The sequence below is a fragment of the Hypomesus transpacificus genome, chromosome 2, assembly GCF_021917145.1.
Source record: "Hypomesus transpacificus isolate Combined female chromosome 2, fHypTra1, whole genome shotgun sequence".
Classification (NCBI taxonomy): Eukaryota; Metazoa; Chordata; class Actinopteri; order Osmeriformes; family Osmeridae; genus Hypomesus; species Hypomesus transpacificus.
The window spans coordinates 8,599,642-8,660,589 of record NC_061061.1 but is presented as its reverse complement, the minus strand read 5'-3'; the positions used below and the strand labels follow the sequence as shown (position 1 = coordinate 8,660,589).

At 43.1% G+C, this 60,948-nt stretch overlaps 3 protein-coding genes across 4 annotated transcripts in view; all 3 read right to left on the bottom strand.

The window, feature by feature from the left end:
- Positions 1–20,455: 20,455 nt before the first annotated feature.
- Positions 20,456–33,067, bottom strand: LOC124475329 (angiopoietin-1-like). 2 transcript variants are annotated; one of them, XM_047031835.1, is made up of 9 exons: positions 32,315–33,067; positions 29,347–29,502; positions 29,062–29,183; positions 28,716–28,948; positions 26,865–26,992; positions 25,802–25,903; positions 24,967–25,133; positions 22,625–22,755; positions 20,456–22,113 (listed from the first exon to the last, which is right to left on the bottom strand). In XM_047031835.1, exons 1-9 carry the CDS (start codon positions 32,678–32,680, stop codon positions 21,953–21,955), a joined length of 1,566 nt encoding a protein of 521 aa, XP_046887791.1. In that variant the 5' UTR covers positions 32,681–33,067; the 3' UTR covers positions 20,456–21,952. The 2 variants fall into 2 exon arrangements, with proteins under 2 accessions (XP_046887791.1, XP_046887798.1); XM_047031842.1 differs by having other exon boundaries at positions 20,456–22,057.
- A 5,799-nt stretch (positions 33,068–38,866) lies between these two features.
- On the bottom strand, positions 38,867–55,956 carry LOC124482033 (carboxypeptidase Q-like). The gene is made up of 8 exons (XM_047042359.1): positions 55,809–55,956; positions 55,000–55,429; positions 54,070–54,277; positions 53,575–53,782; positions 43,587–43,698; positions 43,408–43,499; positions 42,159–42,360; positions 38,867–39,552 (listed from the first exon to the last, which is right to left on the bottom strand). Exons 2-8 carry the CDS (start codon positions 55,427–55,429, stop codon positions 39,392–39,394), a joined length of 1,413 nt encoding a protein of 470 aa, XP_046898315.1. The 5' UTR covers positions 55,809–55,956; the 3' UTR covers positions 38,867–39,391.
- Positions 55,957–56,378: 422 nt separating this feature from the next.
- sdc2 (syndecan 2) overlaps positions 56,379–60,948 on the bottom strand; it is a 10,075-nt gene continuing 5,505 nt past the window's right edge. Inside the window, exons 2-5 of the mRNA XM_047039785.1 lie at positions 59,598–59,721; positions 58,268–58,425; positions 57,954–58,128; positions 56,379–57,767 (exon numbers count right to left, since the gene is read on the bottom strand). Of these exons, the coding sequence (XP_046895741.1) occupies positions 57,604–57,767; positions 57,954–58,128; positions 58,268–58,425; positions 59,598–59,721 (621 nt within the window). The 3' untranslated portion in view covers positions 56,379–57,603. The remainder of the gene's footprint in view (positions 57,768–57,953; positions 58,129–58,267; positions 58,426–59,597; positions 59,722–60,948) is intronic.

The following is a 60,948-nucleotide window of genomic DNA, read 5'->3' as shown; positions in this document are numbered from 1 at the left end:
TTTGGCTACCCGCCATGTTTGGGGCTATCTCGTTGTTGTGATCAGTGACCTATGCAGTTTTGTAAAGCTCTCTCTTGGAAGTCGCTAGGATAAAAGCATCTGCTAAATGCATAAATGTAGGTGTGTAACCAGCGAGATTAAGACGCCTACATTCACCAGTGCTGAGATGGAAGTTCACCAACGTAGACATTCCAAAAAATAATTGAAAGTTAACTGGCACAAAGAGTGCGCGCCAGGTCTAGAGACAAGAACTTCCAGTTCTTCAGGTGTTTTTGATACCATAAAAATGTTGCTGTGAAACTTCAAGTTGATCGATTTGCAGTCACCAATAACTGTGTGAAAGTGTTCAATTGATTAGAATTATGTAATTAATCTGCCTGAATAATCACTTCAATCCAAAGGAAAATTATGTGTTAATGAATGTCCTTGTCCCAGAGACCCTGAGTTATCAGAGCGTGTTATTCCTCAGTGGATGGCAAATTTGTCTAAAAGAGAGTCGAACCAAGCGAGGAGGTGGACGCGGCTTTCATCCAAGTCTGACTGGATGAGTTTAACATGACGGAGCTGAGTCGTATGCTAAACAGTGTTGGGTGTAACGCGTTTCAATGTAACGCGTTAAAGTAGTTAGACTACTTTTCTTAGGTAACGAGTAACGCATTACTCATTACTATTGAATAAGTAGTAATAAGAGGGTTGAATTACGTACTTATTTAATTGAATGAATCCGGTATTAGTTCCTTGTTCAAACAAGTAACGCGTTACTTATTTCGTATTTTAGTCGCGTGCCCTCAGCATGTAGCTAAAAGTCTAGGAAGGTTGAGATGTCGGTTGAAGGTTGACGTCTTAATCTGTTAGACAGGTGGGTTCCCATTCGTTCTTTTGGTGAGCAGTCTCACAAGCCCAATTTACCCGGCGTCATAAATAGTTATTTAAGATTCACATCTACAGGCCTACGTTATGTCACATTAAATAATGTATTTAACTCAATCTTGTGTGATGTGTTGCTGTATCGTTCAATGGTTTAGGTTTAAGATTATATAACAGTAAGTAAAATAGTCTGGTTCACTATATAAGTGAACACCATTTTGCTACTATAGCACCTAGCTATATTAGCTTCGTTTTGCTCCTAGATTCAAACCTAGCCTTGGTAAATTGTAGAGCTAGCTAACTACTAGCCTTCTGCCTGGCATTTTAAAACATTATTTATTGATAAAAAAAAATCTTGATTCAAGAACTTAATGCAAATATTGCTTTTCATTATGGTGGATTATTACCTTGATCCGTCTTGCTGTATAATGAGGATTGATCATGTTATATGCGAGTGACACTGATTATTCAGTGCAATATGTGCTATTGCTGAGGTCAACCCATTAAATGTGACTTCTGGGCATAAGAGTGACCAAGGTGAATTGTCTTAGAAATAAAATACTTTTCCAATGTAACGCAAAAATAACATATACATTCCTACTTTACAAGGAATGTAACTAGTAGGCTAACTGTAATTAGTTACTTGAAAAAGTAACGTTAACCAACACTGATGCTAAACCCAAGGAATTTATATCTCCCAACCCAACCGCATGGGGGTTAAAATACAACATTAAGATAGTCTTTTTATGTGAATACAAGTTTTTACATTAATTGCCTACGGGCTTTTCCGGTAATTCATTCTATGGGCAGTGATTTAGGACTACAATTTTCAACCACATTTTGCCCGTGCAGTGGGTGCAATGCCCTGCTATTTTACCACTGGCTAATCCTCTAGCCAGCTCACCTATCAAATTGCCTAGATTATGTATTGTTTGTAATGTCCAATATGCATTCAAAAGGCAAATTGATACATGATTAACATAGATGGCATAGTGGTCTATTACAGTAATAAGTGTGTTTGGTTGATTGGTTGATGAATTGTGATTTTGGAATTATAGTAAATTACGCTGTGTAAGAAATCGCTGATGAAGAGTAGGGTATGGCGCTTCTACCGACACTTCCTCGCGACACATCCATATCCTGCGCTACCCTACCCCCATAGCAGAATGGTGAAACAAATGCACCAGTGCCAACATAAAAGAGAGCATTGGCCATTAGACGCCAGCTAGGTCAACTGATAGCATGGTCGCCCCGAAGACTCCAACCTATAGTTAGGCTACCTAGCTGTATTTGGCAAGCTTGTGTCGAACTGAACATTTGACCAAAATTGCTGATTGGTTCATCACAGCGTAAGTCTAATTGTAAGCACTCTGAGCTATAAGAGGTCAATGTAACTGTCATAGTCAGTTACATTCTAAAGATTTTTGGCAGCTTACTCAATTGTGTAGAATAATTTCGAAACAAAGAATATAGCTACCCACAGACACACACATGCCCACCCCCATGTCCTGGTGTAAGTGTATTACCTAGCTTACCAGCTTTCTAATGAAATACCTACTCTCGCCGTAATGTCCAAATGCTGTAGTAATTTACTAACCTAAGTTACTGCTACTGAGCTGGTCTCCCTCTGGCAACCCAGAGAGAGGCCAAAGGGATACTAAGGAGAGACCAGACAGAGACAGAGTCCCTCCTGCTCAGTGCTCAGTATCGGAGATCGATGATAGCCTGGTCTGGGCCATTTAGAACCGGAGGAAGGCGGGGGGATGGAGGGGAGCATTGATGGTGACTTTGTTTAAATCAAACACAAAAACCACATACATAAAATACACACATACACACACAAATAAACTACACGCGCACCCACACACAATGCCAGCACGCACACACACACACACACAATCGCTAATACACTACACCTGCAGACACACATGTCCGCACACCTACGATCAGTGGTCCTATTGTTGTGATTTCACAGACGCTGGCCCTGTCTAATATGTGTAGATACCACACGAGGAAGGAAACATCGATTCAGCATGTGTTCATTAGGACTTCAAAACCCTTCCTTCATTTCACAGTACCATGGTGAACACATTTCTCAATGTTCAGCATGATTACATATTTGCCCAGATTAACAATTGTAAGAACTCAGTCTAGCACCTGAAATCCCTCTGTAAACACAGAAACAACCATCTTTTATTGACATGCGCAGAGTGATAGGTTGGCCAATCAATTTACCTATAGTACAGCTCAGAGCAATGACAGTCAAAATACAAAGTGAGAGTCAATGAGATTAGAGGAGGGGGCAACTGAAGAGCTCAGAGCTGGGTTCATTACTTTTTGCAAATACAGTCAAACCCTCGGGATGCGCTTGATTGATCAAACTCTGTGTGACACAACAGTGAATCCGTCCCGCCTACAGCCATAACTGTGACTTAAACCAAACACACCTTAAATATTCTCAAAACACCGTCAGGAAATGGATCTATTAAAGTGACATAGGGCGGCTAAGAGTCAGCAGCCAACTGAGTCAGGGGTCTCCACGCTAAATGCTCACAGTGGATTTTCTGATGCTTGTGCTCTGTGCTCCAGTTTGGGAAGCCGAATGTGTTTTCTCACCAGTAGGAGATTAGGCTTCCAGGACAACAGCCAATTACTGTGCCTCCTCCAGAGAGGGCTGGGGCTCTATTGACAGTCTTGTGTTTGTGTGTGTGTGTGTGTGTGTGTGTTTATTCACAGACACTGGGGGCGACAGCTCTCACGTTGCTGCTGGCGTGATTCCTCACCTGGAGTCAAACGCTAAGGCATTTACAATGTAAACAACACCTTCAGTGCCTCGGTAGAGCTGCGGATGGGTTGTTTTTTAACATGCCGTGGATACAATTATGAACTCATTATGTCTCTGTTTCTTTTAAAAGGCTGGGGTATACAGTGGAAACTGTCGGAATGCAATTAGACTGGTTTTGCAGCAGGCAGTGAACAAAGATAACACATTTGATTTTGTGAACGTGGGTTGATGTCTGTCTTACAGCTTGTATCAAAGTAAGAGAAAAAGTAGGTGGCCATTTTTCACAGAAGTGAAAGTAAAATATGATTTGCTTTTTTTTGTGTTTCCATGTACCAAATGACGGGTGAGAAGACAACGTAGCCTACTTTTGAAAGGTTTGATTTTTGCGGCAGCAAAGGAGCAAAAATTATTTATTTTCCTCTTGGAGAAATCTGACCATGCTTAATGAATTTAAGCATACAACAATAGCTTTACCTCATAGATGTATATAGAAGGAATGCCACGGTAGTCTGAAAAAAAAGAAAAAAGATAGCTTCAGCCCTCTGTGCCGTTGAGCAGCAACTTCCTTCCAAGAACAGGATGGGTAAAAAAAAGTAAGAACCTGCTATATTTGTGAAAACGAATTAACACAGGTGACCGTTCAATACAAAGAGACCATGCTAAGAAACTGATCATGACCATGTGAAATCACACTCACACTCTTTTAATAGTGTTTGTTAGTTTTTTGTTGTTATAGATTTTTCGGAGGGGGGGGGGGGGGGGGTTCAGCAAGAGCACAGGATCACCGAGCCCTCGCTTCGAAAAGCAAACTCATTCTCTGTGCCCGACGAGCAACAGCAACAATGTCAGTTGGATCAAACGAGGAATGTCATTGAAGTCCAAGGGGACAAAGACTCCAGAGGCTCTGGGTTTGGTGTTAAACCCTGCAACCCCCCCCACCCCCCCCCCCCCCGCACAGCCCCCCGGCCCAGCCCAAGCTCAAGCCTAGGCTACTCAAGCCCAGCCCCTGTGAAAGGAAGCCTAAATCCTATTGAGGCTGCGGCATAGCCGCCCCCAGTCCTATTGAGGCCTTTGTCAGAAATCATTATGCAGAACCACAAACAGATTTACGTTGTCCTGTTATGGTCAGAAGGATCGACTGACCACAGAATGGACCTCCCTTAAACTCCACTGCAGATCACTTAGGCTCCCTGTCATTGACTGTGAATCGTGTGCCGTGTGCACATGGAGATAAACGCAAAGAGAAGATACAGCAGAGATAACGTGTGGAGTCCAAAAGAGTTTAATCAAAAGACGTAATGTGTAATGGAAAATGTATCGAGTTTAAACAGTGGGAAAAAATGATGTGATGCACGTTGGCCATTAAAGTGTCAAGGTTGGCCCATCAAAGCCCTAGCTGATGCTTTGATAGCTCAGGGCTATCGAAAAGTCAAGCAGGAAGAATCGGTTGCATCTGAAAATTTGCCAATCAAAAACTGTGCCTGAAGTGTCATCGATTTGATCCAATGTTTACTACAAAGGGATAAAGTGTCCGTCAATACAGGATTGAGTGGTCAGTTATTGCTGATATGCTATGACAATATTTCTTTGGCCAACCGGTCAATGGAACAATACAGATTTGGAGGAGGGCACATAGATAGATAGATAGATCCAGAGAGAGTGAGAGAGAGAGAGAGAGAGAGAGAGAGAGAGAGAGAGAGAGAGAGAGAGAGAGAGAGAGAGAGAGAGAGAGAGAGAGAGAGAGAGAGAGAGAGAGAAAGGAAGACAGACAGACAGACAGACAGACAGACAGACAGACAGACAGACAGACAGATAGATAGAAGAGATACAGAGTAGGTGAGATGGATAGAAAGATGTCCAGATAGTTAACACATTTCACCATCCTCAGCTCTTCCTTCCTCTCCTGACATTTCAGTCTGGTACCGCAGTCATTGTCCTGCCAGATTGGACACCATGATGGCATTTTCGTTTGGGTAGATAGGATGCAATTACATTTATGTGCTGCAGGAATTCCAGCTCCGTAATCATCATTTCTCTCACTTCTTTTCCCTACTCAGCAACTCTAGATGCCATGCTGTCCAGCCATTTCAGATAATGAGTCATACGTACAGTTTGATAAAATGTGTATTAGTTGTGTGCTTTATGTGATGCATAATTCCAGGTACTGATCTGATTGAACAATCAAATATGGGAAACGGCCACTGCAATTATGTTATTTCAGAACAAAGAAAATCTGCATTTCACCAAAATGTGAACTTAAACATGAAAAACAGTTGCGAGAATGACAGTACAATTTATGATATTCACGCATGTGAATATCACACAAGTGTTGGTCTGTAATAAAATATTTCAATAAGGTGATAATCATCTCTGGGCACCGTGTCAATATTTTAGTTGCAGTAATGTGTAACAAATTAGGTTGCACCCATGTGTAACAAATCTACTTTATCTAGAAAAGTGACTGTGTCAAGTGGGTGGTTTCCATTTCAACAGTCCTGGTGCATCGGTTAGGATATAAACAGCACTCAACACTGACCTTTTCAATATGGCCAGCAACGACTGGTCTACTGCTCTGTGTTCTGACAAGGCTTTCTCACCCAGGGCTGAGTGGAGGGAGGAAGAGAGCCCGCAGCCTGTGTGTGTGCGTGCGCGCGTGTGTGTGTTAGTCTCTGCATCCGTGTGTCCGTATGCCTGAGAATGTGGATGTGTGTGTGCCAGAACTGCAAGATTGTTTGTATGTCCGTGCCTGCAGTGTGTGTGTGGATGTGTGCGTGTGTGTGCTTCGCACATATGCGTGAAGAATTTGGAGTGCCTTTGGACCTCTTGGGCACCATCAGATGTGTGTTATCAGGGCTGGGCAGACTCTGCTGCTGCACCACAGTGCTATGAAGCACAACCAAGTAATACTGTCATAAAACACAGAGACCAACTACTACCAGGCCTCTCATCCCCACACACACACATACACACACACACACAGCAACACACATCCTCATCACAGATCTGTTTGGCCTGGATGGGTGTGAACAGCAAGGAAGTAACCTTGAAGAGCTATATGTGACCATGCATGCCCATCCCTGAGATCTGTAAAGGAGAGTTAATGAGGTGACGTTTGAGGGACTAGCTTGTTGGAATGGAATGTGGTTTCCAGACTCAGTCACGGTCTGATAAGTCCACTCTGATAAGTAATGGCCTGACCTTAAGGAGGCTGTCTGGGATGCATTAGCCGGAGGGAGATCAAGTGAATTGGCCCATTAGATGATATTGACAGATACAGGAGGGTACAGGGGGTGTGAAAGTATGTTGGTGCACATCTAGATGGACTATCTGCACCCTAAACACTCATGTTGTGGTTTGTAGTTGTACTTCAGTACATCCATTTTCACACATGATTAGGTCAATGTAAAAACACACGCTGTGCACAGACATAAACACACATATTACACATGCAGTTGTGCACATATGTATTACACACTCATACACATAGACGCTGCACCGATTGATAGCCATCTATTAAAGGTTACAACGGCCATATTTTAATGTTGCCTGTAAGTAGAAAAACATGATAAAATGCAGCTTAAAGGCAAGTTTTTCCAGTTCTGCTACCTCCAACTGGATGGCCATGAGATATTAATAATGACTGATATTACTGATAATACTAAAGATTTCTTCAAGTTCACATATACTGATCTGAAACAGTGTCTTTACATTTTCTGCGGATGGTAGTAAACTGAATTTTATTTTGTATTTTATTTTTGGATACTGGGCTTTGTTTGGTAGTCAACAAAACAGACACAAATATTTCTCTAACACCTTCATTAAAAGAATCCTGGTGCTGTCTCTCAGTGGGATAGATCTGTGCGCCCTATGCCCAGGGGAACAGTCCTCTCTCCCCAGGGAACGACCACTCCACCAGGCACGTCCTTACACATTTCTTGGAGCTGACCAAGTCTCACTGTACACTAAATAAACGTTCCTTTGCATTCCTCTGACTGGCAGTAGGGGTTGAGAGATTGCGACATTCTATGCCCAGAATAAACAATGGCAACCCGTCTCCTAACACACCATGTAGTCTGTTTTTTGTTGACTGTGCATCACACTAAACTAATGTAACTATGTGTTACCTAGAGGATCATATAAGAGTTTTGAACATATTTTTGTAGACTTATGTATACATTTATGCATATATTTTTACATATACTGTATGAAAGCAAGTTTTCAACCAATTATTTTGATGCATGGATTGTCTTGTCAGATAATAATTGTAAACACTTACTGTTTCAACCGATTGACATTTTCAGTAAAAGTAAATGAAAGTTCATATAAACTTTTTTCCTGTTTCATCACACTTGCAGCCCCCGGTGCAATTTCTTTTTTACATAATCACATTATCTCTACTATTCTATTCTGGTTCAGTCTAGAATGCTGTTGTGTATTCTGTTCTAGTCCCAATAAATGTAATTTTGGCACGGAAAGATATATCTAGTATTTGTTCATTTTTTATTTATATTCCTCTATACATGTCATAGTAGTATTATTATTTCATATTGAATTCTACTATTACTATCTAATTCAGCCAAGAGAGACAGTGATATCGAGCATAAAATAGCAGTAATATTAGTTTAAGGGCTCATTTGAGGCAGATATTGTTCTCAAAAAGACCTTAATACCTCTGGCCTCCGGCCTACGCTCCTCCACACACATTATTCAGCACTATCCTATGACCTGTCCCAATCAACATGACCGGTTCATTTATATTTGTACCAGAGCCATCCTATGAACAATATTTTCATAGCAGTTTTGACAGTAAAAATATGTTGTTGAAGAAATAAAGATCAATCTATTAATAATAAATCTTAATATAATACCTATGATATATGATATTTATCAGCAGGTATCAGTTCATACAAACTACACTTTTAGAAGAAATAACAATTTTACAAACAGCTCCAATTTGATCGGAGTAGTTAATTTTAGGCTATAAACAATCTCAAATTTCAACCTAAAAGGTATTGTTTGTAAAATGAGGATGTTTACAGTTTTGACAATACATTTCATAATTACTTTGTAGAAAAAGACCCCCAAAAAACAATCCAGTTGTTATATAGCTTCTTATTGTGTCAAATGCCATTCAAATGGAATTCCCCAAATCTTCAGAGCCTCCATGACAGGTGACACAGTACAGATGTGGATCCACTCCTGTGTGTGTTTTTATTGTCAAACATGGACGCTACCATTACACAGTTGGGGTGGGGGTGAGGGGACGGTGGGCCCAAAAACGACTAGTCGTTTTTTAAGGATTCAAATTCAGGAGCCATTTCTCCCCAGCTCCCTAAATTTCGGGTCTGCGGCGAGACTCGTTCTTATTCAGAAACAAACCCCCTCGTCTAAACGGCGTATCGACTGAACCGACAGGGAAAGAGAGAGCGAGAGAGTAGAGAGAGGAGAGGGGGGGAGAGAAAGGAAATAGAGAGAAAGGGAGAGGGCTGCTGAAAAATTCATGCCTGTGCCAGCTCTCTCCATTCCCTGCCCAGCAGGGAGTCTGCTTTGATACCTCTCACTCCCCCAGAACAAAATGCAAATGACTCTCTTTCTGTAACATGGAGAGAATATCTCTCTTGAAAACGATACGATCTGTGGCCAAACAATGAATAATATAACCAGGGTTCATTCTGGGGGGTGGGGGGGGTGGAGGACAGGGGGTGGTGGATTCATTCTACACACATCTGCCCTTTTTGTTTTGGACATTGTTGCTAACTGACTGACCACCCAAAATCTCTATTTCGAGGTTTCAATACTGCATCAAAAATCATCAGGTCCACAAAATTCATGGCTAACGGAAAAATACAATTCTGAATGGGTACATTTAGTATCAAACTGTTTCTTTCTCAAGGTTACAAATAACCTTGGAGCACATTGTGTACTTGAGACTAAAAAGATATTCTCCAAAATGATTTCTTGATTTTAAGAGTGGGAGCATAACTATGTGGGAATGAAGCTTTAATCCAATGCTGGGATGATTATTTAATTAAAAGTAAGAAGACAGAGAGAAAAGAGAGAGAGAGTGCAGGAGAGAGAGGGCGATGAAGGAAGAGATATTGGCTTTGACAGGTAGCCCAGCAGGGGTCTTGTGCGCTGCAGTCTGAAGATCTATTCCTTCACTATAGCGACGCTTCAGGAATGCTGATTAGATATGGCCTGTCATTCAGCCTCTGTATATAACCTGACATACAGCCCCTGTCTATAAACAGACATTCAGTCTCTCTATATATAACCTGAAATACAGCCCCTGTCAACAACCAAGCATTCAGCATCTGTCTATAAGAAGACATTTTGTATCTGTCCATAACCAGGCATTCAGCATCTGTCTATAACCTGACATACAGCCCCTGTCAATAACCAGACATTCAGCAATTGTCTATAACAAGACATTTAGTATCTGTCCATAACCAGGTCAAGTTGACTGTGGTGTGCGTGTGCGTGTGTATGTGTTTGTGTATGTCTGGACACTGAAAGAAGTGTGTGTGTGCATGTCAAGTCAAGTACACAGAACATACTTTACCACATGCTGAGCTTAAATAAGTGAAACTTCCTAAATATAAATATAAATGTGATTGGGTGTGTGCATGTGTGTGCGTGCATGTGTGTGTGACTTTCACTTTGTTGGGACAACTAGTAACAATATCTTCCCCACAGCAGGAAGTCATAGTGGCCAATTACGTGACAGCATCTGGGCTGGCATGTGACAGAGGTGGAAGCTGGTGGCTTCTTCTGTGTGTGTGTGTGTGTGTGCTCGCATAGGTGGAGAGTCTGGCAGCTTTGTCTTTGCGTGTGCATGCGTGTGTGTACATGGTGTGTCTGTGTGTGTGTTTAGGCTACAGGGGGGCATTTAGGGGACAGATATGGATCCTGAATTCTCAGCAGGCTCTGGGAACAGAGAAGTGTGAGACGGCAGTGTGAGACGACTCCACATTCACTCACAGACCACACCACGGATCGACAAACAGCTCCACAGATGAGGGGTGTGGCTGACATATTACACGATGATGTAGCCTGGTAAAAACAGCGAACCAGGAACCAGAACACAATACACACCATTAGCTTCATTTGAACATAACAAAAATCTTCTGTTTCCAGCAGATAGGAGGAGCCCAGGAAGATGTATGAAGATGTATGAAGTTACCCTTCCCCCGACAATGTTTTTTTCCAGATTCTAAACCGCTCAATCGGTAATATCTCCGGATAGTAAAAAACAAATGCTCTTTTAAATAATATATGTATATAGAACACACAGATAGGAATTTGGAAACATTACACACACGCACACACACACACACACACACACACACTGATAATTAGCAGGGCCCCCTAGTTTGTCTGGGGGCTCTTCTCTGACTTGTTTACATTAGTGGTTGCCATGGTAAACATCTCATGCTGGGTCCGGGGCCAGGGTTGGTATAGGTGCCCTCTGTGCCTGCTGGCAAGCTAACAAAGCCAATGGAGTTGTCACATCTGGTGACAGGAATGTACGTTACATGTACACGTCTTTTTTCTCAGTATAATAATGTAGTATGTTTGATTGTATTCATGCGGTCCAAAGCTCAGAATCACATAATCAGAAGAGAAACCTTCCTATATTTGCTTCACAGATTTGAAGTAGTTTGTTCATTCAACAGTTTGGTGAGTGATGCCAAGGTTAGTTCAGGGCCCTTTGTCTTCTCCCCCTCCTCTATCAGGTGAGCTGAAAGTTACACTGTATGCAAAGACTTGTGTTTAATCCAGAGAGGAACTGGGTCTTTGAGTGGGTCTGAGCAGACAGCTGTAGTCCTACACAGACACACAGCTAATTAGTTCCCCTGGTGTTCCTACTGTTTCAGACCTTCACTGGCTCACCATTCTGCTACTTGAGACTGCATGGAGAGACAGGAGGAAGGGAGGAAGGAAGGAAGGAAGGAAGGAAGGAAGGAAGGAAGGAAGGAAGGAAGGAAGGAAGGAAGGAAGGAAGGAAGGAAAGAAAGAAAGGAAAGGAGGAAGTAAAGAAGGAAGGAAGGAATTATGCTGTTACTTTCAGTTCTATTATAGTTTACATGGTCTGTCGTTTTGTATAGTATAGTATAATATAGTGTAGTGTAGTACAGTACAGTATTGTATGGTACAGTACAGTACAACATTGTATACCACAGTATGGGGGTTCATGAGGCCTTTACACAAGGAGGAGGAGGAGGAGGAGGATACACAAGATCACTCACTATTTTCTTAGTTAAAAAATAGATAAGGGATGATTTACATCACGGTTACATTAAATGTACCTGTAACATGTAACAACATATAGCAATACCAATAGCAAAAAAATTTGGGACATAGGAAAGCTGTATTAGTAAAATAGTATTACTGTAATATTACCAGTACAAGTTCTTACAATAGTGTAAGTAGCACAGTATGGAGGAGGGGATAAGGGGTGAGGGGATATTGTAAAGGTGAAGAAAAAGATTGAGTTACCAAAATAAGATTGTTGCATGGTAGTTTATGTAACCTTAAGGTAGTTTTTCTAAAGATCCAATTATGGGAAACTCAGATCGTCCACTTAAAAGATGATCATTAGCATCCTCTATTCTGTTTCATATTCTGGACATTTTTATTTTACACCAAAAATAAATTGTATTCATTAAATAATACAAGATATACTGTGTAAGGTCCTTGAAGATTGATCACATAAAACTGTCTAAAACACAGCTTGCAAGTTTAGTATTTGACTTTATCCAGATTATCTGCTAAATCTCCTTGGTAATCTTGCCAGAGCTGCACCTGCATTACAATGCTTTAAACTGGATTACTTTACCCAAGAGTATAATTAAACAGTCATCTCTTTATGTATGATTACGTAAAAATGCTTTTCTAAACCTTTAACACCTGTATCTCCGGCTAGACTTACTGGTATTGATAATCATTTTAAAAATCGGATAATTCAAGGGAAACCAGTCAAACAATGGACTCTCCTTCATAATTACTCCACCAAATCTAAGATTTACATGTTACAAGGCAGGATTACATATTGATTAATGCAAAGCCTTTTTCTGCAGGTAATTATAAAAACTTGCTGAGATTGGCTGAAATGACTTGGAATGAATTGGTTGTATTCTCAGGGTGAATCTCTTTGTCCATTCTCTCTGATAATATGTAGCCGTCTGGATTACTAGAGCTTCTTTTGACTGCAAATCCATAAATCATTATACATTTAAAAAAGGTGTATCATAAAAGGGATGGGTCTTTCACCAACGGGTTGTTTAGAAATCGGTCTGAAATACAATCGGCTGTGGATGTAAACTGTAAACCATGAAAAAGGCCAAGAACCATTTACAGGACCTTCATGTGATGCAGACTAGCATACAAGAAGGTTTGTCTGTCTGAACTAAGTATGATGAGTAAAGCTACATTTGTGCCTTAAACTAGAGTTTTTGTTCCAGTTTTCCTTGCTAAGACAAATTTCTTGAATGTGTACTGTGTTTTCTCCAAACTCTAAACATATCTTCATACTTACACTGTTTTGACCAAACCCTTGACTTTTGAACCAAAATCAAACTCTGTAGTCAAAATGTCGTACAAACCTAACTTTGCATTCAAAATACACACAAAGCACTCAAATAAAATCAACCTTCTGAATTCCCTTTACACACTGCTGGGAGGAATTGAAAACACTAATAAGAAGGTTTTCATGAACCATTGACTATAATGTGTCGCTGAAGTTTAGATATGTTCCACCTAATGAGTTTCACACGATGTAAATCATAAAAATCACAAATATTGCAATTGTCCTTCTTACAGGATGTTTATTTTCTATTACATTATACAGCAATTGGGAGTCAGATGGCTGAGCGGTTAGGAAATCGGGCTACTAATCAGAAGGTTGCCAGTTTGATTCCTGGCTGTGCCAAATGACTTTGTGTCCTTGGGCAAGGCACTTCACCCTACTTGCCTCGGAGGAATGTCCCTGTACTTACTGTAGTGGTCACAGTATACAAATAGTAAAACTGTTAGTCAACAACACAAATTCATTAATGTAAATTGTAATTTGGGGAACAAATGCTAAGAAAACAAGGAAATTCATAAACAAAGCATTTCCACCAGGGTAACATGGCTTGAGTACGCTATTGTACTGTTCATTCTGGGTCAGCATCCTGTCTCTGACCAGGCCTGAGCCCTGATAAGACTACACAGCAATGTCCACACAAGCTTCTTTCATGGCTTGGAGAAGGTTGTTCTGTACATAGGGATTTCTGTCATAGTGTGGCCAAATCTCATTTGAGATGGTTGTTCTTCTTCCTCTTCCTCTGCCTCTTCCTCTCCCTTGTCCACCTCCTCTCATTCTGACAATTCTGTCTCTTCACTGGATATTTGCATCCATGATTTCAAAGTACAGATGAGCTTACCTTTTTATTCATTCCAAACCCTTCATTGCTTTGCTTGTTAATGCTGACACATGGATAATTGATTGTTAAGGGTTTTTGAATTGCGTTGGTTTGAGTTTACTTACATTTTGCAAAGAAGTGTGAATGAACCTGAGAAATGTGTCAAAAAGGGTAGATTGTGTTTAAAGACTGGGGCACATGGTCTTTCTTCTGGGATTTGGCAAAATGGTTTTGGGAGGATGGCTTACACATACCATTTTTGTGTGTTAGCAATCGAGAAAAACTTTAACTGTGTGAATCTAATAGATAAAGAAAATAATTCACATCATCAAAAGTTTTCATTCTGCTGTTTCTTTTAAGGATCATAGATCCTTCAATTATGACAATGAAATATTAAAGAGAAATGTTTACTGTAATGAGAAAATATGAATTCCTTTCCGTCCTTCAAAACAGTGGCCCTTGTTGAATACATGCAATAGTTACCCACTGACAAAAATAATTGTATTAGAGCATTTCATACTTCTCTGTTTGTATTTTTGAACTCACTGTGAGTCATTAGAGTGCTGGAGGACAAAAAGGATTTGTGACCCCTTATTTCATGTTTTACATAACTGTACACCTCCACATCCTATATGGTCTAAAATCCATAATCCTGGCATTGGCCTACAAACCTCCATTAGAGATCTTTGAGAAAAACTATTGTGCTCTTACAGTAAGATCTGAGGCAGACGACCTGTAGCTGGAAAAGGCTTGGCTACAGCAAAATGCTTCTGCAGCATTTTCGCCTATATGTATTCATAAATAAACAATGTACACAACAAAGTGAAAACTGGCTTTGATGTTGGGGTATAGATCACTATGGCATTATCGGACAACCACTCAGGTGGGATTTAATTTAGTGGAAGATGGATTCTTGATGTGTCCTGATACGTATGCTACAGAAAACTATAAAAAGGTGCAAGAGATGGAAAGAGTGGGAAAGAGACAGAGAGAGAGGGGGAGAGACAGAGAGAGAGAGAGAGGGAGAGACAGAGAGAGAGAGAGAGAGAGAGAGAGAGAGAGAGGGGGAGAGAGAGAGAGAGAGAGGGGGGAGAGAGAATGGGAGAGGGGGAGAGAGAGAGGGGGAGAGAGAGACAGAGAGAAAGAGAGAGAGGAGGAGAGGGGGAGAGAGAGGGGGAGAGACAGACAGAGTGTGCAAGGGGAGAGCAATATATCTCCTGGTGTAGAGGATTCCTTTCAAAATATATACTAGATGGTGATATGTGATTCAGTAAATCAATGTTGGAGGTTAAGTCTCCTGTTAAAGACAGTCAAACAGTTATTCTAACATGCTGTCAATTCCTTACTTAATATAACACACATAATATTAACACCAATATAGGCCTTCTGCACTGCATTTCAAAGTCTGGGCGTAAGCAGTTACTCCCAACATACACATGTATTTTTTTGGACCACTAGCAAAACTTGTGGCAGTTAAATAACCATGTATTGTTATTCCAAGGGTGTGTTTATAATTGTATTAAAATTATATCTACAATTGCAGTTCATTCTCTTAAAACCTTGTCTTGGTTTTCTCAGTTTCTCCTTAGAAAAAAAAAAACAAAAAACGAAATGATCGTTCCATGCATGACAATATTCTGCCATCTGTTGGTGGAAAAGTGAAATCTTGATTTACTGTAAAATGGGTAGATAGACAGAGAAGATCACTCTGCTTGACCCAAAGGTCTGTTTTAATTCAAAGCAGTAGATGACATTGCCTTCAACACTTGCCTGTATAGAAAATAAAAATATTATCAAGCTGACTGTCCTAATGCAAATGCCTAAATGTAAATGTTAATCAGTCTGAAACTGGTTTTGTCACGGCAACAATCCTATCATTGGACATTTGCCTAGTGCCCCAGGATGTGGAAAAAGTTCCTATTTTTTTCCATTTGTAGAAGACCCACTCACAACTAAGTGATTAGGCAATGGTTGGATGGACTTTTAGTATCGGTCTGTCAGAAAAATTACAATACATTTTCACGTGACACTGAGACATTATTGTATTTCTTCCGTAAATGTCTGTGCAAACTCAGGACATCCAGGCCCTCAGACCTAAATAGACAGAACAACAGCGAAGATGGATGGTGTCGCTGCCCACACAGTGATAATAACTTCCAGGAGCAGTCCAACTGAAAGCTTTCCTGCCTCCACTTTGGCTGATGACAACAGCTTCATCCGCTCTTTTTCGGGGGCCCTTATTTCCTTTGAAATGGTAAGAAAAATATGTAATGCAGCTATTGTTGCTGAGCCTATGCGTCAAGCCTAAACTCATTTGATCAGATGGAAGACAATTTATTTTGACACATTTCACATCTTGATGATAGTGGCTGTTTTTTTACCTCAATAATTTACATTTTAAATGCAGTGAATAGACCAGTCAGATATTATGCTGCAGATTCATGCCTTTTCAGAAGAAAACAGTACTTTCTAGTTTCTCGACATAATCTCTGGCTGTCTGTGATTGATTGATTGATTCACAATACCACTTCAAATATTCAAATAATAATACAGTTGGGGTACAAGAGTTCAAGTTCAAGTCTTTTATTTGTCAGGTACACAGAACAACACAAGGTTAGACTGGACACTGAAATTCTTAAGACAAGACAACGCAAGCACCTGGCATAACATATAAGTACACGGAACATAATTACATCTGTGCTGAGCTTAAATAAGTGAAACTTCCTAAATATACAGATAGCAATAAATAATCGACTCTACTAACCCTAATACCAACCAACCAAGAGGAACACTCCTATTGTTCCATTACCAAAGAGAACAAACTCATACATTTTAACATGCAGACATTTTGATAAATATCCTCTTGGGTTATTTGTAAGTAATTTATTGTATTATATTCTGGTGGTGCTGTCATTTGCAAAATGTTTGTAGCAGGGAGAGAATGTAAAAGAAAGTAGGTAACAGATTACACTAAATACAATTTGATAAATTGTGTTTTCCTCTCCTCTCTCGTTCTCTCCCCTCCCCTCGCACCCTCTCCTTTCTTTTCCTCTCCACTCCTCAGGTGTTTGGCTTGCTGGTGTGGACTCTGTTGGGAGGATCTGATTACTCTCTCATCCCAGGCTTTGGCTGGGTGATGTTCGTAGCTGTCATGTACTGGGTCCTCACTGTCGTCCTCCTCTTCGCCGGCCTGACTGAGACCAAGATCAGAAGTCCCACACTGGTACTGCAGTGAACATCACACACTCTCACACACTCGCACGCACACACACATGCTACACACGCATGCACACAAACACTCACAGTGACAATCTTTTCACAGTTATGGCTGACTCCATTATGTACTCATGTTAAGTCCTTATGTCTCCACTTCCCTCCTTTACAAACACACACAATCGTCTTCTCTCCTCCCCTCCTTGTCCCCTCCCCTACTTATGTTCCTGGAATAAAGAAAATGGTGAACGTTAATGAATATAACTAAAAACTCCAAAAGCCATTGTGTTGTATTGTGATAATAGAATTGTTTGGGATGAAAATAATTAACTGGATGGTGCTAATCTACCATGTTACAGAAAAAGACACTGTACAAAAGAGTAGAAAACAATACACAAGGATTCCATAACTCAAAGATGTGTATATGATGGAAGTAGATGTGTAATTCCAGCCCCAGTATATGCATTGTGTGTACAGACTGTTGGTGTCTGTAGACAGTATGAATTGCCCTGTGTCACCACCATACTCCTAAACAACATTGTAATATAACAAGTCAGTTTGCATCTTTTTTTTGTTTTCACCACAGTCCATTCCTCAAGGTTTCAGATGTGTGTCCTGTAGACTACTCTTCCAGCAGCTCTGAGACATGTGGTGGCCTGGCTGTAGCCGACCAGCTGCTGCAAACAGCATGGTGATCCAGGCCTGGGTTCAGAGGAGGAGAGGGTCTCCTTTCGCCTTCCCCTCCGACGCTACATCACAGTATGCCAGTGCAGCTCCACTGGCGCAGCATGGCTCCAACCCTGTTGACGTTTGGTTTCCAACAAGGTGCTGGGGTGGGGCGAGCGGAATACCCGTAAAACAAATGCTACTATCAGCAGCATCTACCCACTATTTGCATGTCTACATCGGTTACAAGCATTTAAAGTTCTGTTAGGTTATCAAGTTCAGTCACATATTTGGGGTTAATCTACTAAATATATATTTACAATGTTTGCACAGTTAACTACTTACATATTTGTGTTACACAGTTATTATATGGTTACGATAATCTCCAGAATAAGCATTTGAACGTTCTTTCAGTGAATTACTGTAAGTATACCTCTTTCTCATATGAAGAGTTCGTAAGCTGCCATGAGAAACGTTTAGCTTTTAAGTAAGGGATTTTTATGCCTCTGAATATATTTTACTTAAAAGGTTGAGGTGAGGGCACGGAATATATTTTTATATTGAATTACTATTGATATAAACCATGTAATGTGGTTTATGGTATACAGTAGTTGGTCCCAATGAGTGTATGTAGAAAACTATGTTCAAATTTCCTTGACTTTATTCCCCATTGGAAATAACAGTGGCATAGCAGATACTGTACATCAACTAAGTATTTATGTCCCTGATACATGCCTGTGTGAACAGATAGACACCCCTCCTTAATTCACAGAGTCATATTATTCCTCCACAGAGGCATGCACGCAGACTGCCTGTGATACATGTAGCGTGTAGAGTGGAACAACAATGTTGTTTATGGTTTTAATGTATTTAAAAAAACACAGATGGAAAGTAGCCAACTTGGATAAACAGGCTGGAATTATTTGCATACGATGTTCCATTCCTGATGACTAAAACTGACCTCTGATAACAGTTCACACTGTTTACCAGTTACATGGTACACCAAAGCTTGATCAGAACTGGGCCCACGCCACAGATCATAACTTATTTAAACTCAGTTTACGTAAACACCCTAAATAGATTTGATCAATGATAGTCTTGCAGTCGCTGAAAGTCTTCTTTGGATACGTATGTGTTTCTGTCAATGCTCACCCAGGACAAATTAAGTGAGTCTTTGAACGTGGTAGTGATAATGCAGGCAGAATCTGAGTGCAGCTCTGTTAGCAAGTCTATCTAGTACTTTCTACCTGAGAAAGGCTTATCATCTTAGCATTGTAATAATATTATATCCTAACCCTAACCACTTTATTAAGAAACCAATTCACTACTCTGCATTTTGTAGGGATCATGTACCGTAAAATCCTATCTGAAACACAGAATAAAACTCTTTAAAAAACATTTTACTCTATTTTCTCAAATATCTCTCACCATTTACTGATGAAAATAGATTTAGAGGACGGATGCAGCTGAGATTCCAGATTCCATGTTTAACCATTAGGGGGCAGTATATGCTATGGATCAGTTACCACATAGAGAAGTCATAACAGTTTTTTTCAAATGCTTACACACAAATTCCTTACTTTTCACACAATTTCTGCAACCTGACACTCAAATACCAGAACCCCACCGCAACGCACAATTCTCCACGTAACACACAAAATTCTAACAGGAAGCATCTTGATTTCCTTTTTACAGTTTTTCAAGATTGCTAAAACATTAAACCCCATTCTCTGAATCAAATGTTCAGTGACCTAAATCAATTTGTCAAATCAGACACTCTTTTGGCAAAACTCTAAACACATTCTCATTCACTAAACACATTTTGCACTGTGATGCACTTGTGCTGCAAAATGGTAAACACAGACGGCAAACAGTAAACACAACTACAACACAGTTGTCATCTGTAAAACACAATGACTCAAAATTGTTTACACTTGTTTCTAATGCTGGTTTGGAACAATGTTAGCTTTCACCGTGGTGTCCAAATACAAGAATAGTTCAACATCAACCAGCATTTTTTACTGTAAATGTTTGCCTTCCACCATACAGCCCTTTTCTCAATCCAATTGAAGAGTTACATTTCCTACAGGCAATTGAATTGGCCTGTGGTGACATAGGTGTGGAGTGTTTTCAAGGCTGGATCCAGCACAACAGAGGGTTTTTTCTTTGTTGACAGTACTACAGTAAGTTAGGATGGTTACTGTAATATTTTAAAATCAAATCAAATGGACAGTATTTGTATAGCCCTTACAAGCAACGTCATAGAGGGCTTCACATATGGCCATAGAATTACCCCTCAACCAACCTCAAGCTTCAAGGAAGACAAGGAAAAACTCACTTGAGGAGGAAAAAAATAAGAAACCTTGGGATGAGCAATTCAGTGAGGGATCCCCTCCTCCAGAGACGGTTGGTGAAAGAGAGGTGCAGAACACAAGCTAAACATAGTCATACATCCGGAAAGTTTTAATGGGTGTTGAAACACCAAAATCCAGTGTTTCAAAATCCAAAATCAATTTTCTTTATTGCTACATAGTAAATAAATTCTTCTTTACATGTAACTACATGGCCGGATACTGTGTTCTCCATTTTTTTGTGTTGTGTCTAATGCTTGCTCGATAGTGTTTATATATTGATTGGTAGTGTTTATGATCTGAAAGCATAGTTTGATTTTGAGCACAGGTTACATGGTTTAGGAGCGAGTGTTTGATTTTGCCAGAAGAGTCAGAGATTTTGGAGATGGAGTTTGGATATTTGGTTTTGTGTTTACAGTTTTGAGAAAATGGTTGACTGTTTCAAGAAATGTGTTTAAGCAATTGCGAAAAACTGTAAAACACAACCAATCAAAATGACACACAATTTCATCAGTGCCTTACACCAACTCACATGTGCAAACACTCATTGCTTTACTCAACACCAACCAATCATGGCTTTAGAATAGGCCTATACAATAGCCTAATTTGAGTTGATTTACAGTGGTGGGTATAATTTGAACCTTTACTGTAAAAAGTGTACAGGTATGTAACAATATACAGTAATATACACATGTTCTAATGTACACATACTGTAATAGCTGTTTCAGCACAACACAACATATACTACAAACAAACGTATATTTTACGTAGCACCCATGCATCCATTGACTGCAATGCACTGCATTATTGGTCACAGTCTGGTGGATTACTGTATCATACCGTGTAACAATACAGTGACTGTAAGAACACATTCTGACAATATTGTAGAACATAGTATACATTACTGTATGCTACAGTTCATGACACACACACACAGACACCATTCCGTAAACACCTTTTTCAAAATTACTGAAGTTTGGTTTCTGTCCTACTACACTCTTTCATTTGTTCGGTGTAATACTGTATTCACAACCACAAATGCTTTTAGTAAAAAAAAAGTTTGGTTTAAATTTTGTTTTCGTGTTTACCCTGAATTTGTCATCATCTCTGCCAATCTTGTACAGAAATGTACAAAGGAGCTCATGAAAGAAGAGCTTTAGGTTTTGAATAACTGTGTGTATATGATGTATCCAAAAATTTAATATAATGGCAATAGTGTTCGCAACATGAGACAAATGTGTGCTTTTGAGACGTGTTTGTGATATTTTGAATGCAGTGCTTCATTTTGCAAGAGAAGCGAGGCATTTTGCATTGTGTGTGTGCAGTTGTTGGATATGTGTGTTAAGTTTTGAAAAAAAGAGGACAAGTAAAAAAAAATTGTGTAAGCATTTGAAAAAGACTGTAAACGGACCATGTATACAGAGCTGATATTGGCTCTATGGGGTTCAGATGGTGGCTGATAAAATAAGTTACACACTGTCTTTTCCAAAGGGACACAAGTCTTTCAGCAAACATGTCATCCTACCAACTCTCATAATATTGACAAGAGTGGTATACGGCAAATTACAGCGGTGATATAGGGGATTAGAATCAGCTGTTGACTCGCCCAGAGGAAAGTAGCGCTGGACAGGCATGTCAAATGAAGCACTCCGTCTCTCTCTGTCTCAGAAGTCAAGAGGCCGAATCATCATGGTGGTGGAGCGGAGAGAGTAGCTAGAGCCTTTGAAGTAGTGCCACCTGATGCCGTTGAGTTTGCCCGTGTTCTGGCCCTGAGAGTGATACATCCCATTCAGGTTGGAGGGCCCACACGCGTCGAACCACCAACCTGTGTGTGCATGTGTGTGTGTGTGGGGAGAGGAAGAGAGACCGGAAGAATGAGATGGAAACAGAAAGAGAGAAATGAAGAGACAGAAGGGGATAGCGAGTGAGAGGTGAAGAAAGAGACAGAGTGAGAAAGATCCTTGTACAAACATACAGAGTGAAACCACAGACTCTCACTGAACTGCACGCGAATCCATTCTGACCCACCCTATACTAATGTACTGACTGGATTCTTTTGGTATTACCTTCATCTAGAATTCTGTGTTGCCTCATTGCCTTACTGGCTATTTTAAGTATGTTACACTCTGGTGTACTAAAGGCAAGGGATGATGTGGGGGTGAGGTGTGGATGCTGTGTAAGGGTGTGTGAGGGGGATAAGGAAGGCGCCCTGCTTTAGACATAAAGAAACACGCAGACGTGCACGCACACACACACACACAAGTACACTCAAAAATGCACGTGCACACACACACAAATACACACGTAACAGCTGGCATTCCTGGAGTAGTTCTCACCCCCAGTCAGCATATGGGCACACTTGCAGATGCAGTTATCATTGTCCTTGTCCTTGGTGCTGAAGTCGGCTCCGTTGATCACCAGGCTGCTCTGTCTTCCAGCTGTCCCACTGTGGCTCTTAAGAAACAGCCTGAACATACACACATACACACACACACATACACAAACACACATACACACACACACACAAAGTACAGTAGCATGACTGGGGACAGACACAGATCTATTGCTGCTTTGTTCTAGCGCTGACTGGATTAATCATGACAGACAGATACGAGGAAGTCTCTGAAAGCGTTGGAAAGGAGATCACTGTGATAGGATGAGTGCTGCAACGTTTTCCTGGTTCAACACTCGGTTCACTTGTCCCTCGTTGACCCTTTGGCCAGAGGGCCATCTCCTGTGTTAGCCATGTCAGGCTCCTCTTCTGGTTTCTGAGCCAGGCATCTTGTATGTGTTACCAGCTGTTCAGGGCCGGGCTCCTTTCTCTAATGTCACAGTTTTGACCATTTTCTCTTTGTTTTAACATCTGACTCATATTAACCTCATGGTTGTACTGTTGGTGGGAGAGCAGACCAACCTTGGTTGTGTGTGAGTGTGTGTGTTTGTGTCTGTCTGTCGCCATAGTTGTGCGCATGCTGTTTTGCATCGACATTAAATCTGTCACTTTGGCCATATGGACAGGGACAGCTGTGTTTAATAGCTGCATTGCTTCTCTGTGGTCATATATCCAGCTTGTTCATAAGACTAGGGTTTAATGGTGTGCGTGTGGAGGGCAGGTGCCTGGCTTGCAGAGAATCCCCAGAAAACTGACTGCACCTGCAGTGTTTTCCATTCGCTCCCGTTGGCGCTGTTGCATGACTCAAAGTAGTTGAGTACAAAATAAAAATGATACAAGAGGATAACAAATACCAACCCCTGAAACAGTAGGATAATATGAATCCCTGATTTAATAAGATAACTCTACTGTGTGTTCTGTAGGCTACTCTACTGTGTATTCTTGTAGTAATTCTGGATAGACACGTCATAGTCGTCATACTGCAACCTGATTTTTCTTTTCATTTCCCTTTCAGTACTCAAGTCCTGTATGTTTTTGATGTTTCCCTGCTCCCGCACACCTGATTCAAATGAAAGGTTGTTAACAAGCTCTCCAGATGCCTAATAATGATCTGTTTATTTGAATCAGGTGTGTGGGAGCAGGGAACACAGAGTACAGTGGGCCCTGAGTACTGGGGGTTTTGCCTTGCCAAATGGAGTGTGTGCGAGTGACTGTGTGTGCATGTGTGTTTACTGAGTACTCATCCTGTGAATCTGATTAATTCTGGTTATAGTGTGGGAAACAGAATGAGTTTGATCCCATTTATGATCAAAAACTGTTATTCTTTGTTGGGAAATGAAGCAATTCATCTTCGAATGGCTTGTCTTGGCGTGTCTCCATGACAACTGCTATCAGATATCATGGATATGGAAAGAGAGGTAGAACCGTCCAAGAATGAAATGAAAAACAATTTATTTTACATTCGTTTTTTGCCAAAAAAAATGTAATCATAAGAATACTTTACAGAGAAAAATGCCAGTAGTGTGGATTTATGAGGGGACAGATAAAATAGATCATGATATGAGTGAGTAACTTCCCCAGAGCATCATTGTCCCTCATTCAGTTGCTATTGCACCACCAAGCATCTCACATTCACAGCAGGCAACACCTTTCAACTGCTTTGTTGTTTGCTATGTTTTTAAAAATATCTATTTTAGATTTTAGATTTTAGATTTTGTTTAGTTCTTTAGAATTAATTACACTATTGAAAATTTCAACTTTTTAGTTTAAGATCTGTATATGTTTATTGTATGCACCTTCCTGCCACAGTAAATTCCTTGTTTGTATGAACTTACTGTACATGGCGAATAAACCAAATTCAGATTCTGATTTCTGTTTCTCATTTTATCTTTCATATAATGCCTAAGACTATGTTATGAGAGGATGTTCAGTGCAGGTCTAGGATCAGCTGTCCTATGAGAGTGTATTAACCCATCTCATTGCCAAGAGACATAGAAAATAGATCCAAGATCTGTAGGGGCAGAGTTTAGGAGCACTATCCTATCTACTCTTTGGTAGTACTGTTGTATTAACATTTATGCAACCTCCTTTGACTACTCAACCTTCTCTTCCTCCTTTCCTCTCCTTCATTTCCCTTCATTCCCTCCCTGTCCTTTACCTTCTCTATAGTCCTACTACTCTTCCTCCAGCATTGACCTTCTCCATCTCCTGTTTCTACCTTCCACCTATCCTCTCCTCTATTCTCCTCTTCTCCCCATCTCTTCTCCCCCCCTCCCGTCATCTCACCTGTAGTTGTGTTTTTCGCTGGCGACGGCAAAGCGGTCGTACAGGGAGAAGGCTGTCTGTCCATCCCAGTCAGTCAGGTCCACCCTCAGGACGTACGGACGCTGGCTGGTCAGCAGGAAGAGCAGCTCGTTACCCAGCCAGTGCTCTCCAAACACACTGCCGAAACCCTGAAAAAGAGGAGGGGGTGGAGAGAGAGAGAGAGATAGAGAGAGAGAAAGAGAGAGAGAGGGAGAGAGAGAGAGAGATAGAGAGAGAGAGGGGGGGGGGGAGAGGGATAGAAAGAAAGAGAGATTTGCATATGGGGGGGACAAAGAAGAGGAAAGTTGAGTCAATTTGTGTGGGAAGTGAAGAAATGGGTGGGTTTAGGAATGAAGGGGTGGGGGTGAAAGAGTGTGTGTGTGATTAGAGGGATGCCACCAGCAAATCAGCAGCAAATCAACCAGGGAGAGACAGTCAAGATGGCAGCCGTTGTATTCAGGTGTCTTTGCCAGCCCAGCTCCACACTTTGTTAGCCCTCTGCTGGAAGGCTGCCATCCTGTGCTTAGCACCGCTAACAAGACCATCCAAGGCCATGCAGGCCCTGTTAGCCTGTTAGCATTGTCAGTCTTATTTGCACTGCTAGCCTGTTAGCATTGCTAGCATGTTAGCCTGTGAGCCTTGTTACACAGCATGTGCACTTTACTTGTCAACAACACCTTCCACACTACAGAATATTGCTGACAAAATACATATAGTTGTGTCCCCTCTTGTGCTATTGCTGTTAGTAATGGTGTGGTGTGGTTTTGGTCAAATGGTATGAGTGTGAATGTGGTGTTTTGAATTTCCTTTCTCCCACCATCTTGTACTCCTTCCAGGTGCGGTGGAAGTCTGTGGTCCCATCTGACCTGAGCTGGATGACCGTCCACCCGCCCCGGGATGACTCCATGTTACAGTACACCTGAGAACTCAAAGGAAACACCACACACACGCACACACACACGTACTGTCTCGAAACAAGATTCAAGAAACAACCTCCATTAAGGGTGAGCCTAACATTTGTGTCTGCTTTGCTCCTGCTGTTCTTTTCTTTGGAAAATAATCTGAAGGCATGCTCCAAGATAAATCCCTTCAAGAAAATCCCTTCAAGCAATCAGTTCATGCACTTGACCCAGGATGGACACTAAGCTGCATGGTGGCCAACTACACTCCACCATATAAGTACAGTGAGACCACTGTCGGTCTGATCTGAGAATAGTCCCATTCGAGAGCTGGCTGGCTGGCTGACTGACGATCGTCTGGTTTGTATGGTGCTTGCTTTCTGCTGACTGGGGAGGCCAGCCAGAGTCCAGCAGTATTTCTAGACCTCATACATTCTGCAGGCACTGACTCCTGAGCCAACCCATACCAAGCATAGACCAGGCTAATGTTGCACCATATCCTTACTTCCTGGAACATTATATATGTTACAGACAGAGGACGTGTGACCTTGATATCTATATATTCTATAACAGTCAAATTACTGCTTGGCACTTTTCCGCAAAGTAGCTTGTCGGTTGTACTGTGATGTCTCACATTGGGGTTTGTGTGCAGTGGATCAAGCCCAGGACGTGGATTTCAACAAACATATCCACATGCTATTATGAAGTCCAAGGTGAGCCTGCGGGGCTAGCCTGATAGGTCGGTATACTATAAGTGTGATTGCGGAGTCTTGACACTGGGAGAAGGAGATCACCAGAACGATGTTCTCCTCTGAGGTCTTGTTAAATGTGTAAATAGAGAATTGAAGCCTTGACGTCCTAGAGAACTCTGTAGGCTGGATGTGAGTGCAGGTACACAGTGTTTTTGCTTATTAAAAATTAAACTAATTGATCTATGTCAGGGCCTGCACATCCCCATCCCCAGACAGTGTGGTGTCCTACCTTCCTGGTGTCCAGTACCGAGTTATGGATGGTGTAAACCCCACTGCTGTTGAAGCCTGCTTGGTGGACGTCAGCACAGTCCCTGAACCTCCTCTCCTCATCTCTCTGCTTCAAGCTGGGCAAGGCCACTGATGAAACAGATCAGGAAATGGGGGAAAAACACTTCCTGGCTCGGATCCAGTTGGAGTCGTCGTTAACCTAGAGATTCCTTTTTTATATATATACTGTAACTTAGATATATAAGATATGTAACTTTTTATAGTTGTAGTGGACAGAGACAGTTAGAAAGGAAATGTATGGGAGAGAGAGACAAGGGAAGATTTGCAGAAATTGCCCAAGTCGGATTCAAATACAGGCATTTGCGTTAGGGCATCAGCCCATTTTGGACGTGCTCTACCGTGTGAGTTACCAGGGCACCCCAATCTGAAGATTCAAATTGATTTCAAACTTCTTTCTGTATCGAGTTGTCAATGTTTTGGCATTGTCCAGCTGAGATCTCTCCCTCTTGTATTAATTTGGCTGTTAGTTTAGCTATTCTGAACGTAGGCTAGTATGAATCATCCAAAGATTAGGCAACGGTTGTGTAACCCCACTGAAATGATTAAGTGGCAAGTTCATGAATACATTCTACAGTTTTCAACATGTCCCATAGTTCATGGTGTTCTAGACCAGACGTGAATCGCAGAACATATTCTTGTAAAATGATCTGGAGTGCATCAAAAGTGGCTGTTAAAAAGTTACAGTATTTTTTGTGAGCCATGTAAAGCAGAAATCTCAGCCTATAAATCATTTTAGTTCTTTGTGGTTGCTGTACAGTCAGAAACTTTAACTAGGTCCAGAACAACAGAAATCTATTCCTCACATCAAACCAAAAGCACTTATACACAAATATATGTCACAACATTTGTTTTTTAAAGGATGAAGTCATCCTAAAATATCTAAATGCTGTTCCTAAAATGGATATAAATGGTAAACTTTGACAGAATATATTTGGGATTAGGCTGGTGAATCTTAAAGGTGTAACTGCTGTTATTGTCCCTAGTACACCCCAAGACTTAGGTCAAACGCAATTTGAGGTGTACATAAAATATTTGGAGTATGCATACATTAGCTACAGATCAAGTTCAAGACTTGAACTTGAAAAAAAAAAGACTTGAACTACAGTAGTTAGTTAGATTACATTCCAAAACACCTGATACAGTCACAAATGTACAGAGAAACATTACATGTACCCAACTTATCCCCAAGACTTATACAATTGTTATGCCCGACCATCACACCTACAGTTTATGAGCTTGTTGAACATCCAAAACCATCGGCATCAACATGGAGTTGGCCCACTCTATTGTACCACAGCTGCCACAGCTGCCTGTCCACAAGTTTTTGGAGTGCGTTTGAGGGAATTTGTGCTCATTCAGCCACAAAAACAATAGGGTGGTTGGGTGATTAGACCTGGCTTGAAGATTGCGTTCAAATTTATCCAAAATGTGTTTGATGGTGTTTAGGTCGGGCCAGTGACGTTTTTCTAAGCCAAATTCAATGAAACATTTCTGTATGGGCCATCTGCAAGCCAAGTCTAATCTCCCAAAATCAGTGCCTAACCTCTCCAATGCTCTCGTGGCTGAATGGAAGCAAATCTGGCATCAATGTTCCAACGCCTGTTGGAAAGCCTTCCCAGAAAAGTGAAGGCAGTTAGAGAAGCAAATTGGGAACCAATTCTGTTTTCATGCCCACAGTTTTGGAATGAGAGGTTCAACAAGCAAGTGTCCATACACTGAGAGCTGTTCACATACTATTGCCATGTGATTTGAGGGAATATGCCATATGGAGAGAATATCGGTGGATAGTTACCCCTGTCCTTGGAGCAGAGTATGAGCAGGTTGTTGACAGTGTCGGTAAGCTGCTGCTGCTGGCTCATCAGGATGCTGTTGTTCCCTATGGCTTGCTCCAGGCGGGTCTGCAGCGCGGCGATCGTTGCGTTCTGCCTGACCAGGAGCACGCGCAGACCGGACATCTCACCGAGTAGGGATTCCAAACCGTCTCCATGGCGAAGCTTTGTTTCCTGGATCCGTTGTTCCAGCATGCTGACCTCACGAGGCGGGAAAGAGAAAGAGGTCATCGCCATGACTGGTGTCCAGGTCTCAGACAGGACTGCTCTGTTGGTTCTTCATGACTTAATCCGACTAAGCCTCCTTACCCATTCTTGTCATGCAGCTGTCTGATGTCAGTAGACTGCTGGAGCAGCCTAGTCTCCAGCTTATTGGTGGACAGGGAGTTCTCCAACAGCTGGATCTCCAACCTCGATGTCTGATTCAACACCTGGCGGTGATAAAGTACTGCATTAGGCTTAGCCCATGTCCAGGGCGTCTGCTCAGAGTTCAAAAGCCAGTCTGGACATCTGTATGTTACAAACTGTGAGCATTCTCGTCTATCGACTGAGACAGGGGCGTGCAATATGTTGCTATAGTGACCTTTACTGCACCTGGGTCTCTACATACGTCAGCTTCCTGGTGTGCTGAGCAGTCTGGGAGATGAGGTTGGTGCTCAAATCCAAGATGGCTGCAGTTTGGGTGTGTACTGCATTCTGCTGCATTTTAGCCATCTCCCCCCCAAGATTGTTCTTCACGTAGCGTTCAATCTGGAAGGGCAGACAATAAACAGTCACCCCGAGACACGCAGGGTCACACAGATACAGCCCTGTGCAACGTGTTGCTTCACCAGTATCTTACTGGACAGAAAATTGACATGTATTTCAAAAGAATAAGAGATTGATAATATCATTTAAATTAGTCAGACTATTTCTAACATGATGTGCTTGTCCACTGTGCAAATGTGGAATTTGGGAAATATTTGGAAACTGTTTAGTATCCCTTGAGTCATGTGAAATGAAATGTTACATGGCGGATGACTTTGCAAAGCATTTGAACAGATGTAACATATCAAATAATATTTTCATAAAATACTTCCCATAAAATGACATATTTATCTTTGAAACCAACCAGAAATAACAAAGAGAGGACCAGAGGGACAGGATATTAAATTGAAGTGTTATGGTCCCACACGGTCCGCATGAAGTAGTTGCACATTTATTTCACTCATTGAATCAAGATTTTGGAACTCTAATCCTGTGTTGATAACTCTTGAAGATTCTCCTGGTTCTGGTCTGCTTCCTGGATAGTCAGAGACATGGGTGGGGGGCGGGGGGCAGGGGGCAGAGTTGCTGAGTTACAGTTTCATTCACGGGGGAGAAATCAGTCATGGGATTCTGTCGTTTACCGGGGCTGTCTGGTGATTGTGGTTGCCAACATCATTACACCTACTCCCCCGATATGGACGATTATTTCAGCATTTGTCGAGGCTCGAGGTTTTCCCAGAGACCACAGTCATTATCTCTTCACCTCAGGGTCTTTTACACCGTAATTCGTTTTATATTTGATACTTTCCAACTCTGACTTTAGTTCTAACTCCAAGCTATGATGAAGTGTCTTTGAGTGTGTGTAGCTGTGAATAGATAGATAGAAAGATAGATGGATAGATAGATGGATAGATGGATAGATGGATAGATGGATAGATGGATAGATGGATAGATAGATAGATGGATAGCAGGCCTGCTGTGTGTATCAGGAGAGCTGTGCTGTCTTCCAGCTGCTGTCTACACAGCTTTCCAGTCCAAACAATATTCATACTGATGTTTTTATCATATTTCATTGTTGTTCACAGTAGAGGGAGGATTTGAACTTGGACTCGACTATTGGACTTGGACTCGAACTTGGACTTGACATTCAACCACGTCAGCAGGGGCGGATCTAGAGATTTTCATTCGGGGTGGCAATGGGGTGGCAGAAGGAAGTTGGGTGGCCTCCTGGAGGCGAATCAAACCCAGAGTAGGTCGGTACAGTACTCCCTATGGTAAATGATTAGACTAAAATATTATATTTTAAATTAAACAGTAACATTTATATTATTTATTAAAATGGTCTGTCATGTACAAATAATATTTTTCCATGGGAAGATTGAGGTTCATGTTGTTTAATTGTAACTTGTTTCATTACATGCTCTTATGGTTCTTCCCTTTGGGACTGTTCTTTCACAATGTATGCTTCGTGTTTTCGCTACCCGCAATGTTTGGGGCTATATTGCTGTTATGATCAGTGACCTATGCACTTTTGTAAAGCTCTCTCTTGGAAGTCGCTTTGGATAAAAGTGTCTGCTAAATGCACAAAAAAAAGTGGGGTGGCAGCTGCCATAAATTAACTGCACCTCAGACTTAACTCAAAGGATAACAATCACTGAGTAGTACTACAACGTCCAGACTAAATATGTCATAACAGTACGACACTATTGTGTGTTCCACAGTCAGTTCAGAAACAGAAAAGAAGTGCTGGTCTGTGCACCACAACGAGCCATTACAGTCAGAGTTTTGTCCCTCTCAAGCCACACCTTCATTAGGTTGGTACATGCGTGCCATTGGTGGACTTTATGGGGGGAGAAAGTTTGAGGAGGTTCGTTATGCAGGGTCTTTAGTTCATTTGAGGTACCCAAGCTTCGGACCCGCTCCAAATATCTCAAATGTTCCAGAGCCATGATGTACGTCTTTGTTTGGACCTCACTCACATTTAGACGCTGGTTACGGTGACTTGTTATGTCCGGTTTCTAAATCATTGAGACAAAATGGAGGATGTAGGAATTCAGACACGCATGTCTCTTCATCCTGTCAAACGTATTCCCTGGTGGGTTTCAAATAGGGAACGTCAAGGTCAAGCGCAAGGTCAAGACCAGGAAGATGCTTTCACTGTGCACATAAATTGAGCTTACAAGCACTTAGCAGGATCCCATATGCAGTTAATTTATAGCAGAATTCAATATATTAAAATATTTTTTGTTTAAGTACCAATACTGTAATTAGTTATTGAGCCACCAGGGAGAGGTCCTAAGCCCTCAACATGAGCAAAACTAATAATGTGCTTTTGACTCCATCATGTCACTGAACTGAGAGAACTGACAGCCACCGTTCGACACTGCACCATCTATTGAAGGTGTTAAAAGCAAATTTTTATGTAACTTTATAGTCTCCTTTGCAGTGTGCTCCTCATTCTTAGAGGCCACTACAGGGCAGTAGGAAACTTTCAGCCAATTAGTTCCAGCAGCCCACTCGGTGGTGTTCCTGTGCTGTTGGCTCTGAGCCCAGCCAGCAAGGACACAGCGACAGCATGACAATTCTCTACCTACCAGAGACACAAACGTATTAGCAGGATAGTCAAGTTACCTCAGAGTGACAGTTCACATTTCTATTCTGCATTCCTTACTTCCTATGCATGCTCATTGATTGAGTTGCTTTCAGAAAGATAATGGATCAACCTACCTGATGATGGTGAGGAAAGTCAGAAACAAAAAAAAAGCTGCACTTTTCCTTTCCTCACGCATGAAGGGCAGTTAGCAGCAAGTCTTACCTTGCGGAGCCACTGAGTGTAGTTCTCCATGAGGTCTTCCAGATGTTGGATCCTCGAGCTCGGGGGGTTGGGAGGCTGGTGGGGAGGATCCCCCTGCAGTGTGTTCTCCCCGTCCTGCCCCCCTGACGCCCCGTGCCAGCACACAGGACCCCCAGCCCCAGCCCTGTGTTCAGGCAGAAGGAAGGTGTAGCTGCAGGGTCCGTGCTGGATGGAGAGGTTCTGGAGAGAGGCAGCAGGAGAAGGGCTGGTTGTGTTAGCGGTGCTGCTACTTCCAGATGGCTCCTCGGTTGGCTCCCCCAGACTCACACACACCAGCAGGGCCTGCAGGAGCAGCGACCAGGGCAGGGGGGAAGGAGGCCACAGCATGGCAGCTACCTGGACACTACACAGTCCTCAAATAGTCCTCCTGAATCAGATAGCCTGACCAACTGTCTCTCAGAGCATCGCAGGTCTGTCAGTCCCCTAGTCAGAGGGTCTGGAGGGAAACAGGGCATGAAGACTGGTTCCCACCAGTGGACACGGATGAAGAATCACCAGCATCGTCAGTCTGGAGGACATTCTCTTAAGCTGTCCCCTTAAATTACAGTGGAGAAGTTCACGGTCATTGTAGCTGCTGTGAAAAAGAACTGGTCAAGCTGTCTTAGCGAGAGTGCGCTGTATCTACTACGTCGTAGTCCAGTGTTCTGGGATAATGGCTTGTTGCCGACTAAGAGTTTCTCATCTGGATGGCTGCCTCTTTTTTTAAAGGGACGTTCCTCTTGTGAGCTCTCAGAGCTGTAAGGGGGAGGGGGGGGGTTTGGGGGGGTGTTGCAGTAAACTGGAACGTCAGACTCTGGGCGAGCTCCATGCCTTCCATACTGAGGGCCTGGAATGGAATGTAGAGAGAGAGAGCGAGCGAGAGAGTGTTTGTGTATGTGTGCGCGGGGAAGATATCCACGGTGAGCGGAGAAGAGGCTGTATTTTCGCTCTTTTTAGGTCTTAATTGAATGATGCAATCTCATCCCGCACTCACATGGAGGAATGTAAACATCTCCCATTTAGAAAACAAACATGGTTGTTTCTGTGGCGAGAGGGAGAGAGAGAGACAGAGAAAGAGAGATAAAGAGAGAGACGGAGAGAGAGAGAGAGAGAGAGAGAGAGAGATAGAATGGCATTTCTGTATCCCTGAACATCTCAGTGACAACACTGAGGGCACAGACAGTGAAAAACTAGACAACTATCTAGGCTAACAGAGTTTTACAGCTACATGTTTACCCATAGCTGCTGAGGTCATTTACAAAGCACTGCTCCAGTAACCAGTGAGACTGGCTACTTGAGACGAGTCGTAACAGCTTGTGTTGACTGTACAGAGCTCACTTATGAAAAAACAAACATACAAACTTTGATTAATAATGTTTTTCCATCAGTTGCTGGGTTATATGAAATGAATATAACATCTGACACACACAGGCACAAGTGCCCCCCTCCCCCACACACTACACACACACAAATAACTAGTTATGTTCGGGCAAGAGCCGCTTCACTATTGGTACAGTATATGCATAGGCCTACTGTGTATATGTATACTGTGTGTGTGTGTGTGCTTGTGTGGGTTTGTGTAGCCTAACTGCCATGCTGGGACTGTTGACAAAACCACTGCTCTTTCACCTATTTGGCGGCTTGGTCGGTCCCTGTACTCTGCTTACAGACAGACATGGTCCCTGGGGCTGAATGCAGATTCCCTCTGTAACCTTTTCACTGAACAACTGTTTCTTATTTCAGTAGTTCTTATTTTTCATGTTCATTTATTTTTTTTGGGGGGGGGGGCGTTCCATATTAATCTAATCCTTGTTGAATTAATATTCAATATACTGACTTCAATCATTTAGCTGTAGTCACAATAGTGGTGAGTACTTTGTTGATCCCAAAGGGGAAATAACACTGCAGCAGGAAAGAAGAGGAAATTGGAATACAAAATACAGAATACAAATACATGAAAAACAAATATCCAAACACCCAAAATGTACAGGGTTGTACACAGGGTAAAACACATGCCTATATATGCATTAACAATTTAATGGTAGTGGACTCCTCTAGATGGCGGTATACAACCTGTGTTGAGCAAAGAGAAGGCGCAAAAGTGATGAGAACAAAGATCAAACACTAAGCTGCTGATACCTCCAGTTCTGTACAGAGGCAAAGTCCAATTACAGGAGGTGGAACCTGGCGAAACGAGATTCTGTTGGATGATTAAAAACACACATTGTAAAGAAAGCAGACAGTACATACAAGAGAAGACGGGTGAATGTTAATGAAAATACCGCACAAGGGGAGAAAGAAGGGGAAAAGGGAGAGAAAGCGATGACTCAGAGATCATTATCATATAAAATGCTTTAGCTCAGGACGATCTAAAGATTTCACGGTTATTACCATAAAGAAGATTAGAGATTAAAGGCCAATAAAGATTCACATCTCTCCCTGGCTGGATTAAACATTTTGAGATGCAGTGTTGTTTTTGTGTGGGAGATTTGTGCAGTGACTTCTGGAAACAAGCTATTTCCAGCCAAATTGCCAAAGACCAGATACAGAGTGAAAACAGGTTAACGAGACAATATTTATTTATTTATAAATATACACAAAAAACAACAAGAAAACAACATTATATCCCTATTTCGGTGTAACGCATTAAACAGCCCCTGAACATGACAGCCTTGAATGTCAATTGTTTTAGATGCGTCACACTTAGTTCTGCTGACTAGACGGAAAATCAGACAGGTTGTCTGACAGATCTGATATGTGCCTGACTAATCTGAATAATAATAAGTGCACTACTATCTTATTGTCAGTTTTATTTCCGACGTTTCCGTGATTACTTGAAAGAGAAAGAGAGATTCAGACTTGATATTGCCTTAGTTTTGAATGCTGGGCTAGATGTTGGTAGAACTGACCATCGAAATGTCCTTCTGCATCCCTGTTGCAACACTGCAGAATCATTGTCATTTGAATCCTCCTCGAATACCTTTTTTCATCCCCTTTCTCTCTCCATCCCTCTTTTAATAGCTTTTCTTATTTCAAAAAACATCTTACAAGATAACAAAGATACAAAAAAAACGAAACTTGAGTCTCTGTTTCGAGGAAACATTTCAGTGTGTTTGGCAAGCTAGGAGACAGGAAGGAACTAATGCTACACTTTCTCACTTGTTAGCAGCCCAACACAGCAAGACCACAGGCTCAAAAACACATCATGGAGTTGTTATGGCAGCAGAAATGACTTGACTGGGGAGCACGGTCAATCATCAGTATTCAAGGTTGGCTGTAGACATTGTTTGATCTTTTCCTTATCCCTCATCTTTCTCTCTCTCTCTCTCTCTCTCTTTCACACACACACACACACACACACACACTCACATTTCCCCCTCCTGTGAAAGTGCTGCAGGTCTAGAAACAGCTGAGGCTGCTGGTTGTGGCCCAGCTCTTGGGTAATGACCCTCCATTGATGAGAGAGCAATCTGGCAGCCCTGTTCAGGAGACACACACACACAATCAAACTGCCACAGATGCTCTGACCTGCACATGGAAGGGATGGAGAAAAGTTCTCTCCACAGGCCCACACCACCTCTCAAGCAACCTTCTCCTTTCATTTCTCCTATTCTCGAGCGTTCTCACAGAGCGTTCTCTGTTGTGCCCTGTGAACGTGAGCCACTAACAGTTAGCGGTGGTGCCGTAATGAGTCCTGCGGCACGCTGGTCGACAACCGTTGAAACGTTCTGCAAACCTCAATCCCATGGCAAGTCTCTGACCATTTCTGTCATGAGCATTCCGCACAGCCCTCCTCCTTCTCCGTTTCACCTCAAGCTCATGGACATAAATGGATCTTACTAGATTTCTGAGTGGACCGCAATACCTCCATTGAGATACCTAGTGTATCCTAGTTCCAGATGCTTGTGCAGCTATGCTTTCTAACCAGAATGATGTCAAACCTTGTCACGGTATTGCCGGATTTATCCGTAATACTCTCTTGACCATGTGCCCGAATTAACAGTGATCTACTCATTTCGGTCTTGCAGACCGGTTACATCACTGTTGCTAGCATCTCCTCTTTCTCTCTGTGGTACCATCACTTATCATGACTCATCATGTATGTCACATGGTCATTGGTCAGAATTTACTCTTCAGACAGACATGAAGCAAACGCACCTAAGGAATGTGTCGCTGGTCTATTTGGTTGAGGGGTATAGATTACATTTCTTAAGTCTCAATTCATAGGTGGGGTTGTCAGCAAACTTCACTGTCTAATAATGACGGTGGCTGATGTACATGTGAAAACTGTCTTTTCTAATTGATATGCAGATTTTCTGTATACACGAAGCTTGTGTCTCAGTGAGATTAAGAGGTTGCTCTGTGTTCCCCTAGAAGGACACGTATAGATCTAGGAATGCACTTTGTGTAACCTCTGGAGAACTCTGGAGTGCGAGGAAGGAGACAATAGTCTTCAAACTGCTTCACATGTGGGCCGTGTCCCATGTGCATCATGCATGGAATGTGTACTGTTTAAGGGCATGTTTTGGTGGTTACTATATCTTTGCTGTCCAGCTCATGTATATAATTGCTATCTGAGACATGTTTCTCACTCATGTTAGCCACTCTGTTGTGGATTGGTGGTATGATCCGTTGCTAATAAAACCGAGTCAACACTTTATATTGTCGTGCATCCTTGGCCTGCCTTGACAGACATCTTATCCTTACACTAAGGCCGAATCCCAATACTCCCCCTTACCCCTTCCCCTGATCTCTCTGAGGCCATTCCCAAAAGCCGTTCTCCATTCCAGCCAGCAGGGGACCACCCCTCGTCCGATGGGAGAACAGCAGCCTCCTCTCACCTCCACCCATCAGCTCCATGGAGGTTTTGTTGAAGTCAGGCCTGGGCCGATCCGGTTTCATCTCTGAATGGGGGGTAAGATTTCCTCATAATACGTCGTATGGCCAGGAGCCTGGAGCCTGCCTTTCTTCAAAGACATTCCAGATCTTTCCCTGCTCCCTGATTCACTTCAGGTGCGTCCTGGCCTGTGTTGTTTCCTTTCAGGCATTTTCTGTCTATTCTTTCTCGCTTTCAGGCACATCTAGTGTGCAAAAGAAAAAAAGTCAAATCAGGAAGAAAGACTCGCCTTAAAGACAGGTTAGAGGCCAACTTTTAAGTGATTGAAGGGGTAGTAAAATAACATCCCTCATAATGTTTTGGTTATGGAAAGTAAAGTAACCCAGAAGGCAAAGGGCCCCGAATTCCATCCTTCACTCCCTGAAGTAATCTCAGATCTAACATGTTTGAATAAATGAAAAACATGTGCTTCCGTCCACAGCTGTCATCAATCCAGGCTTGACAGATCAGTGACTATATTGAGAGCTAGGGGGAGGCAGGATTAGGGTCCTCCTAACCTCACTTCCACAGAGCATTCATCAACAGTACGCATCACCCGGTGATAAAGCCAGTGTCTGAGTCACAGCGACCTGTCTGAGGTTGTACCAATGTCTGGGTTTCCACATACACCAACGCTCACCAACGCTGACAAACACTGACGTCATCTACTGACTTGTGCTGACATGTACAGACTGCGGTCGCACACATCCTTGTACTTCCTGTTGCAGTGAATGTCCCTCCCCCAGGCTCAGGGAGAACATGGTGACTTGCTCCAGAAGGAACACCGGGTTAGGAACTGGTGAAAGCCCTGGGGTTGATTTAAGGAAAGCTCTGAGGTTTGATAACTGTTTTAGGAGTGGCTTGCCAGTCATCACAGGTAGTAAAACTAGCTTAATTTATCTCCACATCTCAACTGCTGACACAGTAACAATGACCTTTGTATTCTTATATTAGTAAAAAAAAAAAGAAAAAAAACGACTTCAGATATTGTAGATAGAATATTTTACTTTCAATACTTGACATTTTATTTGACGAAATGTGTTGGACATGTTTTTATGGACTCGTTGTTGCACGACAGGGTTGAAGTGGGCTACATTCCCCATCTTTGGGAAACCTACCAGAGTAGACAGTGTCGGATCTAAACGGTCAAGCCTGAAGCGGGTTAACGTTCCCTCTTCTCTGAGGTAATAAACAGTACAGAACAATAGTTCATAGCGTGGGTTCAATCACACACAACCAATTGCCAATGCTATACAAGGCTGGACTGTGGCCAGGCATGTTTATCTTCACAGGAGGATCCAAAGACAAGTCCTCATCTTCTTCAGTGACCCGCAGGTCAGCGGCTGGCAGGACATCTAAGGGTCGACAAGAGTGGAGGAGCTGGGAGATAGAGGAGAGGAGTGGATGTTTACCTCCATGTCGGAACTGATGTCGGACTGCTGATACGCATGTTATCTTCCACGGAAGAAACACACAAGCAAAACACACCTGCTTCCAGTAATGACGTCTTGTCTGTGCGTGTGTGCGCGCAGGGGAAGGAGGGGGGGTATAAGAGAATAGATTTAATGTCTTCCATCTTTAAAGTTGCTGGAGAAAGTACAGCATCTACAGTACAGACTAGCACATTTTAAGCAAAACATATCCAGGGTACTTTGACACAAGGTACAATATGTTTATTCAGACCTCAAAAGCAGTCATTCTGTTACCTTATGGGTTGATGCAATAACTAAGTGTTATGCTGCAGCAACAGTTAGGCTCTACATTTGAATCTTAATGGCTACAATCACATTCACATTTCACACCAGGTGTATAATTATGTACAACTGACACTTAAATTGAGAATGCATTAAATTATAAGTTACTGAAAGGATGTATTATAAAAGAAAATAGACTAACATTAAGAACACACCATATCCAATACCATTCATTCTGTTCGGCCTTACAGTATGAGTACAGTATCAACAATCTGAAGGACAACCGTTCGTTTTTTGTTGTTGTAATTTTACAGCGATTAATGTAAATCTGGATTTACTTGTGCACAAAACTAATAGTGTAAATTCAACATCTGAGAAAAAGTGCAATATGTAGGTTACACATACAGGTCATTGTTTATCATCCCTGAGAGGGAGATGTCATTTTGGATCAAGCTGTTCCTGGAGGTTGGACGCCCGTCGGTCACTCTGCTACCTGGGCAGCATGTCCTCCAAGTCTGCCACCACAAACGCCACCACGGCCCACAGCGCCGAACACAGGTTCATCTCCAGGGGGTCTTGGACACTCATGGTGTCGCCCTCGCTGTGGTGGAACCAGAAGTACTTCCTGTTTGCGGTGTGTAGGCTGGCGCCTGGGCAGAGAAGAAGAGGGATGAAATTGAAAAGGCATGGAAAGGAGGCAAGAGTGTGTGTGTGTGTGTGTGTGCACTTCCCCCCTAGCCTTTCTGCACTGTAATCACGTTCCCTATCCTCGCTTCTCATACTGTTGACAAAGTAAATCCTTGGGCTCATTACGGATCCATTACGTTTGTGTTTCAACTTGTGATGGAAACTGTGAGACAAACGCAAACACAAAGAGAGGCCATGGGATCCGGGGCGGAGGGACTGCATCTGGTAGCCGTTAGGACCGGGGTTTAGCGGTCTGCTGAGCGCACAGCTCCTGCATCCACTTCAGCAGCAGCCGCCTGCGTTTCTGCTCTCTCTTGTGGTTCTGCTCTCTCCGTCTCCTCCTGGGGCTCTGCCCTCCCTCTCTCCTCCTGGGGCTCTGCTCTCTCCCTCTCCTCCTCGGGTTCTGCTCTCTCCCTCTCCTCCTGGGGTTCTGCTCTCTCCCTCTCCTCCTCAGGTTCTGCTCTCTCCCTCTCCTCCTGGGGTTCTGCTCTCTCCTCCTGGGGTTCTGCTCTCCCTCTCCTCCTGAGGTTCTGCTCTCTCCCTCTCATCCTGGGGTTCTGCTCTCTCCCTCTCCTCCTGGGGTTCTGCTCTCTCCCTCTCCTCCTGGGGTTCTGCTCTCTCCCTCTCCTCCTGAGGTTCTGCTCTCTCCCTCTCCTCCTGAGGTTCTGCTCTCTCCCTCTCCTCCTGAGGTTCTGCTCTCTCCCTCTCCTCCTGAGGTTCTGCTCTCTCCCTCTCCTCCTGAGGTTCTGCTCTCTCCCTCTCCTCCTGAGGTTCTGCTCTCTCCCTCTCCTCCTGGGGTTCTGCTCTCTCCCTCTCCTCCTGGGGTTCTGCTCTCTCCTCCTCGGGTTCTGCTCTCTCCCTCTCCTCCTGAGGTTCTGCTCTCTCCCTCTCCTCCTGGGGTTCTGCTCTCTCCCTCTCCTCCTGGGGTTCTGCTCTCTCCTCCTGAGGTTCTGCTCTCTCCCTCTCCTCCTGAGGTTCTGCTCTCTCCCTCTCCTCCTGGGGTTCTGCTCTCTCCCTCTCCTCCTGGGGTTCTGCTCTCTCCTCCTCGGGTTCTGCTCTCTCCCTCTCCTCCTGGGGTTCTGCTCTCTCCTCCTCGGGTTCTGCTCTCTCCCTCTCCTCCTGAGGTTCTGCTCTCTCCCTCTCCTCCTGGGGTTCTGCTCTCTCCTCCTGAGGTTCTGCTCTCTCCCCTCCTGAGGTTCTGCTCTCTCCCCTCCTGAGGTTCTGCTCTCTCCTCCTGAGGTTCTGCTCTCTCCTCCTGAGGTTCTGCTCTCTCCCTCTCCTCCTGAGGTTCTGCTCTCTCCCTCTCCTCCTGAGGTTCTGCTCTCTCCCCTCCTGAGGTTCTGCTCTCTCCCTCTCCTCCTGGGGTTCTGCTCTCTCCTCCTGAGGTTCTGCTCTCTCCCCTCCTGAGGTTCTGCTCTCTCCGCTCCTGAGGTTCTGCTCTCCTATGCATTACAGACTTGACTGTATCAATTTTTTTGACGAGCAGCAATCAGGAAATTATTCACTTGCCATTGGGAGGGCCAACAGCAAAGAAACAACTCGGACAAATGTCTTGTTTAGTAAATAGAACTAAACAACAACTGAAATCAACCAGCTTGAACAGAAAATGTTGTCAGAACATATACATACGGCAGGCCACCTTGGAGCCACCACCACCAAACGGGCCTCGGGTCAGTAGTTTTAATCGTAACCATTAGCCTTAACGATGATGGTCAAACTCCACGCTACACTTTCTAGAGCACAGAGCCGGTGAGTGTTAGGGTGTGTGGCTGCAGGAACATGGGGGAGAAAGGAAGGGGGTTTCCTTAGCTGGGTGGGGGCATTCATGTGGTTACAGGATTTGAATGGTGTGGTTAAGGGTCAGGGTCCAGCTCACACTACTCTTCTTGAGTGTTTCTCCAAGTTAGGTCATTCACTTTCAAACCCACTCCACCCAGTTCTTTATCAACCAGTTTTTTTCTAACAAAAAGCCAGGACTTGTTTCGAAACTTGAAGTTTGAATCAAATTTACCAGCGCTGGAATCTATTATTATACAGAAGGATTGTTAAAAATACCCTCCTTCTCCCTACTGGTTCCTAATTAGCCTTGGTCTTGATTATCTTCACCTTCGTTCTTGGATTGAAACCATTTTAATGAGTCAGAGCAGAGTAGCATTCTAGTTGGTTTGTGTTAAAGCTCCTATAATTATTTATATTGCAGAGTAGTCCAGATACCAAATTCTGCTGCCATAACAAATGTCCGAAAAAGTCAACGCAATATACATGATGTTGAGTTCTCTTTTATACTTCCTTTTTTCCTCTTCATATTTACCAAACATTACAGGCCTGTCTCGTTACTATGAATAAAGCGATTTTCACTTCTATTATCCAAGAACCCATGTTTAAGCAACTTCCACAGAAATTATACGCAGTTACCACGAGAAACTAAACTGCTAATTGAGGAAGTGTGACACTGTCTGGAAGAGACCTGGCTGTTTGGCTGGTTATCCAGCTTGAGACTCAGACACTGTGTGTACGTGTGTGTGGGCGGCTTGCAGGGTCACACACACACACGCAGAAGAAGACCCACCAGGCACGCCGGCGTCCATCCACATGGAGATGTCGGTGCCCTCTCCGTGATCCTCCAAGGCGGTGGTGTTGATGGGCTGCAGCAGGTTCATCACCTCTCTCATCACCACCCTGGCGCGGGCGTTGCCAGAGAACTGCAGCCCCAGTGGGGCAAACGTGCCCATGTCCGACTCCATCACAAGGTCAAAGTTGGACATGTTTGCCTGGAAATGCAAACAAAAAGAGGGAGAAAGACTATTTCAGCTAATTAGGCCGGCTTACAACACTAACAACCCAGATACTTGTGTCATGCTGCCAGGTTTGCTGTTCATTTACATGGAAGTCTTGGTCACCGGGGGATTAAAAAAAAATTTTTTCACAGTTTTGTGGAGACTTAGAGAGGAAATAACTTCTGCCACAATCAAACATTCTTCATTGATAGTAATACTGAAATGACGGAAACGGCTAGAAAACACAAAAATTCTACTAAACAAGCAAGCCCCAACTGGTATTCTCTTTTAGTGCTGTTTAATCTCTACATAATCATTTCACATTTCAGTAAAATAGCTTTCCAAATGAAGACAGCTCGCCAGCCCCCAAAAAGTATATGCTGCAGTAAGTGTTGCACACAGTTGGTTATGTCACAAGGATGGAAGGGGCTTCCAAGACTGAAATAATTGAACCCTTTTTGTCCTTGAACCACATCCAACAAAGATTTTTCAATATTTTACATAAAACCACACAGAAAGTCAGAATAAAGGCATGTAGTTACTGTGGTCTAAAGATGATTCTTTCTTGAACAGTATGCCCTGTATCTCTTCATGGCCCTGACAGAAGCTGAACCCCTACCCTGCATTGTGAAGGGAGGTATTCTAGCTTATGAGCAGCCAAGAACCCATGAAAAAACTACTGTTCTTAGGCACAATGCCTGGCCTATTGAAGACGCAGTAATATGGAATGTTAAAGAATGTTACGAGGACAACCTGTGAGGTTATGCTGGATTTTACAACGGCATGGAATCACAATCACAATCACGGATGGGAACAACCAGTTTTAGAAGATGTATTTTTCCAGTGTATTGATAACATCCCTTTCATAGGGGATGAGACACGTCTAACTCCAGGGCTTCTTCAATATAATGACTGGCAATGAGTTGAATAATGTGTGTGTGTTAAAATAAAATAAAAAAAACATTAAGTAGCATGTATAATGACAGGATAGCATTACAGTAGCGTCTGGGCTAAAGGGGCTATCCTGACTGCTACGGTTACCTTGTGTTGCTGGAAGTACTGGGCAGCGCCCACCCCTCCCTGCTCCTCTCCTGTCCACAACACAGCCCTCAGGGTCCTCCTGGGACGCAGTCCTACACACACACACACGCAAGAGGGTCAGCAACCACTGCAACCGACACTGAAAACTTAGTCAATGCAGGTCTTCTGTCTGCTCTCACCCAGGTCCTTGATCAGAGACAGGGCCTCCCAGGTGATCATAGCGCCACCCCCGTCGTCCATGGCCCCCTGCCCTACGTCCCAGCTGTCCAGGTGGCCACTCAGCAGCACCACCTACAGGCAGGGAGGAGCGTTGGTCAGTTAACAGAGAAACTGCATGTCCGCTTCTCAGTGTGCAACCACTACTGCAGGCCGCAAGGACTTCCCATATTTCATATACACATGGTCTGTATAACGGAAGCAAAGAGCGAAATGTTGGATTAAAAAAAGTTTAATAGAAAACGTTGGTTGTTAAAGAACACTTTAGAAAACAGACGTTGAGATGCTCGCTGTTGGGCCAGTGTATAAGAATGTACACAGCGAGAGGGAGAGAGAAAGAGGTCTACTGGGGTGAGGCGGCTTTGAACGGACTGAAAATACCCCAGCAGACCTCCTACTGCTCTGTGTGACATGTGGTAAAAATAGAGCCTTCGACTAAGCAGTTCGCCTCCGAATACTGTAAAATAGATTTACATTAAGAGCATATTGAAATTAATGAATTCTGACGTTTTAAGGTCTTCTGAATGGCCTTTTTAAACCATCAAGGCTGTTATTTGGATCTGTGAAAAGAGACCGAAAACCATTCGATGTGTTTGCCATCATCCTCCCGAAAGTGACCTCTGGGACTGGAGCGTGAAATCAAACACCAAATATCACATCCATGACTTGCATTTCATTTGATGTTTTTCACAGTTCCTCAAAGTTGGCTTAGTTACCATGCCAACAACACACAGCATGCAGAAAAATAACACTTTACTTGAAAGGCGCCGTCAAAGCCGATGTCACCAAAAAGAAACAAATTCCAGCCAGTCTTTCACACTTCAACCATCTTCTGATTCTTATTCATGCCTACTTACACAAAGGGGAAAGCTGATAATATCCAATATTCACCATTCCCAAACAGCCATGGAACTATTTGGAATATTAAGCTTTCACCAAATCATCTCCAGCCCAGATATTTCTTCACCAGTTCCCATACCTATACCCAACTCTTGTCTCTTAGTCCTACCCGTGTCTCTTCACAAGTCACACATCTGCACAACACACTGGCCGCAGTGCCCAACACCATATCACATCAATAAACACTCTCCCACTGAACCACAACATGGCCGCCCATTCAACCGCACTGCATTGCAGGTAGACATAAATAAGACTCATCGAAGCCCCTTAAGAGTTAGATTTGTTGATAGAGATGAAGAAAATGGGTCCCAGGAGCCAGGGAAACAGAGGAGGACTTAATGAAAAACACAAGATCCTTCGAGGGAGGGTTGTGGTCCTGAAATCCAGAGCTGGCTGAAAGTGGAGTTCAACATTAAACGGACATTAGACTCATCCCTTTTCATGCTGCACTTTGAGGGAAATTGATGATGATAGTTTTCAGATAGAGGCTGCCAAGATCTTGAGGTGTTTCTATTAAAGCCTTGAGAAACAAGTTAATGGAGCTTTATAACCTCACCTCTCCTTTATCCCTTAGTACGCATCTCTAGGTTCATGGCCATCCAGCAAATCTTTGACACATTTGCTGAGCAGGGTGGACGCCAAAGCATGGCTGTTGAAACTTGCATTTGGAGAATTACTCCTTGTAAACATCTGACGCGTGAGGCCATTTGCATGAATCATTTCCTAATTGCGGCTTTACTTCTGAAAGGCCCTGCAAACAAGGCAAGTGTCTTAAAAAAAAAAAAAAAAGCTACAATAAAAAGAACAAGTGTAAATTAAAATTCCTAATCAACATGTACTTGCTAAATGTTATTATTTAATTTAACAAAAACATGTTTTATGACACTACTACTACCAGATTCACATTTTAGGACCATGATACCAAATCAGATTCCATGACAAAACATTAACCCTTCAACAAAAATCTCAAATGTGGTAAGGATGTGAATTGAAGGATTTTGAATATTTAAGGCTTAATTACATTAGCTGGTTTAATAAGTACCGTGGACCAAAATATACACCACCAGACCACTTAAAATGTCAAAATATGCATTTTATTTTTGCATTTGAGTGAAAAGGTGTTCTTTTTTATTCTTTAGGCTAGAAAACTACGTATATAATTATTAATAATGGAGCCAACTGTTACAGTGATAACCCATTTCACATACCAAAGCTGCTTCCATGCAAGGTTTTGAGGTTAGAATAACTGAAATTGTCTGGATCTAGCTAAATCAAAAGCTCCAGAACATGACAACACTGGATTATGTTCCGACAGGATATGAGGCCACTGGTCGTGCATATTCCATTTCCTGTGGCAGATGATAAACGAGAGGTCTGGGCCAGAGGAATTAGAAGCACAAGACCCGCTCCTTGCAGCTGCAGACACCATCTCATGATCGCACAATCACATTAAGACGTACATCCCCTTTGTGCTTGTTTGTAATAGAACGTGGCATTTCTACAGCGGTAATGGAGTAGATTGAGGAATATTTGTCTCCAACACCAGTTAAATCCACCTTGAACACAGAATACTGAAACACAGATACCTTGACACTCTGCATACTGGTGTGAACAGCACTATTTCCACCCTCAGCCGAGGCGAGAAAGTCCTGAATTACAGATTTGTGGAATGAGGAGATGCTGTCAGGCAAGTCTGGCAAGGTCCAGCACATCTGACTGTTCCACGCTTCAAATGCCTAAAAGTAATGTGTATATAACACTTGCTGCCCATCGGTTTTACAGAAGGGGATTTATTTGATGTGACTGCAGTGACATTGTCCTGCTACAGAGACAAGACAGCCAATTGGCTGGCTGACTGAAGAGTGAGAAAATACCTTTCAGTCTCAAGGTTCTGTTTGTTCATAAACCGGCACACACACACACACACAAACACGGTTGGCTGGACAAACAGACATGGTGGATCTCATGTTGATCTCCATGCAGATCATCTCTTGTCTAGAATCACTGACTTCCATTTGGGTCGCACACACACACAGACAACCGCTACCACAAAATCATCTTGTTCAGAGAGTTTTACTGCATAAAACACTTAGGAGGCACAAATCACAGAAACCCAACCGAAACAACCTTTGACTGCTACTCCACCAAAATATGCCCCGGAGCGTCCATTCTGTAATAACTATCCTACCTTTCTACCAGTAGGATCGTAGAAACAGGCCAGCCTAGCCTAGCCTACACCCCCCCACACCCTCATCCTTCCCTCCTCGTCCCCCATCCACACACCACCTCACATTTCTAGAGATAAAAAAGGCATCAATTAAGCAGTCACTCAGAAGATGAACGCCTTTGACATCGCTCTGATAATTGTCCCCTCTCCTAGAATATGGCATCGCCGCAAGAATGGCTGCCTCCCTTCAAACTGCAGAGTGATTTTCTTTCCAGAAACAAAAGACAAAAGCTTCCTGACTGGCAGGGGGAAGTTGCCGCAGGGGGATCTGACACACTGAAGGTAGCCTGTCAAACTGAGTGAGGTCGGTTATGCAGTAGGAGACGTAGGACGAACAGAGGGAGGACATGGAAACAAAGACGGGGAGGGGGGGGTGGCACACTGCACATGGATGATGAATGGACTGTAGAAGAAGTGAAGCTGATCCCTCTGTCTTTGTTTTCCACCAGCTCTTAATGACAACAGTGAGGTGTGTGTGTGTGTGTGTGTGTGTGTGTGTGGGGGGGGGGGGTGAATGGGACTGTGGCTGGAGAGAGCTTGTGTGTGTGTGTGTGTGTGCGCAGCAGGATGGGAGAGCGAAGGAGGTTTGGAGTACAGGTGGGTGATGCCATCTATCACGCATCGTTTGATTGATTGATTCCTCCCCAGCCCTGCCCCCAAATGCCACCACTTTGACCCAGAAGAACTTGTCGTTTGAAAGCCAGCAGGGAAACTGGGCGTGAAGGAGAGTCAACAGACCCAGGCCAACTCAGTCCTCATGCCACTGCACAACAGTGGTACAGCTAAACCTGACCACCGATTCACGAAAGCCCAGACAGAGGGGAAACCAACCCTACCCTCACAACAGCTCATATTCTTCTAGAGAAAAAGGGCGTAATTGCCTGTCATTGTGAAGATTTCATCCTGAAGATTTTACAGTGGCCTCGACCCATAAGCTTGTTTCTTGCTAGGCAACCCAGGACTGCACTGATCTGAGGAAACATCAGCCTTCATTCATTTCTTCTTTAAAAATCTTTTGCTCGTGACACCAATTACTGCCACGGGCAGGCCACATGACAGGCACACTCCCCGAACCAGTCACTGAATGAGTCAGCCAAGACAGGAAGCTGCCACTCAAGTCAACAGCAAGTCAACACACGCCTGCCCTAGCAACAGCGGCCCACGGCGCGGTAGCGCAGAGTGAGGCCCAGTTCAGCGCTGATGTGACTCACTCACGGATTGATTAACTGTCACGATGTTCCAATCAGCTTACAGTGAGGCTCAAGAAGCGCTAAAACTCTGATGTAACAAAAGGGCCGCTTCATCCATACTGTCATGGCTGTCTCCAACATTGTCCATTTGTATGGAAAGAAAAAGAAAGATTAAATTGCTTGTCGAGGTGACATCAACCCTGTGAAGACAATTAAAAGCACTAAATAAGCTTGCTTTACTGATCAGGACACAGAGGGATGGCAGTTTCATATTACAGCTGAGGGACTTGCTTCAGATTTTCAATAGATGAGATGAGACACTGGAATGCTACAAAAAAATTGACAAGAGCATTTGGAAGTAAGCATATTCGTCCTTGAGAAATAGTCCAAGGCACGCATTTCATAGATTCAATTTATAAAACATTTGTAGTCAAATACAGCCTCCACCAGGGTAATCCTAATGCTGGTACTTCACACTTTTTCCTTATTGAATGCCATAAGGAAAGTTGGCTTTAGAATGGTTTTGAGTGTGCCTTGGACTAACCATCTAATTTGAGAGTATATTTAATTCGAATTTGTTACAATAATAATTTAAGTAAATAACTTCCATTCATACAAACTTTATTGGGCTGTAGTCATCCGCAAGACAAAACTGATCTATTTTCCCTTGATGGCCCGTAGAGGTCACAGGTCAGGGCAATAAAGGAAGAGGAGGTTGATGACCCGGTATTTAGTCACTTTCAAGTGTCGAAACAATATCCCAGGCTCTCGGATTCACACTTCCTGATGACATCAGAGCAGGGCACAGAGCAAACAGCTGTGGGAAGCAGCAGTCAGCAGAGGGATGGAGCAATCTTTCCACATGACATCACCCACAAGGCTGACTGGTGAAGGGGGGGGGGGGTGTCTCCACAGACATATACAGCATGATCCCAACTGAACACGCTGGAACCACTGATTTGTGACTTAAGAAGTGTTGATACCAAGTTGAACCTGACAATCTAGGGTTGCAGATGTGCATGTACAGTCTGTATACATACCGCTTGAAATATTAAACACAAACCGTTCCTTGGCACAAACCACTGAAATTCTGTTAGAACTGTGCACTTCTGGTCCTTACAGTTTGGCTCATCTCTTGAGAAAAAATAGAACATTCTCAAACCTTTAAATACATTTGCCAAAATAACCCAGATGGTTCAGCAAAACACCATGGAACACCTGCAAAGGGTCATCTCTTTCCTAAAACAGACAACTTATCAGTCAAAACTAAATCCTTCTCTCATACAAAGTCAGTGCCCCCAAAATGAAAAGTCCCTTTGGCATTGTGTAAACACTGCAGGTCAAAATGTTTAGATGTTTTGTCAGTATGGCAGTGGACCTTAGAAATATCCCTCATGTGCACTGTGCTACAGTTACTGTAGTAGATGTTTTCTTTCCAGAATACAATGTGTCTCAATCTACATTTACATTTATTCATTTAGCAGATGCTTTCATCCAAAGCGACTTCCAAGAGAGCTTTACAAGAGTGCATAGGTCACTGACCATACAGTCACAAAGCGATAGCCCCAAACATTTCGGGTAGCCAAAACATGAAGCATACATTGTGAAAAACCCAAATACAGTAAGTGCCAAAGAGAAGAACCATAAGAGCATGTAGCCAAAGAAGTTACAACTAAACAACATGAACCTCAAAAGTGCAAGAGTGTACCTGTAGAAAAGCAAGCAACAATACTGTAATGTATGCTTCATGTTTCGGCTTACCACAATGTTGTTGGGGCTATCTCGTTGTTTAGGATCATTGACCTATGCACTTTTGTAAAGCTGTCTCTTGGAAGTCGCTTTGGATAAAAGCGTCTGCTAAATGAATACATGTAAAATGTAAATGCGTATCAAACAGAAAAAAGATTACAGTAATTCAAGAGTAACCTACAAGGTTTCACATCACATATTGCACTTACACTGCCATGGAAATTGTTACTGTAATTGCCATACATCATGGTTACTGTTACAGGAAATGTGTACAGCACAATATACTTTCATACAATAAGCACATCAAAACTAACATTATGTATAACCTACACTAGTAGTATGAGTAACCACAGTAAGTTTCAGGCAAGTGACCCCCTCCTAGTCAGAGTTGCAGAGGGTGCATTTCATGGCAAGAAGGAAACACATACAGTAAGAAAGTAAAGCAAAGCTGGAGTTTCACTAGTTGTCGTCCTCACTGTCTGTCTGGCCACAGATTTCATTGACATCACATCTGATGTTCTCCCTTACGATGCAACAGGGGAAGAATTGTTGTTCATGCCGCAACAATCCCCTACACTGATCTGCTGTGACATCATCACAAGCAGCATCCATTGCCTGGAGCAGGGACCTCTGGTTTTGAGCCCGATGCTCATAAACCCTCCACCTCCATGCAGAAAAAACCTCCTGGATAGGTTTAAGGAATGGGGAGTCAGGTGATATGAGCACCATCAGCATTCTTTGATGGGCAGTGAATCCTGATGAGTGGGTGACGGTGGAAGCTTACATTGTCCCACACAATGACAAATGTAAGAAAGTGGTCTCATGTAGAGGGATAAGATCGGAGTGCAGGCAGTCCAAGGACACCAGGAGTGTCTGGGTATTGTATGGGCTAAGACTGGGAATGTGGGTGACTACACCATTCTCTGAAATGGCAGCACAAACAGTGATGTTTCCCCCGAGCTGGCCTGGGACAAGCTCTAAATATTTGATGGAAGGATTTATACTCCTGGATAGCTCCTGTCAGCTAACTAAACTTACTGTGTGATCGGATGTGTCCCCTTGTTTAGTAAAGTTCTAGTTGCACCTGACAATGACTGTAAGCAGATGATCCAAGAGATCCATATTACAGTATTTACCATTATGTTTTTCATGGTATTATGTGCCTGAAATATTTTGACAGTGGAGTGAACTATTGTGCTGGTGATGATGTACACAAGGAAATTATGCCAATATGTTTAGCAGAGAACAACCACTTGACTGAGAAATAACAGTCAGTTTAGACCAGCAAGATATTTTCAATTGATAGTTGGCCTAATTGAAGGCAATTATACCTAACCATTTCAGAGATGTGCAAAATCATTTGAAATGTGTGCAAACTGTAGGCAATTGCACTTGTCATTTACAAGGATGTGCTAATACAATTGCAATTTGATTAAAGGAATGAACAATTCCAGTCTGTTGTGAACAAGTGCCCAGCGGCAGTGTTGCCAGATTAGATTGACAGTTTTCCGCCCAATAACAATTTAAAACCCGCCCACTTCTATAAAAAAACGCCAAAATCCTTACTTTTCCAGAAAGCCGTGTAAAACCATGACATGTTCAATAGAAAATACGCCACAAACATTCAAAGCTTTAATCTGCAAAAATGGAGATTAAATTTACAGATCACTAAGAGCAGAATGAGAAAAAACATTACACCTGAAGTTTTTAGCTCAACACAATAAAGTAATGACATTCTGCCATGACGTGTAACGCTAGATTAAGCCACAATTAAACTCCAAAATCCAACCTATTTAAAATGTATATAGCTGTCTTTTTTTTTTTCAACAAGCACAGAAACACTACTAGGCCTCCTGTATTTGTTCCGATTGTTCTCTCCCCTTCGCGATTGTTCCTCTCTATCCCTTATACACAAACACAAAAATGAATTGCTAGAATTTACAGTATTGTTGATATCGCAGTATCCATGGATTCCAAAGCCCCACTCCAAATGATTGTCCCTACAGTCACTGAACTCCCCCCACTTCGGCATATTTTTACTTTTCGAAAACCAATGCAAACCCAAGTTAGCTACGATCTGCTTTAAGCAACTTCATGCTAGGTAGGCCTACCCTACAGATCAGCCTCTGTCCCTTGCCCTTCCTGTATTCAGTTCCTAATAGTGATTGAACAATAACTATAATTTACTATAATTAAGTAAATGTATATAGCGCCAGAATGAACAAAGTGCCATGGAGTTTACAATACTATTCCAAATCACAACACAAGTCTTCCTTTAAATATGTGCTATATTTCAAGGGTCTAGGAGCCCACCAACAGCAGTATGGAAGCATCTGGAGGGCTAGATCCAAGCTGGATTGAGCCTCATTTGATAGCCTTTGGTAGATCTTTCCATTGCCAACACAACATACATCCACATGAATAATTTCATTTTGGCAGTATAAACCCCACGGTGCATAGCACCACAACAACATCAACCGATTCTCCTTCCAACAGACGAACAGCTGCAGCAGCGTACAAACTAGCGCTGGGAGTGACAGCAACGGTCCAATGTTGGACTCGAGCACACACCAGCGCAGTGACAGTGGTGTCAGATCTTGCACAGAGACCTGGCGCTAGGTGGCTAATGAGAACCTGCGTGGGCACGCACAGCTGGAGGTCTGAGCACATTTATAATGACCCGGGTTTGGAGTGGGCTGGCTGGGCTCATTTGTTGCTGTCTGTCCTCCAGAGAGAGAGTTTTTTTTTATTTTATTGACATTCCAATACCAGGCTGGCTCTCTAATAGGATCATTGGAGGAGGGTGGGGGCAATGGTGCCCATGCTGCCCTGACTACATACAAGGTCACACACGTGAAGAGGAGTGTTCCCAACCAATCAATATCGAGCACCAGTCAAAGATTTGGACACCTACTCATTCCAGTTTATTTTATTTAGTCCTATTTTGCACAGTGAATAATAACGGTAAATGCCAGCCAGCTATATGTGGTAGCTACCTGGAAGGATTTGCCAACAGAAGGAGTGCACCCATAGGCGACATTTGTATGGTTCTGCATTGGGTTCTTCAACACCAACTACTCGGAAAACGAAGAGAAGTCCCTCATTGCAATGTGCAATTCGGGGCGAGGCCTCAATGTGGGCAAGGCTCAACGTTTTAATTGACAATTGACTTGAGGCGGAGGTAACATTCTCAAACGAGACAGTGCGCTCTATTGCAATCTGCTATTAACTCAAAAGAAAAAGACATTCCGCTCCAACTGAGTTAAAAACTAGCCTACTTTGCTCTGGCTCAGTTATGGAATACTGAACTATATACAATATAGGCATAGTTGCAAGGCAATGACATTGTCTATTGGCAAAACTTGTCTTGCTGGCTATTTTAACATCCTTTCTGAGTCTTTCCTTTCTGGACATATTTGGTTTCCTAACCACACAGTAGCCTATTCATAGGCTAGTTATTGCTTTATTCAACATGACTATAACATAAGGCAACTCGTCACCTTTAGCATCAAAACTCGGAAATAGCTAAAAGCTCATGATAGCTTACTTATCGCTCCTTAAACGAAAACTGAAGAATCGTAAAAACCAGGATCGTAAAAAAAAGTCATGAAACAAAGTTACTGAGATAGAGACAGGTAACGTCAGGCAGTATTGACGTTGGAGAATGTTACTTCCGGCTCAAGTCAACTGTTATTAGTCAATCAAAATGAGCCTGGCCCACATTGAGGCTACGTTGAGCCTGTCGTTGGTTAATCAACGTTGCGCATCACCCATATTGAGCCACGCCCCAAATTGCACATTGCAATGAGGGGTACTTGAAAACGAATGCACCCCCACCCTCCCCATTCCCAAGCCCTTCCGTAAACCCCCACCTCATGCATGTACCTGTTCAGAGTGCTCCTTGCCCTTAATCTCAGCCACGGTGTTGAAGGAGTCAGCATCAGGCAGGGTGTGAGCATCCATGCTGAGGTGGACCAAGATCTTCTGGCCTCTGCGGGCCATCCTGCCCATCATCTGGGCGTCCTCCACCGTGATGCAGGCTGTGGGGATCCTTCTCACCCCCACCTCGTAGTCCTGCCAGCCTGTATGAGGGCTGACAGGCAGAAAAGGTTACACTACTAGCACGGAACTCCCAAAGCTACGAGCTCCACCAACTTCCCCCCTAAATTCAAACACTGACTACAACATCACAGGGGCTCATGAGTATATACAAGCATCAATCTGATCTGGAACCAGTCAATTCAAGCTCCTTCAAAAAGTGAATGCTGATCCCAGAGATGTAAGCTTCTTGCTAGCCACAAGCCCTGGGTTTGACAAATACCAATCAGTATATCGCACAGACCGATCCTGAGGTGGATGGGATTACATGGCGTTGCCCACCTGTTGATGGAGAGGGGGGTGATGGACCTGATGAGGGAGGCCACTGCTCCCACCTTGGCAGCCTTGCTGGCCCCCAGCTCGCGGTACTCAACAGACTCCCCATAGCTGACGAACGGCTGGTTGAACACCACAATCTTCCCTTCCGCCTCTCCTGCCCTCCTCTCCAGCTCCTCGAACGACTCCACCACCAGCACCTCCGCCTGTATGCCTGACCAGAGAAAAGATGAGGGACCCCAGTCCAGCAGCAGCCAGAATGTTTAAGAAACACATTTCTAGTACCTGCTATGGTGTTACCGTAGGCTTGTGTTCCATCTATAGCCAACATAGTTGGCATATCTATAGACACAGTTCAAGTCTCATCTTGCGTGACAGCTGGATTTGCGAGATCATGACCATGCGAGAATCCATCCACCCATCCAATCCAACCAAGCTCAAAAGTTATTAGTTTGGTCCAAACCACTTTGGTTCAGGCACAAATCAGCTCCCTATGAGGAAGGCAGCTGCAGGCATGGTTAAAGTTAGTCCGTGATAGACAGGTGTTTCATCCAATCAACTGCAAAGGTGTTGCAAGTACCTGCCTTTCTCCAAACAGTTTCCAAGGACAACTTCCCAGATGGTTGTGTTATGAACCATCTGGTGACGTCGGGTTAGTTCAAGGCCTCAAGGAGTCAACAAGCGCTATTATTTCAGCTATCACCCCTGTGACCCGTCAGACAACACTCAATGAGAGGAGCATAACCTATGTATCTTGTCTTCACACTTGAGAGCTGACTATGACACCATCACACTTGAGAGCTGACTATGACACCATCACACTTGAGAGCTGACTATGAAACCATCAATTGTTCAACAATGTTGATCTGGGGTGGTGCTTAGCAGGGTGTTGGAAGAGGGAGACACATAGCACCTGTGTATGTAGTGTGGCTTTACCTCCTACTGGTGTGCCCACACTGCTGCCCAGCCCTAGGATGGCAAGGGTGTGATTCCTTGGCAGTAGCATCACAGCCCTCTCCTTCCCCCTCACCCAGTGAGGGATCTTTGCCGGTTCCAAGTGAACATTGTCCAGCCCATCTTTACGCAGACCGTTATACACATACTTAATGGCCAGGTTCAGGTTCTGTGATCCACTAACACGGTTCCCCACGGTATCTGTGAAGTCTGCCAGCCGGTTGTAAGAGCGGTTCTGAGCTTTGCCATTGACCGCCAAGTCTATGATGCTTTTGGCCACGTCTGCGTAGCGGGCTATCTCCTCGGCTACATGTGAGAAGGGTCTCACACAATGTAGGTTGCAGTCACATTGTTTAACAAGTAGGTAGGGGAGGACAGCTAAGAAAATAAGCTTTCTCAACTGTTCAATCATCTGGTGAGGGGGAAAAGACCACACATTTAGATACAGATACATAGGTGGAAATCCCGGGGGGGACACGATCCCCCCATCCTGGGGAAAATTTGATTTGTCCACCCCAATAAATCACTGTAAACACCAAGAAATTTAAGTAATATTAATATTAATATACATTTAACATATTACAATTTAGGCTATGTTTTACAGCAGTAATTTGTGTCCCCCTCAGGAATTGCTCTTGAGAAAATGTCATATAATTGTCTTGAAAGCAAGGCATCGTTTTTATAATAAATACAATCTAACAAAAAATGTATGTTGTCACGCATGCTGTTCTGTGCAGCAGTGTTATGACATTCTAGCAACAAGAAAAAGACTAAAAAAGAGTCTGACAAACCTTTGACTTTGCGTTTTGCAAGATGTTATGAGAAACGTCTATTCACATACTACAACTGATAACGAATACAGTATTTTCCTGTAAGTAACAACACTGCGGTTCTCTGATTTTAGTCAGTAGCCTAACTTCCGTGGTAGCATAACAAATGAATACGGAGTAACAGTGAGGACATATAGTACAAAGGAAGTTCATGGGTTTCCTACATCGCCGCTGCCAGCTGTACCCTGTTATATTTAATTGGATTGGACAGGGCCTAACAAGAAATGTAGGAGCGTTGCTGCCAGTGCCTTTGTCAATTACAGCTCCAACGTTTCGCACAGGCTTGTTTTCTACCATCTTCATGTCATTATTGTGACTGTCAGTAATCAAATTACCAGCAGTTGATATCATCTTTTTAATTTTTTACTTTTCTATTAGACCCACTCATCGTTAACTATGTATTTTTGGAACTGTCATCCAACATTCGATTATGTAAGCCTAGTGTAGGAGCAAAGTCGCGACAACATTTTCAAACCGAATTTAAATGGAGCTTGCATCAATATAAGTACAAAAAAAACGGAGAAAGGGATATATCAAGCCACTTTGTTTATTCAATATTTGCCATCACAATACTGATTGATTCTGTAACACAACATTGCCATATTAAACTGTGCTTATGTTCACTTAAAAACACTTCCTTGGTCCATAACAAAAAAAAGAAATGAAAGAATGGTAGGCACTTCAAAGGCTTAAAATATATTTTGTGACCATACATGGTAAGATTTTCAAATGAAATACTCCTAATATGTATAAATTAATGCACATAAATTATAGTACATAAGACAGAGAGACGGTGCTTAACATACCAGACTACACTAGACAGAAGGAGACATCATGGATATCATTAACAAAAATCCTCCCTCCTTTGTACCCTTGATCGTACCCTTCACAGATTGGAGGACTGGACATGCCTGGGCACCAAGGGCGGGCACTGCTTCAGCTGGTTGCAATGTTGTTGACATCTACAAAATCCTAGCAGATATGACACACTGGAGCATATCTGTGCTAAAAATGGGAACCGAGAGTCAAGTTAGTTCATGCGCTGGACCTTCATCAAAAGACCTTTCCTAAAAAGGAACATCACTTTTTTTGTCTGTTCTAGGAACATGAGATCATGGTTATGCTACATGACAAAAACTATATTAATCAAGTAAAAATAAGACGGCTACTGGCTTTATGGAACTATAAACATCATAATATGGAAATGCAAGCTAACGTGCTCTGACAATCATTATTTAATTATAATCAGACATTTTTCTAGCCTATTTCTTTAATTTCATTGTTTGTCAAAAAGAGACGGGCTACACATGTATCTATAAAGTAACGAAAAAGTCAAAGACCAAGACACCAACAACATAGAAAATCAGTTTCACTTTCCTATGTGAAGTTCTCAACAAAACATCTCCAAAATAAACATGAAATGTAACACAACTCAAATTGCAATAAAATTAGAACCAACTTGGCCTCATAAAAGGTATATATTTGTTGTTCAAAAAATTCCTCCTTCAGTACCATGTGGTATCAACCAACAGCACTGTAAGAGCCCGAAATTCTCTGCTGTTTTAGAAAAGTCTATGGATGCATCCCAATACTTTAAAGCGGCTCCCTCTCTTTGATTCCCATCCATCACCTACACTCATATAAAAAAGCCCCTTATTCCAACACACAAGTACAGCTATGGGGAAGGAGGCAAGGTAAGGAAGCCACTCTACACTATTGAGACGCTGCCTCTGAGGGCGGTTCAGGGACTCGTAGTTCAGGCATAGAACTCCTTGGTGGGGGCCTTCTGGTAGGCGGAGGGGGGAGGCTTGCGGTCGCCGAGGTCATAGCTGCCCTCATCCTTCTTCCTCATGCGGTAGACCAGGAGGAGGATGAGGAAGATGGCGAACAGGAAGCCGATCACCCCGCCTGCGATCACCGCTGCACCAGAACAGCAAACAACGCTTGTGTCATTATATCAAAAAGTAGAAGACAATAGAATAAAGTAGAAATACTTAAGGAAATCAGACGAGGCAGCTCAATCTGTAATACTTGGGAAAAAGGGTGAATCATTGAATCGACAGGAACTGAATATTTCTGCCCAGGAGGATACAGCTGAGAACCAACCTGCTAGCACCTCTGTCCTCTGGAACAGGTTCTCAGAGTGGACCTCTTTGCTCAAAGAGTCCTTGTCAAGCACCTCTCTGCTATTAGAAATGGTGCTGGGAGCCTCACTGCTGCTGAAAGTGGTACTGGTACTGGTACTGGTGCTGATCCAATCTTCTGGTTCATCTACTGGTACCTGGAAGAGACAGATTTTTAGGTTTAACATCCACAAATAAAAAGGAGGTGGAGAGGCAGACAGCCAGACGGACCAGTCAGGTAGGTGGGAAAACTGGTAGGTGTGCTGGCAGAAGAGACGGACGGGTCAGGTGACCTACCTCTGTAACGGCGAGCTTGACATCTTCCTCGCGACTCAACGTCTCCACTGGGTAGGTGGGTAGAAGGGGTGTGGTCTTTGTGGGCGTGTTCTGCGTAGGCTCCTCCTTGGGGGCAAAGTTCCTACTCGAGATGACAGCATCCACGACCTCATCAACACCTAGTGAACAAAACAACCAATCACAACAAGGCAAGGCAAGGAAACATGTCAATGGGGAAGAGATGCATTGTACAAAACGCCGCTGTCCGGCCACAGATCTAGTTGGTCTAGCGTGTCCACACCATCCTTTTTGTGTGGCGGGAACAAGTCATTCGCAGAACAAGTCATTCATTATTAAGATGGCCTCTATCAGACATCTGCTGTGTGATTACACCAGCGCTGGGTGAACGCACACCACCGCAAGGTCACACATCTGTGTTGGAACAGACAGCTTTCACACTGGAAAGTAACCTGCAGGACTATAGAATCATGTACTCCAGTTCTCCAGCTTCAGTCTAAGAGCCTCCAATTCTGTACTGTCCTCATTTAAAAGACTTCTTCAGAAATAAATGCTTAAAATGGTAAAAGTAAACACCCTATTGTGTCTCTAGTAGCAATTCATACAAGAATACTGGGTGGTTGAGTATGGACTTTTATCAATCCATGTTTTGTTTTTTTTTCCATCTGATTTCCCAGAAGTCATTGCAATAACACACGCAACTTGCGTTCTTGAGAAGAACGTTCTTGCCAAGCGTCTTGGTAGAACGATCTAGCAAGACTGCGAGGACGGAAAACGATTTGAGATGCGTGTGTTCTTGCAATGATGTCTGAGAAATCAGATGCGTTCTCGCTGACCAGGTCACCATCCGATGCATCTTCGATAATAGGGGCGGATCAAGAACATTTTTGGGTATTTTTGACGTTCTTGGTGACTTGTGTTCTTTGAATGTGAACCGTACTTGTGCAATTAAAGATTACATAAAATGAGTTCGCAAGAGCACACGAACGGAAAAAAACATGGATTGATAAACAGCCACCGTCTGGCTAACACAAGTTGTGTCAGCTTCAGTTCCTGATAATACCATTGATGTCAGGATATTCAGTTCTGCTCTGTCTAACCCAACAAACCTTAAGGGAAACCTACTGGATCCATTTAAAATCAATATTTCCATAATGGACTATTTTGTAACTACAAAGAAACATGCAAACAACAAAAACAGTATAGCACACTACAAACATGCCATTCAGTCGTTTAGTTTTTAAAATCGTGCCAAAACAAGGTTAAGCTCTTTGGTGTGTGTGTGTAAGTGTGTGTGTGTGTGTGGGTGTGTGCGGACGTGAGCGGTACATACTGATGTCTCCGGAGCCTGAACCAGAGTTGAAGTCGTCATCGTCCAAGGGGAAGTCACCTGACTGCTGGTCCTCCAGATACAGGTCATCTGCCGAGGAGGGGGGGGACCGGGCCGAGACGAAGGTCTGGAGGGAAGAGGGGAGGGGTTCATTGAACTCATACAACAAACTGCATTGTGTGTGTTTGTGGATGTGTGCGTCTCTACGCGTGTGTGAGCCATTTGGCTCAGCTGATGTGCCGACAATAGCGAGGCCCTGGTTCAATTACACAGTGCTGGTTGTGAGGATGACAAAGACAAAGTGACAGACAAGGCTAATGGCCAGGACTGCGGCTTCAAAGCCATCAGCAGAGCAGAACTGGCCATGGTGGTTCCGGGCTGTTTCAGGCCCACTCAAGGAGAACATGGGTTCAAAAGACTACACGTGAAGGCGCCTGTGGGAGTCTAAACAGCCTTGCAAGATAAACAGACATTCACTTCTGGTCTTCTGTTTGGGATCAGTCAGGGAATCGGTGGAGACACAGGCTAGCTGTTGACTGGTGCCCCTGTGTTCTGTTGTTCTCCGCACAAGACAACAACAGTCTTTGGTGTGTGTGTATGTGTGTGTGTGACTAAAAGATCAGAGGGAGAATTGCAAAGAGGCCATTTGTATTCCTCAAACTGAATGAGTGTTTAAAAACACAAATGAATGGAGGTGAATCCCAGATGGCGTTCATAGAAATGCCATAAATAGTGGACCACACGCGCGCACAGACACACACAAAAGCTAACATTGTTGCCTGCTACCTACAACATCGTTCAACCGCCTTGGACAGTTTTCATCCATCTTCAGGATGTCTTTGAAAACCGTCAGCCTAACCTCTTCTATGTGACCAAAGAAAAGAGCCAACACAAGGCTGTGGAAGTTCAAATAAGCCAGCCTAAGTTCTAACTGGCTGCGATATGTCATTAGACAGGAATGTTAGCACAGTTGAGCACCTCAGGCTAAACGTGTACAACGTCATGGAAAGACAGATTGACCCTCCTTCTCCTCACTGTTTAATGAGAAAGAGGTGGTGATGGAGCAGGACAGAGTTACCGTTACCTGACCTGCTGACAACCCCCAATTTAGACTGGATGGCTGTGTGTGTGTGTTGTTCGTATGTGTACATTTACGTGTGCCTGCTTGTGTTTGTGTGTAAATACCTATGTCTGCTTGCGTATGCCTGAATATGTGTGTTTGTATATCCAGAATTGTGTGTGTGCGTGTCATACAAAGGTAAGCTTGGTGTTGCTAGGTAGGAGCATGAAGGCAGAACAAGGGGCGACATTGTACGCCGGTCTAACTTAGGCTTCAGACAGGTCTTTCAGTCAG

Excerpts from the sequence above, each read along its gene's own strand:
- LOC124482033 (XM_047042359.1), bottom strand. The coding sequence starts at position 55,429 with ATGATTGAACAGTTGAGAAAGCTTATTTTCTTAGCTGTCCTCCCCTAC. Across the intron at positions 43,500-43,586 it reads GTCTCTGATCAAGGACCTGG|GACTGCGTCCCAGGAGGACC; the intron begins GTGAGAGCAGAC and ends GTGTGTGTGTAG. Across the intron at positions 39,553-42,158 it reads GATGGACGCCGGCGTGCCTG|GCGCCAGCCTACACACCGCA; the intron begins GTGGGTCTTCTT and ends TTCTCTGCCCAG.
- LOC124475329 (XM_047031835.1), bottom strand. The coding sequence starts at position 32,680 with ATGCTGTGGCCTCCTTCCCCCCTGCCCTGGTCGCTGCTCCTGCAGGCC. Across the intron at positions 25,904-26,864 it reads CGGTACTGGACACCAGGAAG|GTGTACTGTAACATGGAGTC; the intron begins GTAGGACACCAC and ends TTGAGTTCTCAG. Across the intron at positions 25,134-25,801 it reads CCTGGAAGGAGTACAAGATG|GGTTTCGGCAGTGTGTTTGG; the intron begins GTGGGAGAAAGG and ends CCTCTTTTTCAG.